At 60.2% G+C, this 69,747-nt stretch overlaps 1 pseudogene; it reads right to left on the reverse strand.

Annotated features, from left to right (window-relative positions):
- Positions 1-18,082: 18,082 nt before the first annotated feature.
- Positions 18,083-56,990, reverse strand: LOC129071987 (uncharacterized; annotated as a pseudogene).
- Between the last annotated feature and the right edge of the window lie 12,757 nt (positions 56,991-69,747).

Consider the following 69,747-nt stretch of genomic DNA (forward strand, 5'->3'; position numbering starts at 1 on the left):
AGGGACAAGGACACTTTCGAGGACCCGGCTGCCCCTTCTCCCTCCCCAGGAAGGCCCTTCCCTGGGCCAGGACCCCACCCTCACCCTGGGGGGACTGGTGAAGCGGGGGAGAGGACCCACGGTGACCCCAGACCTCAGCACTCTGGTCTGGGCAGCGCTTCTCAAAGCACCCAGGGTGTGGGACCATTTTTTCTAATCTCCAATCCATGGTGAATTTTTATTTTTATAAATGACAGTAAGAATGAATTCCTGAAAATAAAATTTTAAAAAAACATAAAATAAGCTCCCATTTTTGTAGTACTGAATTCCACAGACGTTTCAGAGTTATAAAAAGAGAAGGATTGCTGTAAAAAGTGTCTCAATGCGCCGTCTCCCCGCCCGTCCCTCTGTTGCCCCGGGGCAGCACCGGCGTCGGCCCTGGCACAGCGAAGCGCGTGGGTGCGCGGGGCTGGCTGCCCAGCTCCACCGCGCCGGGGGCCTGCCCTCTGCCACCCTCCTGAGCCTCTGAGGTCTCATCTGCAAAATGGGCGACTGCCTTCTTTTAAGGACGGCAAGGGTAGCAGTGACGTGCCTGAAAGGTGATCAGTAAGTGCTGTCAGGGCCTAACCCTTCCCTCGCCACGTCTGTTAGCTTCCTCCTGCTGCTGCGATAAATCACCGCAATTCGTGGCTCAACACTGACAGATTCTCCTGTGGTTCTCAGGGTCCAAAGTCGGTGGCAGGGGGGCCTCATCGGGCTCAGCTCAAGGCATCGACAGGGCTGAGTCTTTGCCCGAGCGTCTTTGCCTGCGTCCCTTCGCTTGCGGCCCCGTCCTCCCGCCTCAGGGCCGGCAGAGTGGCATCGGCTCCTGGACTCGGGCTCTTTCGCCTCCCGCTGCCGCCTGAAAGGACCTCGGCGATGCCAGCAGATCACCCTGAGAGTTTAGGATTTTCCCCAATTGTAAGGTCAGCTGATTAGCCAATTTAACTTCACCAGCAGCCTTAATTCCACCTTGTCAGGTATATAGCATATTCAGGTTCATGATGAACATACTCGAATTCCTGGGGATTGGACTATGGGCATGTTCGGGGCGGGGGGCTCATTGCTCCGCTCACCGCACGGTCCACTGTCACTCGTCCAGCAGATGCTCCCTGCGCGCTGGCCCGGGGCCAGGTGCGGGGTGGACCGAGCAGCAGAGCCGGGCGGGGCGCCGGGCGGGCCCTGCACACGTGGAGTCCGCGCCTCAGCGAAGACTGGCAGTTTTACACAGATCATTCGTATGGACTCAAGAAAGGATGTACATGACAAGTGCGTTTGCTGGGAGTCCCGGTGCCAACAGAGAGAGAACGTCATCAACATGTATCTAAACCTACCACTCGGGGTGCATGTGTCAACAGTTTAATGGCGAGTATTTTAACAGCTGCTAGAAACCACCTGAATCAGGAAAACCTGGGAGGCTTATTGAAACCACCAGAATCTCAGAGTATGGGGCCAAGGCATCGTGCCTGAGCACACAGTAGGCGTCTCATAAGCACCAGCTGATGACTTGTTTATAAGCTATAACCCACCGAAGGTTCTGCTTTTCCAGGGAAACGACAGTCAAGGATCTATGTTTACTTTGCAAGAGCCTTTCCGGGGACGGGTTCTGCCGGAGAGCGGCTCCTTCTGAAGTTGGGCCCAAGCGCTCGGACTCATCGTAAGGATCTAAAATGCCGAGAGCGCTGACGTCGGAAGCCGCGGTGCCAAGTGCCCAGACGGGGTTCCGGAGCTGAATCATCCAGCGCCCACCTGGCAGAGGGCGGGCACCGCTGCTGGCGGGAGGGAGCCGAGACGGCCCCTGGTCCCAGGTGGCCCTGCCGCTGCTGGGCTGTCGCCGGCACTGGCCTGGGAAGCTGTGCTGGTGCAAAGGAATCCAGTGGGTGGTGCCCGCGTCTGGCGAACGTGAGGGAGATGTCAGCTGGGAGGGTGACGGCGGTGGCTGGCTGCTGGTAGGCTCCCCGGTCTGAAAAAAGACCAGAGAAGCTGAGGGCGACTGAGTGGTGATTCATTAAAGCTGAGAGTGAGTGCTGGCGGGGCCGTCCTTGGGGGCCCTGCGAGGCAGCAGCTCCCGGCCGGGGGGCTGCGATAGTCACGCCCGCGAGCCCGCCGCGGTGGCTGGTCTCCAGGGGAGGTTCGGTGAGCTGTGCCGCGGGCAGGGCGCTGGGGGCGACGGCCTTGGACACGTGACAGAGGGACCTCTGGGTGGATTCCGCCCCCCATACCGACCCCTAGATGACTCTTAACTCTCTGAGCCCACCAAAGTGGCCGCGCTCCTCCCCGCTAAGGGGTACCAGGCCTGCCTTACTCAAGAAGGCGCAAAGGTCTGCCCCCACAGACAGCACACCACCTGTACCCTAGGACCCGCCCGCCCTCGGCCTGGTCACGGGGTCAGCAAACGGGGTCAAGTCATCACGTGACCGGGCTTCGCAGCGGTGCCGGTGCGTCCACCCCCGCGGGCCCTCTTCCTGGGCCTTAAATCCACCTCCCAGCACACGGGGCGGCCTCGGCCGGTCTCCTCCACGCAGCGGGCCAGTCTCCTTCGCTGCCCTCCCAGGCCGCCCTATTGTCGGGCTCAAACCATCCCCTGAGGCTTCTCCAGGGTCCTGAGCTCCGGAACCGGTAAGTTCTCCCTCGTGCGCCTCTCTGTTCGCCCCGGCCAAGGCGCAGCCTCCCCATCTCCGATTAGTCCGCCAGTCTGTGCACCTTGCCGAGCCCGGACAGACCCCGGCAGAGGACAGTGAGCAACGCAAAGTCCCCTGAGCAGCAGCCTCGGTCGCAGCTGCCGGGACGGCGAGGGCACGTTAGTGTCGCCCTGTGCTGGTGGCTCAGGGTCACGCACTCTGTCGCAGTCCATTAGGAAGGAGACCTCGATGCTTCACATTCATTGGGAACGTGCGTGGTACGTGTTCATCGTCTATGCGAACTTTCCCGTGATTCTGAAGATGTAGCCTGACATCCCACACGACCGCACGTGGGTCACTCTATTGATGGCACCACGCCAACGAGCCGAGGCGAGCACAAAGTGGCTCGTCCGTCGGAGGCCCTGGCGGGACGCGGGACACGTGAGCTCTGGGGACCGAGATAATCCCTTTGCAGAGTCTAGGGAGTGCCGTGTCTGTAGCGTGAGGCAAGATGAACACACTTCCCAAAATGAAGCACAATCGGTGGCTTCCTGCTCCCCCACGACCTGACTGGACTCTTCCGAACCCAGAGGCAGGTTGTTCCTGGGAGAACTGCTCCACCTGGTCCTGCTGGTAACAGCAGAGGCTGCCAGCCCTGAGCAGGGTCCAGAGTGGTGAGGGGCTCTGGGGCAGGCCCAGGGCGCAGTGTCTGGACCACACGCTCCCGCCCACGGGGTCAGGGAGCCGAGGGGGGTGCCGCAGCGGGGTGGCCCGCAGGTAGGAGGGCGGAACACAGGCGAGCTGTGCAGTAGGAGCCCAGACCCCACGCCATCCGTCCCCCCCCCAGCATCTGTCCTTCAGCTCACGCCTTTATGACCAGCTCTCAGCAGAAGGAGGAGGCTGAGCCCGGCCCACAGCGGGTTGGCCGGTCAGCCCGCGTGAACGTGGGGCTCACTGAGGAGGAGCCCCCGCCGCATGCCGTGCGCCGCATGGAGCCTCCGGATGAGCCAGCTGCCTGCAACCTTGACTTGACTGCAGGGAGACCCACGTGGTGCTCTTTGACCTACAGGACTCCAAGGGAATAAACATGTGTTGTTTTAAGCAACTGAGTGCAAATTTGTTAGGGCAGCCGTGGCAGATGAATACATGAGTTTGTCTTGCTGAGCTGGTTTTACGGAGCCCGTGACCGGGGTCATCAGTCAGCTGTCACTTTGGGTCTCCTTCCATTCAGTTGGATTCCATCTCGTCCACTAAGCATTCACGCAGGTTCCCTCGGAGCCCCATAAGGCAGGATCCGGCCCCTGCTCTGAAGCAGCTGGCGGCTGGGTGGGCAAGCTCAGCACCCAGCTGAGGGAAGCAGCGCACCGCCTGCCGCTGTGGACGCGATGGTGGGCAGAGGAAAGGGCATGGGAGGGAGGGAGGGAGGGAGGAAGGAGGCAGGAGGGAAAAGGAAGCAGATATGATGATAAGACATAGAAGGGAAAAAAGGCACCTTTAAGCGAATGTTTAATGCTGTTGAGATAATAGAGACCACAAAGGCTGCCTCTCAAAGGGTTCTCACTGAAGATCATCCACCCCCTTAAAAACCTTGCCAAATGTGGTCCAAACATACGATGGAGTATTATTCAGCCCTCAAAAAGAAGGCCGCTGTGCCAGGCTCTAACACGGGTACTGCAGGTGGAATGAGCAGTCACCAACGGGCAAACACAGTGTGCGTCCACTGCCACGAGGCCCCCCGGGCGGTCAGGTTCAGAGACAGAAGGTGGCCGGTGGTTTCCAGGGCCCCGGGGAGGGGACGGGCGGTTAGTGTTCAGTGGGGACACTTTCAGCTGGGAAGAGGGACAGGTCCTAGAGATGGATGGAGGGTGAGGACGGCCGCACTGCCGCGTGATGTTGGGAGTCAATGCCGCTGAGCCGCACACGCACCACGGCCCCCCCTTCCCATCGCAGCCCCCACCCTGAAGCTCGTCTCCGGTGGCCGTCACGGGAATTCACAGCAGAATAAACTTTTTTTTCGGCGAGAAAGCATATTTTCGATCCTGCTAAATTTATCGTTTCCCCTCCTCCTGTGTCTTGAACTTTCAGAATGGGTCTGCAGAAATTTTTATCCGAAGTCTATGAAGAGAGTTACACACACGGTAAAGTTTGAGAATATACTTTGGTTGATTCTCTGTCTTTTATTTTTTTGAAGAGCAAAACTAAAAAAAAAAAAAACCACACACAAAAAAACAAAAAACCAACATTCTTTGGGAACTTCCAGAGAGCCCACTTTCTTTCGTTCATGAGGAACGAAGTTTTGGTCTGTGGTTACGCAGCCTCACGGCGACCTGCGCAGAGCGGAGCAGGTGGCGGGAAAGCATGCAGGTGGGCCGTCATGGCAGTGGCACCCCCCAACCCCCATGTGTGGTCTCATCTTAGAGACACCCCAGGACCCCTTTGTTAAACCATGTGTCAAGCCCAGCCTCCCAGTTACGTGCTGAAACTCAGCTCATACCTGAATCTTCACTGGTAACGCTTCTGAAATTTTACTTGCAAGCCTCGCTGAGCCGAGCATCGTTGCCTGAACAATAGATCTGAGGAAACAGACCTGTGTTACTTGGACAAGCCCCAACTTCCCAAGATGTAGCAAATGGGACTAAGAGGAAAATCAGGGAATTTTCCACTCACTGTTGAAAATAAAGACTGGCTTCTACTGTTTTTATAGATATGTGTGTGTCTGTATATATAATGTTTAATATGTAATAAGTAATAAAATATATCTTATAATCTCACATCTTCTCTTACATTCATGGGAAGTTAACCTAGGATGGTTGTAGGTTGTGGCATCCATCCATCTGGTCTACCTCATAGCCTTTCACATCTCTCTTCTTTGGTAACATTTGCTCCCCTGCTCACAATGCTCCATTGGTTGGGCAGCAGAGACTGGCCCGATGGACAATTATTTATTGTATCTACTGCTGTACAACAAATTACTCAAGACTTTGTGACTCCACACGGAAGTTGTTTCCCGTCATCGCTCCCGGGTGCTGTGAGTCAGGAATGTGGGCAAGACAGTGAGATAGCTGTGTCTGTGGCCTCAGCTGGAAGGCCGAAGGCTGGGGACTGAAGCCACGCGCAGGCTCGTGCCCTGGCACCTGCTCCCTGTGCTGGCTGTCAGCTCCCCATGGCCTGGGCTTCCTCCCAGCACGCAGGCAAGGTCTGAAGCTGAGCGTCCCAAGAGGGCGCGTGAACACCAGGCCTGGACGGTTGCCTTCTGAGGCCGAGTCTCGAGTCGCCTCTCATCACTATTGGGGCGCTCTGTTGGTGGGAGCCATCATGGTCTCCAACCAGATTCAAGGGGCAGGAGCACAGGGCCACCATGTCGCTTGGTGGGAGGCGGTCAGCCACACTGTGAGAAGAACATGTAGAATGGAACGAACATCTTGGTTTGGCCATCCACACACCGATGAAAATGCCTGCCGTGGCTGGGCGTGTGGGCCACGCAGAGCCCACCGAATAGCTCCCTTGGGGTGACGGACAGGCCCGAGGGGAGTCTCAGAGCTGAAGGGTACACGTCGGGGGCTGCAGAAGGCAACTTTCCGCCCACGTGGAACTAGGCGAACTGCAGAACTCAGGCCACGTAGAAGGAAGGCAGCAAGAAAACAATCATGGAAAGAGTTCCGAAGTGTCGCCACCCTTCCTCCAGGATCTAGCCTCTAGGGACTAGTACACAGCAGGCGGTCACTTGTATGAACGGGAGGAGTAGATGGAAGTCTTGACCATCAGAACCTACTCAAGGTGTCTGCTCCCCCTAAAAATGGGAGCTCAAAATATGGGGCTATCTACCCGTGTTCCTTCCCAGGGCTCGCTGTCCACACACACCCCTGGTCCAGGCCAGGCTCCTGGTACCCGCCTCGGACCGGAGGCGGGACTTGCGGGTCTCTCCCATCCCTGCGCTAGAGCACCGCTCATTCTGTGCTCCGACCCCGCTGCGGGCCAGGGTCGGTCTCTGAGAAACAGCAGCCCTGCCCGGGTGCCTGCCGCTGAGGCACTTATTCCTGTGTACTTGGACCCTCCCCAGCTTTACGTCCTCCGGTCTTCTCAGTGGGTGGGCTCCGCACCTTCTGCTGCAGATTTTCAAATTCAAATAAATTGTTTTCTAGGGATTTTAGAGGTGGTTTTGATGCACATCTCAGCTGAGAAAACCACCGCCCCTCAAACTCCACAAACGCTGAGCCCCCGTAGCGTCCCTTCCTGCTGAAGGAGAACGGCTGGGCTGGCAGCGTGGCAACACGATTTCCAGAAAGCTGCGTGGGTGACTCCATTACACACCCAAGAATCGGTGGGACTCCTTGGGCTTGGAAGTCACCCTAGAAGCGCCCAGAGATGGAGCCAGAGCCTCAGCCGTCTGTGTGTCACCCCACAGCTGGGGACCAGGAGCCATCACAAGACCTGGGGCGAATCTGGTTAACTTTCTCCCCGGCCCCCTGCCAGGCCCAGGGCCGGGTTTAGAGCAAAGCCCCCTCCCAGCCTCCACTGGGCGCGACCGAAGCCTGAGGCAGGAGCGTGTCAGCCGCTCAGCTCCCCCGCAGGAGGCCCTGGCAGCTGGGCACCTGTGGCTAGCTCGGCGCTGCCCTGCCAGAGGCGGGTGCTCACGGCAGCTCTGGAAGCTTCCATCTCGGCGGAGGCTTTGGTTTAATTTCACTTGACTGAACAGGGGCCAAGCGGCAACCAGGCAGGTTTTTATTTCCCTGTGGACGTGGCGATGGGGCGGCGGGCGAGCGCAGTCCAGCAAGGACGGCTCGTCAGTGGCACGGGGGTCTGCTGTGTGCTCGCGGCTCCATCTGGGCGGGATGGACAGGCCGCTCCCGCCAGCCCAGTCTCTCACTTCTGAGGCAGGAGAAACCACCGACTCTGGGGGAGCTGAACAGACTTTGTGGTGGCTGGAGTTTTGGCACAAAACTTGTATTTCCATCTCTTCCTGCTCTGAGCTCATCTAGAAGGTTTCTCTTTCTTAACTAGGAATGCATTTTCGATGTGCAAAATCTGCTTACCACATTCTCTTGGGTTTTTTCTTCCAACCAATTCTGAAAACCTACTTTGTTCCAATTGTGCCAACTCCCAAGCCGTCCAGTGTCTAGTCTCCCCCGAATGCATCTCTTAGGAAGCAACGATTATTGGTCCCAAATCATGGTCTTTCCGGTGGAGGTTTCCACGCCGAGTAGATCGTGAGGCCACGGGGCAGCGCGGCGCTGGCTTGCCCATCGGAACCAATGTTCGCTCAAGTCAACTCTTACCATTTTTAATGTGCTCTGGTTTGTCTCTTAGCACTGGTGACTGTTCAAATACCGAGTTAAAAATGTTGAAAAGGGGGATGTAGAAACAAAGTTGTTAAGGTAAAGAAATGAGACACCAAGAAAGACCAAAAAAAGATAAAGAAGATAGAATAGGGCCCTTTCCACAACAGGAAGAATAATACAGAGAGATCTTTCAGAATGTGACCAGGAGGGAAGAAAGTACCGAACTTGTGGAAGCCAGGACAGGACAGAGGGGGGGTAAGTGTCTCCGATCAACGGATGTGGAGAAGGTACACTGTCTCTGAACTGTTAAAAGTAAAGGAGTAAAACTGGTTTATGTAGTTTTTTAAAATGTCTAAGTGAGTTCAGGCAAATCAGCTGGTATAGAGACATAGATGGACGGTCTCAGAGAGGTGGTTTGCCACTAGAATCGATACAAGGAAAACTACATGGGAAGACAGACTGACTCAACTCTTACCATCTCATTCACAAGGAAAACTTTTTTTAACGCTGTGATAGTCTCCGCGGAGAGAGAAAAAGAGGTGGGACTGAATGCCAGCTTCAGTTAAAGGACACGGCCCTCTTCCCTCGCCCTGGAATGCCCATCCCGCACACACACGAGCACACACACAAGGAAGAAAGGCTCCCGACGTTTCTGAAGGACGATCCAGCTACAAGTGTTGACCTAATATTTCTAATTCTAGCAATTTATCCTAAGGAAATGAGGGGGCGGGTGTGCCAAGACACACTGTGCAAGGCGTGTCCTGTGGTCGTAATAAGACATGACCAGGAGTAACCCAATGGCCGTCGGTGCGGAATTCGGTAAGTCAGGCATGGCCCGTCCACAGGCTGGAACACTCTGTACATTTTTTAAAAGATGAGGTAGGTCCTATTGACACAGAAAAATGTCCCAATGCCTTAAAATGAACTAAAAATGAAAGGTACAGAGCAATGTGTAGTAGGGTCCCATTATGTTTTAAAAGTATGTGGATGTATGTAAGCATTAAAATATGGAACAATGCACGTCAAGCTCTTCATTTCTCTGTTAGATTTAGGGTTAGAAAATGACTTTCTGTTGTATTGCTTTCATTTTTAGGAGTAAAACATGTTAGGTTTTTTTAAAAAGAGAAATGTCAGGAGAATAACAGACTAGTGTGGCCCCCTCTCGTTGATTCTCGAGGCAAAGAACCGGTCTTGGGCCGGGCCTGCTGACTGGGCATCTGCCGCGGCCCACGGAGGCTGCTCTTGCACTCCTGCGCGTGGGAGAGGCTGGCCGGCTGGGGGCCCTCACTGACCACAGAGTCACCGGGAGACACCCCGCCCTCCGAAGACTCCGCATGCAGGCCGACTGCTAACCTTGGCCTTGAGCACTCAGCCTGGCCGAAAGGCGCATGGGGGAGGGCCGCAGCCGGCCCGGGGCCTGCCGGCATGGGGGGCTGAGCGGCTGGACATCTCCCGAGAGCCTTCGTGCCCTGAGACGCCGGCGCTAAGAGGAGAACAGCGCAGGCCCCCAGCCGTGGGCGTGCCGGGCTCAGAGGCAGCACGTGGGACATCCATGGGGCCAGCTGGCCAGGAGTCAACGTTGAACCCACATTCAATCTGAGTTCCCAGAGCCACAGGCACCCAATGGTGACCACAAACCCTCAGAGGGCACGCCCTGCCTTCCTCTTGCTTATCTCGGGGTCCTGTTTGGAGTCACAGCTGCGCCCAGCGGGGAGCAGGGGTGTGAGTTCTCCATGTGGAGCCAGGTCTGGAGAGGCCCGCCGCATGCGGGGGCATCAAGCGGGGTTCGGAGCAGAGGCTTTGCAGGGTAGCAGCCTTGGCGGCTTCCCACGGGAGACCCTCGGGCACCGGCGAGAGGGTGCCGCTGGGCCCAGGCTGCAAAGCCAACGCGGCCACAAGCCATCGCTGCGTGGACACAGGCCGCAGAGGAAGAACACGCCAGAGTGTCCAGGCTCTGCCTGCCCCGTGCCCACGCACGCCGCACCGCCCGGACACGCGTGCCTCTCTCGGGCCCTGCCTCTGAGCCCGCAAGTGAGTGCCCGAGGGGCGGGTGTCCCCTTTCTGGTGACTTCTCCCAGCGGGGGATGCCTGCGGCAAGCCTTGCTCACAGTGCCCCGTTCTGCCCGCCAGCCCCAGGTAGAAGCCCGGGACGTGCGGTGTGCACGCAGGCGCCTCAGCTCCGAGTCCCAGTCCCGCGGGGGCTTCAGAGAGCCGTACGTATTTCTTCTCACATGAAGGGCTGGGAGGCCTCCCTCCGACTGGTAGCTCCGCCGTGTGTCCTCTAAGAACCTGGCCTCTAAGTTCTCCTCGGCAGGACCCGCAAAGGAAGCCGCTCGCTGGCCAGGAAGAGTCGCGGGCTCCCCTGGGACTCACCGTCCAGGACCAGACGTCACACGGTTCCAGCCGAGAGGGCAGAGGAAGCTGGCAAGGGTCAGAGGAGCGCGTGGAATAGTCACCCTGCTCTGCCGTCCGCGGCACACTCGTCAAATCGCAAACGCCCTGACCTTTCAGGCGGCCCGAGCAGAGGACCCTGTGTGGGGTCGCGGCCAGGGTCCCAGAGCCGTTCCAGCGGTGAAACCCTCTGCCCCTCTCCCCGCCCACCGGTGTCCTCTCTCAGATGTGGAAGGGGAAGTGGGTTTGCGTGGTCCCCGGTGTTCTTTTTAGGTCAAAAATACACAGCTCTGTGAGGAAGCTTGTGAGAGCAGCGTGTGGAGAACATGTGGCTTCTCCCCCGCAGGGTCCACGCCTGGAACGGCCTCAGGCAGGGGGCAGGGCGAGCTCCTTCCCTGTCCCAGTGCCTGCCCAGGGGGCCACCCAGAGGGCCACCAGCTCCTGGGAGCCAGGCCTTCACCAAACTCGTGCCTTAGACGCTCATCGAAAAGCCTCGGCCGACCTCAACTCTGCTAAGTAAAGCCAGCAACAGATGTCGACTCTCAGGGCTAAAACCTGTGTCCCGGGAACCGCCTGATCTCTGGTCCGCCCACCGTCCACCTGCCCCCTCAGGGAACACACCCAGAGCAGCTGCGATGGGCAAGGCGCTGCATTTTCGGACAGAATTCCGAATTTGACCCCCAAGGCTTTCCTGGTTTCTCTCTGGAAGGAGCAGAGACAATGGCTGCGAGCAGGGCTGTGGAGCCACGTGGCCCAAGTTTGCAGCCACGGGAGCGCCGTGGAGGCCTGGGAGCCCACAGGCCAGCTCTGAGCTAGGGCTGGGGGCGGGGGCTTCACCAGCGCATGCCCCGGGGTCAGCTGCCCCGGGAGGAGGGGGACAAGCAGGACCAGGCAGGGGTGGGCGGCGGCGTGCAGAGCCGTCTCAGCGAAGGCCCGAGTCAACCCCCCGGGGGCTGACGCTGCCACAAACCTTCCGAATTGCCCCGAGAGGGAAGAAGGGGCTGAGCCTTTGGTCCCTGGGTCTGTCTGTCTGCCTGCCACCGGAGGTGGGCTGCTCGGGGCGCAGTGCCTGGGCATGGCCAAGTGGCTCTCGTCAGCCAGGCCATTCCCTGAGGCGGCTGACGGGCCACCTGCAGCCACACTCACAGCAGCTGGAGGTGTGAGCCCTTCGTCCCCGGAGGGGGACCGAGCAGCGTCCCTGTTTGCACTTAACGGGATACGTGAGCTTGAACAAGTCGCTCGGCCTCCCCGTCTAAGCCTTTACAAACGGGCAGCCTGAGGCACGACAGCGGTGCCGGCTCCGTGGAGCGTGCGGCTTGGATGAGCCGCGCGTGTCGGCCGCGGACTGGGCGCGTGCGGCGCGCCTGGCCCTGCTCCGCACGCTCCTTACTGGGCGCCTCTCGTAGGCGCCGCAGGACAGGGCTGCGTGCGTGTCTGGATTCGCTGGGACCGTGGAGCCTGGGGGGAAGGTGCCCCCTCAGGGACGTCCCCACGACCCCGCCTGTTGTCGATGCCTCCGCAGGGGCCCGGGCCCCAAGCCACAGGGCTCAGCCTGCAGGTTCACACGTGCACCGATGTTCCCACGGAGGACCGCTCTGGGAAGACCTGGCCGTCCCTTTCCCCAAAACCTCCTTCCTAATGCTCCGCGATGAGGTCAGCTCTGGCCTCTGCAATGCGATGGGGCCCGTGGTTCCTCCCTCTCTCATAAGGAAGGCAAACGCCTTTGTCCTCTGGACCCAGAACCCCGTTCTCCGCGCTTTTCCAGGCACCAGCCGGACGTGCAGCAGCTCTCTGGGTTGCGCCGGGTGCGGGCCGCACCTTCCCTGCCGCTCTGTGCACCCCTCCCACCTCCTCTCTCAGCCCCGGGTGGCAACGCCTGCCCTGCCCCAAGTCGGTCCATAGCCCTGAAAGGACTCGGGTTCCGGTCCCGCCCTGGACTAGCCCGGCTCCGAGACAATGAAGTCACTGTGAAGTCACCCAGCTTTTCGGGTCCGCAACCTATTCCGCCATCAGGGAAGGTCAGCTGGAAACTTATTCTACATGGAAACCTCAACTTATTTTCCTTCCTTCTCACCAATAAGCCTTGCCTTTCCCCTGCCCTGACGCACCCGCTCTGCTCCCCGCCCTCCTGCAAACCGCCCCGGCCCTCCCCGGGTCGGCTGCCACGGCTGCTCCTCACACGGGCCAGGAGAGGGAACAGTTGTTTTCCATTACATTCGTTCCAAAGCACAGCACACAGCTCGGAGAGCGGCTTCCCCGCTTGCAGTCAGCCGTGGAACGGCCTCCCGGGCAGGACCCGCTTTCCAGGGAGGAGGCAAACCTCGCTCGGGTGCGACGTGAGGCCCCCCCTGCCGCCCACACTCGCGGTGACCGGGAGCCTTCCTGCGCCCCTGAGGGGAGCTGAGCAAGCCGTCCATCCAGAAGCACATCCAGGAGGCGCCCGGGCCCCCACAGGGGACGTGCCCACCGCCAGCGCCGGGGGCGACCCCGAGAAATGCAGGGGCAGCGGCCCAGGCCCTTGTCGACTGCAGAGCACGTGCAACGCGTGCCAGACCACGCGGCTCCTTCCCCTGTGACGTGGAAGGAGCCCAGAGCGGCCGCCCGGAGCGAGGCCAGGGCCGGGGACACAGCGCAGGGCTGCGGGCCTTCCCGTGTGTCGCCAGGTCCACCTCCTGCCCTCTCCGCCCACCGCCATCCGCCCGGAGGCTGCTGTCCGCGGGCTGAGTCCATGGCCGCCCGGCCTCCGGCTTGCCGTCGGGTCTGGGCCGTGGCAGCCGCTGGCAGGTCAGAGGGCAGGAGGCTGGGAGGGAGGGTTTGCCGCCCCGGCCCCTCCCCCACTCTCGGGGCTTGGCTGCCTGGTCTGCTGAAGGCCTCAGCCGAACAGCCACGCCCTCCGCGGCAGGACCGCGCCTTCCTCTCAGCCACGGGCGCCACGGTGGCTCCCGCGGAGGCAAGCCCTGGGAGTCAAAGAGAAAAAGCCGTTCCTGTCTTTCCTGAACCCGTCCCATGCCTCCCGGGGACCCCGTTTGGGTGTGCCCGCAGGGACCCTGAAGGAGGAGCCGTCAGATTCATCTTTGGGGTGTGTTGAGGGGGAGGGGCTCTGAATGTCCCAGGGCCCTCGGCACGGGCTGTGGAGGACAATGACGCCTGGGAACAGTGGCTTCATTCTTCAACCTGAAGCCTGAGGCCGGGAGAACTGGACCATTCACCTGGTCTCCCTCCCTTAACCCACAGGCTGAACGGGGCCTCCGCAGCCACTGGGCGGGGGGGCCGGGGCGGCCGAGAGGGCGACGTGACTCTCCACCAACGCTGCAGCCACCACGTTTTGACCTCCCTAACGAGGTTACAGGCACAAGTGCAGAATAGCGGGGAAGGGGGGTGGCCTCTAAGGAACCCTGCGTGCGGAGCGAAGAGCCTGCGCCGCAGACTTGGAAGTGCACGCGACGCCGATGGGACTTTCGTGGTGGCATATGTACCAGGAGAAGCCCCGGAAAGTGCAGGAGGGCGCGTGGCCCGCCAGCCCGCCGCACGCCCTCGTTTTAGGATCGACGCCTTCTTAGAGCCCGCCAGGGAGGTGGCGCAGGGATCGCACGCTTTCCCGCGTCCTTCCCGCCCAGCGTGGGCCACAGCCAATGCGGTTCGCACAGACAGCTGTCCGGGGCGTCCGCCTACCGTCCAGGTTAAGAAAGCGACTTTTTCTCTCCCAAGAGTTTGAGCCAGGGACCCCCCCGACCGTAGGCAGCTGACGTGGGGTCCTGGAGCCGCAGCCCCACGGCCTGGGGACCAGAGAGGGGCTCAGGCCCCCGGAGGCTCCGCTCAGTTGACGCCACGCGGAGAGCAGGCTGCGGGCCTTGCCGGGGCGCGGGAGGCCAGCCCGGGGCAGAGAGCAGGCCCCGCCACGCTGCCCGTCCGGCCACTGGGTTTTAAGAGACTTCGCTGCAGTTTTATCAACAAATGTGCTTCCCGTGCGCTGGATTGAGAGTTGAGTAAATAAATAAATTTTTATCAGGCCCACAGAGGGGCCTGACCCTGCTTCTCATCACGCGTGGGCTGGGCTTTGCAGCCGACTTCTAACAGGCAGAGCGGGGGAGGGGAAGCGAAGGACAGCGGCTCTGCACCGGGCGCCTGGCAGGCACTGCTTTCCCCCAGGCGACGAGGGTGACGTCACCCGTCACGTGGGTGGCATGTCCCTGACGCTGACCCCTTGGCGAGAAGAGGTGCTTCACCCCATCGCACTCTCCCCAAAATCCACAATCCTAGTCGAGTAATGAGAGAAACGTCAGGCAAGTTCAACTTGGGGACATCCTACAGCCCGACAGTTCTCTTAGAAAACCAGGAACCGTCACAGATGAGAGGAGATATGACAACCAACGGACAGCGGTGTCCTGAGTCAGGTCCTGGGGGAGGAAGGGGCAGCCGGGGAAACGTGGGTGAAATCGGGATGGAGCGTGTCGTTCCGGTAAGAGAGCCGCGCGACGGTGGTTTCCTACCTTTGCCAGGAGATGCCGGCGCGAGCGGAGGCAGGTGAGGCCGCGCCAGGACCCCCTGTGCTGTCCCTGCACCTGTTGGTGGCCCTGAAACGATGCATTTCAGGAAAAGGAAGGGACAGCTGAAGAGCTGAGACAGCTCTGCGTGCGGGAGAAACCATTCCAGGCTGACTTTCACTTCCCAAAACGTCCATTTGCAGCACTAAACAGGGCTTTGCCAACGCCGCATAGTCCTCGTTTTGTTGGCGCCAGCGCCCGTCGGGAGGCGGTGTTTCCTTGTCATCGAACCCACCTGCAAGGCAGCGGCCTGCCCCAGCGCCTCCGGGGGCAGCCTTCCCAAGCCCTGCGCTCGGTAGCGGTGAATCGGAGCCTGGGCCCCGCGCCGGCGCCCCCTGCTCCAGCAGCGCCCGCGAGTGACCGGAGCGAGCGTTGTAAGGCGCTGGCATTGGTCTCATCCCAGCTTTACGGGTCAGGGGCCGCAGCATGGACGGGAACACAGGAGAGGCACCGGACTCTCATGCGCGGCCAGGCTGGCCGTCCCAGCTCCCGAGATCTTATGGCTGAAGCAAGAAAGAGGCCAACAGGTCACAGAGCCAGGACGTCCGGCTTTTCCATGGAGACTGGCATTCCGCTTGCCCAGTGGAAGGGGAGCAAGGCCCACGCACTTGATGCAGGGGCCCCCGGCCTCCTCCCTGTGCGCTGCTCCGGCACCCGCCGCCCAGCCAGCTGCGGGGACCAGGCCCCAGAATGAGTCCGAGTCACCGAGCGGTCAAGCCAGCCTTGGCTTGCGGCGCCCCTTCCTGCTCCTTCCGAGGGGGTCGAGTGCAGAAACCCTTGAAAGGGGCTCCATATGGCCCCGGAAGCCAGCTGTGCAGGGCAGTCCCCCTCAGAAGGAGCGGTTTCCTTCCACGGCGCCGTCCATGGCACCCGATCCGAGGCTCTAAGCCCGGGCGGTCGTCTCTCGGCCGGCGCGTGCTGTGCCTCCACTCCTTCTGCAGATGGGACGCCTGCTTCCATAAGGAGCAGTTCGGAGTGGGCTGGGAGAGACAGGCAGAGCAGAGGGGCTGGGGAGGGGGCTGGGGAGGCGGGGGCGGGGGCTTTTCCATATGGAACTCATCAGAGGCTCAGACTTTCGGGGACACTTTGACCTCATCTTTACCTCTGTGAATGTCCTGCCTCGTTTTTCCCCCTCCTGATGTGTTCCACCTGGTACTACAAGGCAAAAACCTTTTCCTTAGACAAGGAATGTGAAGGAATGAGTCTGCCCTAGAGTCTGGCTTGGTTTTTAATACATCCTCTTTTAAAAGTGCTCTTGTTTAGCTGTAACCAATCAAAGTCCAACGCACTATGGAGTTTCCACTCCTGCGCCCGCCTGTGGAGCGCAGCCTCTGCCTGCCCTGGGCAAGGGGCTTACCAGGCCTTCAGCGGGCCGACGGGCGGGCGGGCCGGCTCGTCCCTGGGGCCTCAGCCAGGGCCCCCCACCCCGGCCCTCCCGGCAACCTGGGCCAGGTCTGTCTTCTCTGCGTCCTGGACGCTGCTGGGTATCGGGCACCGCCCGCGGCCTGTACTCACTAGGCACCTACAGTGCCAGTTGTGAAAACCAACTGTCTCCAGGCATTGCGACATGTCCCCTACACGGAGACGCCTCCACCCCCAACAGCGGCTGCCGGCCTTAGGAAAACTATTGAAATAAGAAACATAGATACTAAAGTAGACACCAGTTTGAAAGATCAAAATCTTTATTTCCCAGGTACACCACACTGAGGAGTATTTTCAGAGATCCTATTGGTGGCCGAATTGCCACCCCCATCCTCCCGGATGAGCTGGGGCCGATCCAGTGGTGTCTGACATGGCAGAACCCTCTCTCAGCCCCAGGAGAGGTGTCAGTCATGAGAACCCCTTTGCCTTTGCCGGTGGCTGGGCCCAGGGTGGGCAGCATGTTCCCCGGGTCCAGACAGGGAGGCTCGGGGGGAAACGTCTGGGGAGAGGCTCCCCTTCTGGGAGTAACAGTAAGAGTATTAGTAATAGTAATAATAATAACAGTAATGAAACCCTCGCTAAGAATAAGTCTTTGGCCACTTCCCTTCCCCCCACCAGAACCCTACCTTGGAGCGTGACTGTGCTGTTGGAGCTTCGGCGGCCCTCTTCCAATCACGGGGACCCGAGGGGGTGAAAGGCCAACAGGCGCAAGCAAAAGAGCCTCAGTCTCTGGGGACACCTTTGAACTCTTGCCCCAGCCTTGGGCTTTCTCCCTCGGGCTGCTTGTTAGTTGAAATAATTCAGCACTTTTTTTAGCTTAGCTGAACGAACAGTTGACAGACTATGGTCTGTGGGTCCAATCCAGGACCTAAGAATTGTTTCTACATTTCTAACAGGCTGTTAAAAAATAAAACAAACAGCCGTATATGGCCCACAAAGCCCCAAAAGGTTACCCTGTAGCCCTGCCCAGAGAAAGGTTGCCCGTCCCCAGCCTGAGCCACGCACACTGATGGCCCGCGAGGGGCGACCCCACGCGCTCCTAACACGGGAGGCGCTGACCCCTTCACGCCACAGTCCCGGAGCCAGCGCTCGGGCCGGCCCACGGCGGCCTCGGGCAGACGCGGCCAACGCCGGCTGCCGCTACTTCCATTTGTCAGCACGTTAACCCAAACGGAGGCATTGCCAAAGCATTAGCAAACCTCTCTGTCCTTCAGGGCTTCAAATACTAGTCCCGACCGAACACATCGGGGAGGCGACGCCTGCTGGCGGGACATAACCGGCGCGCGAGCGCCTCCCAAGGGGCCCACCGGTCCTACCCTCCCGGGCGCCGGGGCGTGGCCTGCGTGCAAGGGTCAGAGCTAGAGACTCCACAGAGGAAAAGATGTTGCAGGAACACTCTAGAGCAAACTCACTGACTTGATAAATAACCTCTCCGACGGGCTGCCACAGTTGCTGGCTCACTGAGGGCAAGAGAGGGTGCGAGTCCTCAGGGAAAAACCGACTGCGCCGTCCCCCGCGCGCCCCAGCTCCCGACGCGCCCCGCTGCGGCGCGCGGGCCAGCACGTGCGTAGCACCTCGGAAACGGGTTACACGTCGGCCGCTCTGCGGCCCGCTCAGAGTCAGGGCCCGCGGACGCCCAGCGCTCGGGGTGGAGAGCACGCGTGCGACGAGGGTGGTGGCGAAGTTACAGCAAACACGTCGACGCCAGCTGGGCGGCCCCAGCGGAGCGCGGAGGCCTGGCAGGCCCGGGCCCTCCTTGGCCTTTGCGTCCCGGCGTCCGTCCCGGTCTGGGGCACGCAGTGGGTGGTCAATAGGGAGGAACTCTCAGCCACACGCCACGCTGGCCGCGCTTCAGGCTTGGGCTGGCCTGTCGGCAGAGCTGGACGGCGGCAGGGTCCAGGGTCCGCCGTGTCTCCCAAGGACCCCCGTCCCCCAGGCTCTGTGCCAACAAAGGCCAACTGCCCACAGGGTGGGGCCCCGGAAACGCTGGCGGGGGCCCTGCAGAGGGGCGCCCCTGTGGCAGTGGACGCAGGCAGGCTCCCTCCTGGCCTAGGGCTCGGCCTCACGGCTTCCGGGTTGGTCTGGGGCTTGGTGAGAGGTGTTGCCTTTTCTACCTTCTGGCCCAGCAGCCAGACACACGGGCCACCGGAGTCCCTCTCAGCAGGAAAGCCCGTGGCAGCCGGGGGTGCGATGGCCGTCAGGGGCAACGGCTCTCCGCGGGCTGGCTGGGCGCCCCAGGCCGGGCGGTGGTGGCAGCTGGTGGCCACAGGACCCTGGTGGGAGAGGCCTTTGCCCCGGGGGCGTCCCCAGGGACCCGCGTCCCGCCGTCAGGGCTGGGTCGGCATCCCCAGGGTCTCCGTCTGTGCGGTGGGTCCCCAGGGAAGCACAGGCTTTTCCTGAGAGAGCGGAGGTCCCCAGGTCACCTGCAGTGGCCAGCAGAGAGACCTCGGGGGAAGGGCTTGCAGGAGTGGGGCATCGGGTGGCGCTGCAGTAGAGAGGAGATGGCCCCACGCCGGCTGCGCGGGGTCCGCCCGAGCAAAAACGTGACGGAGTCGCCGAGTATACCCGTGCCCGTTAGCTCGGCGTGTGGAGGCAGCAGCCCCAGCCTGGGCCAGCGTCCCTCCGCGTGGGCAGGGTGGCCTCTTCGTCACGGCACCAGGGCCCGGCCTGCGTCCGAGTCTCCCACAGACGGGAGGCTCTGTCGCTCCGAATCCGGGCTCGCTGTTCGTCCTATTAGCAGGCTCGGTCTCACGGCGGCCCTGTCCTCTCAGCTGATGAGCCGCTGTGTTGGCAGCAGTCAGGCTGGACTGAGTCCGCAGGGGAGGCCGCGCTCGGATGCCCGGTGTCCGCCCCCTCCGGTTGGCGTCTCACGGGGACAGTGAGAATGCAGCTGGTGCCTGGAGGCAGAGACGCTGGTCCTTTAGCAGCAGAGTCTTCCTGACCCCAGAGCCTCGCGTCCGGAGCTGAAGACCGGCTGGTTGTGCACGAGCAGACGCCCCTGCTGGCGAGGCCGCGTTACCCTGGAGGCGACGTGGGGGCGCCTCCCGTTGGCCATCGCTGACAGGTGCATGCTGGCGGCGGGGACGGTTGCCTGGCCTCGTGGGAGCAGTAGGTCCGTGGGTTCACGAGCGGTCCTCCTCCACATGTCCTCATCAGGAAGCCAGGCACTCCCGAGAGGCTGGGTCCCCCAAAGACAGGAACTTCTGGGACTAACTAGCAACTTCGTTCCCCAGAAGTTCCTGGGGTAAAGTCGGTTTTATTTAGCAAGTCTGCCACTTCTGTTCCCCGGTTAAGATTTATGAGTCACAGATGTCTTCCTCCCCCGGCAACAGGGGGCGAGCCACAGATTTTGGACGGGCGGGCGGTGCTTTACAGCCCCCACTCTTCCGGAGGGAGGCATAGGCTGGAAGGCAAAACAGGTCCTGTGTCTCCACGTTACCCGTCACAGCCTACGAACCAGGAGAGACGTTTTCCTGGAAGCCGGACAAGCTGTCGATCCCTCTCTGGGGAAAAATGGAAGTCAGCTTGCCTGGAAAACGTGTAACCAGTTATTCAAATAATCCAAGGGCCGCTGAGACCTGGAGGGGCTGGAGGGCGGAGGCGGGGAGTGATTTTTTCCCAGGGAAAGAACGGTTCTCACGGTGGGAGAGCCCATGTGAAGGCCGGTGACTGAGGAAGGGCCCCGCCCGCCCGTGGCTTCGCCCTTCAGGAGGCCAGCAGACTCTGCAGCAGAGCCTGCTTCCCAAAGGCACTACAGGACGGAGAAACGGGAGTCACCAGCCACCTCGTCTGACACTGGAGGGTGCAAGAGCGCGTTTGAGGCGACTCCTCGCGAGCTGCTGAGCTTGAAGACTAGGGAGCAGGGCCTGGCAGTGCCACGGGCCCCTTGCCGGTCAGGCCCTGAGAGCGGTGGGGGCTGAGCAGCCTGCGAAGCTGAAAAGACTCCTTCCGCCTCATCAGCTTCAAGCGTCAGCTCTAAGGGGCGCGGGGGCGGGGGGCAGAGGGCGTGGTGGGGGTGGGGAGGCTGAGACCAAGGCGTTTGAGAAAAGGTCCGTGGTACACTCGAGGAGGGGAGGGGCTCAGAACGGATCAGAAACTGTCACCGCAGACGGCAACCAGCCGAGGAACGCTTCCAGCCGCGCTGCTTCCCCCGCCGCATGAGCTGCGGGCGCACCAGCCGCGCGGCCGCGCTGCGGGCCGGGGACAAGGAGAGGGCGGGAGGCCCCTGCCGCCTCTGGGCTTAGGTCAGCCCAGAGCGGTTCTTTTTCACAGATGGGATGCTTCTGGAATGTCGTTAGAATTCCAACTAATAAATGTAGAAGGAAAACCAGGATGAAAAAAATCCCCATTTGGCAACCCCCGCAGTCATAAATGTTTCAAGCAAGAATCTGGAAATGGCTGCTAAAACGAGGGAGGAAGGCAAAGCGTGATGAGATACAGAACACTTGCAGGGTTCCCAAGTGTCTTCTCACAGGACGCGCTGGGCACAAAGAGGTAAACAGAACGTCCACAGTCCAGGGCAGCGCCCGACAAGAGGCGGAGGAAACATCCACCGCGACAGAGCGACCTCAGCACCTCCCGGCCTGACGCTCCCGTGGCGCCCGTGCCCCTGACCCTGGGGAACCCTCACAGAAAGCCACACGGGGGGCCAGTCCACAGGCAGCTGGCCCGGCCTCTCAGGAATGTCCAGGTCACAAAGTCACCACGACCACGGGTGGGTCTGGGGAAAAGAAAACTAAAGACACCTTCGGGCTGAATGCTGGCTTGTGTCCTGGGCCTTTTGTCTTTCACTGCCAAGGATATTGCGGACACAACAGCTTTGCGTCCATGTTAATTCATGGTTTTAACAATTACACTGTGGTTACAAAAGAGATGTTCCTTGTTTGGAAGACACACCGAGTGAAGTTTTTAGAGATAAGGGGGCGTCATCTCTGCCGCTGGCTCTCAAACTTGCAGACATGGGTGTGTGAGTGTGCGTATGTGTGTGAGTGCATGTGTGTATGTGTGTATGTGTGTGAGTGTGTGTGTGAGTGTGGTGTGTGTGAAGGAAAGGTAGTTCAATGCTAACATTGGGGAATATGGGTAATCAGTATATGGGAATTTTTGTACTGTTTAACAATTTTTCTGTAAGTCTGAAATTATTTTACAATCAAAAGTTAAATGTAATAATTAAAAAACATAACTCCATGGTGTTTTACTACATCAGCTTCAAGAAAGGACCAATAGTTCCTTTTCTCTGACGCAGCAGCAACAGGGAAGGAACCCACACATGCCTTGGGCACTTGGAAATCAAGGAGCAGCCGTTTCCTACCCCAACACGGCCCCCCCGCTCCCGCTTCCAGCCCATTTCTCGGCGGTGCTCGCGAGGCTCGGCTCCCCCCTCGTCTGAGCGGGTGGACGTGGTTTCGAATCCTACTCCTCAGGGCAGAGCTTTTCCTTGGCTCTCTGAGAACTGCGCCTTCCAGATCTCATACCCTCCGTTGCTACGGAACCTCCCGGAAGAACATTGATTGGTCAGAGGCAAAGGAGACAGATCTGACTCTGAGAAGCCACGGGGTCCTGCTGTATTCTCTGTGACAGGTAGGCGTTTAGACCTGAGAGGCCGCTGAGACGCTCGAGGGGTTGGGGAGGCAGGGACCCTCCCCCCCCCCCCGCCCGGTCCTGGGGCTCCGTGGAAGCAGAGCTGGACCGGAAGCCAGGCCTCAGGCCTGCACGCGAAGCTCCTCCTCTCGTGCGCTCCACGGGGCCTCCGTGGCTGCCCCGCCTGAATTGCCGCCCTTCCTCCTCCGAGGACTGAAGGGACACGCCTCCAGATGAGGCTGGGAGCCGAGCGTGGAGCAGAATCGGAGCCTGGAACCGAGGGGCCTAAATGCAAACAAGCTCTTGGCCTTGCGGCCTCTCGGCGGGCCCTGCCGTCTCTCTGAGCCTCCTCCTCCCGTTGCAGTGCAGGCGAGCATCTCAGCTGTGGACGCGCGTCTGACCGGCCCGGCCTGCTGTCCTGTCGGTGTGCAAAGCCGCGGCCCTGAGAACCGCTCAGTCTTTCAGGCAAGCGCCGCCGTCCACGCCGACCAGCGCCCTGCGGGTCCCTCCGGGTGACCTGCTTAAGACGCCAGGCTAGGCACACTTTTGATAGCGAATCATGGCATGAGGATATTAGGCGATCAGGAAGTTCTAAAACATGCCTAATAAAATAGGCATTTCCCATAAAAACAAAGGAGTTTGTAGGCTGGCATCTTGGCACATATTCTCGGAACTTCCTTCTAGTTGCTTCGTAAATAAATAGGAGTTTACCACTCTGTATCTGGCATGTCAATAAATACTTGTTTAATGAACAAGTAAGCTACTTTAAAAGCATAGGTTCGTCTCATGAAGCAGTAGAAACAAGGCATCCATGACATTTCTTCCCATTTATTTAACAAAAACACATGGGCAGCACCTGATTGTATTGAGCCCGAAGCATGTGCCTGGCACTCTGCCAGGGACCCTGGGGAACTCTATTTAACGGTTTGGGGGGCTTGTTACGCCCATCCAACAGGTTTAAACAACAGAGGCTCAGAACATTTCAATAACCCGCCAATGACCAACACGTGGGAGAGCCCCGTTTTCGGTCTCGCCCCACTGACTCCGCTATACGCGCTTCTCCCCCAGCCCCGCAGTGCGGGACGGTGAAGGAGACCCCGGCCGGCCACGGAACTCACGCGGCGTGCTGTCCGCCCCTGGGCAGGGGGTGGGGGGGCCGGCGGCACAGAGAGGAGGACGGGGGTGTGGCTGGGGCAGACAGACGCCATCCTGGGGCCTGGGCTGGCGAGGACACGGTCGCTCCGTCTGCTGCGTTTACTGCGGTCGGTGAGTTGGAGAAAGGCTGTTTCCGGGGCCTCTGCCGGCCGCCGCTGGGGGTCGGGTGGAGACTTTGTCATAAGGCACCCGGGGAAAGAGGGCAGGACTGAGGGCACGGGGTGTCTACCCAGCTCTAAGAGGAGGGACGTTCCTTCCTGAGCCCACAGGTGACTAGCAGGGAACTTCCATTCTGAAGACCCAGCAGGGAGCTGGGGAGGTGGCCGTGCCCTGGATGAACCCGGGGCCAAGTGGCCACTTGGACACGCCGTGCTTGCTGGGCCTACCACGCCATGGAGCCCGAGGACTTTTCTCCTAAGATCACGTGGACATTCCGTAGCCCACGTGGACAGGACTGAGGGTTATGAGAATAAAACTGTCACCCTTGGCCGAAGGGCAGAGCCAGAATGCTCTGGAGTGTCTTCACGCGGAGGGCCCTTCCAAACATAGCCGCTGTGACCCTGACGAGGAGCCCGGAGCGTGAGTCCTTCGCGCAGACCTTTCCCACGGTGGGGCCTTGCAGTCGGTCACAGCGTTTAACTCCCAGCAGAAAAGGGACCCCACGTGATGGGCGGTGGCGCTGGGAGCAGGGGAGGGGAGCGGGGGACACGGAGCCCGGAGGCCTCGCTCTCCACAACGCACCGGCCCTGCGGACGCGCCAAGTCCCCGGACGGCGCGATGGCCGGCCCAGAGGGGCCAGGGGAGCAGACCTGGCCGGGAAGCTCTGTCTTAGGCAGGTATGCACGGGGAAAGGAGAGTCCAGAAAGCCAAGCAACTCAAAAGGTAGAGTGTCCGAGGTCCCATGTGCTGCCCCTAGAAGCCCTGGAAGCTAAGTCTCAGGAGACAACAGGCTCCTGTGCTCCCGAGGGAGGAGCTCCGACTGGAGACCCCGCTCTCTGTGCCCCTCCTCGTCTCTACCCCGACTGGCGCCCTGGCATGGGCAGAGGGCAGCCGGGCACAGAGCGTCGGAGGTCCCCTGAGGAGGCAGGGAGTCCGGGGCCACAGCTTTGAGGTGGCGGGTATCAGACTGCATGGAGTGGGGCTGGGTTATGCCCCAGGCGTGACGTCCCTCAGTGGGAAGGGATGGGGGAGGTGTTTTAGGAGACCCAGGTTCCTGCGTGCTAAGATCCCCCGCTAGAAATGAGCAACTGAAAACCAGGTCCAAATATCATCCAAGAGGTTGTGACTCACACCCTTGTACCGCTGGGCCAGATTCGGCATAAAAACGCACCAAAACACCACGACAAAATGCCTCTCCAGCGGCGTGTTCGTCGGCAGCCCTCCCGAGCAGAGACGCCAAGCCCTCGCCCTCCCAGAGGAAATCGTAGATTCTCACGGGCCTCAGCCATCACAGGCTTGTGAACTGCAGGGGGGTCCAACCTTTGGTGTCTCTGGGCCACACGGAAAGGACAAGAGCTGTCTTGGGCCACACAGTAAATACACTGTGGCACATGATCACAGAAACACTCAACGTTGTACGTACAGTTAGGGTTTGGTGTTGGGCCGCATTCACAGCCATCCTGGGCCGCAGGCTGGACCCCCCGATAGAGTGTGGACTTTTGATACCGCCACCGAATGAGAGCACCGAGAAGGCTCTCACTGGGACGCAGCAGAGGTGGGCTGGGACGAATCACTTCGGCGCTCTCTGAGCGTAGGAAGCTGGCAGTGCCCCCAAAGCGATCAGGTCTTAACCCTTGAACCTGTGAATGTTACCTTTAGGGCACGGTTTTACATATGTGATTCCAGTGAGGATCCTGATGTGGGAACGCCCTGGATTATCCGGTGGACCCTGGTTGTCATCACCTGCATCCCTACAAAAGCAGGGCAGAGGGGTCTTGCCACAGGAGAGAAGAAGGCGATGTGGCCATGGAGTCAGAGAGGGGAGGGATGCGGCCACAAGCCAAGGGCTGCTGGCAGCCGCCGGCAATGGGCTAAGGCGAGGTGGGGATGCTCCCCAGACCCTCGGGAGCGGCCAGGGCCCTGCGGACGCCTTGGTGTCGGCCCCGTGAAATGCAGCTCCGATTTCTGTTCTCCAGGGCGGCGAGCATTGCATTGCTTTTGTTTTAAGTCACCAAATTTGTCACAATTTGTTTCAGCATCCGTAGGACATATTTGCAAGGAGAGGCGATAAACCACTCTCACTGAAAAGGGGAATTGCTTTTCAAAGAAAGAGCCAATGGTTCCGAGGAAAACAAACATTTTCGGTAATTCCAAGCCCTGTTCACATCATCAAATGGCTTCGGATGCCTTTTGGCTTCCCAGACCAGGTTCACTAATTTCAGGATCAGTTCCAGCCGATAACCTGCTGAGTGTCCCCCCGGGAGGACCCACGGCTGGTTGCTAGTTTGAGCAATGAAGGATGACCACGTGACAACACGAAACGATCATTTCTGTGCATGGAACAACATGCTTGCACGTAATTCAGTGACCTATAACGGCAAAACCAAAATTGCCAAAACAGAAACCTGGCAGAAAATGACCAAAATGACCGCTGAGTCTACGTGCCTTCGAACTGGCTACTGAGGAGACCCCGTGAATGCAGGGGCGGCGGCAGGGCCGGGGCGGTCACTGACCCCAACATGCTCAACCTTCCCTGCTCAGAAAATTAAAGGGACAAAATTTAATGATCCTGGTGAACTCTCCATTAAGTTGTAATAAATTCATTTCTATCCTATGGGAAACGTTCTCACCATTTCTTAAAATGTGTTATCCTACGCAATAAACCGAGAACCCGGGGGAAGAGGTCATTAGACACAGGGCGTAACCCAGAGTCAGTGGCCGTGCTCGCTAAGCGTGGCGGGGGGCCTGGGTCTGTCCAGCGGCAGCCGCAGGCAGGCAGGCAGGGGGCGCTCCTCCCGCCCACAGAGCAGGGGCTGAGGCGCAGTGCCTGGCTTCACGGAGAGGAAAAAGGCGCCCCAAACCTCAAAGCCAGAGCACCGCGCCCTTCAATCCTCCTGAACGACCCAAACGGCGCTGGAATGGGAATCAGTTAGCCTTGTGCCCCACTTGGAAGAGGTGAGTGCTGGAGAGGGGGAGTTCTTAATTGTGCAGACGCCCTCTGAAGTAAACAACCGTTTCTCTCAATTTGTAAGAGGCTTTCGTCTCATTGTGCACTGTGATGACTCACCTCTTCTGTGTGTTCCCACGTTGGACTCTTCAGGATGCTGGGTTTTCGGCACAAGCCTTTGCGGTTTTGCTTTCCCCTGCAGGCAGCTATAATGCTAGGGTGAGAAACGAGAATGGCCCTCGTTGATCTCGGTGGGCTGACGTGGTATGGCTTAAAAAGTGGTAGATTTCTTCTGGGAGAAGAAAATATTTTGAGCTTTAACAGATGTTGTCCCCACAATTATTTTGTCAAAGGATGATATTAGGCGTAATAACTGGTGTCTAGATTTCCTTCACAAGCTACTTCCGTACAGAGCTGCTGACTGAAATGGCCGTCTTTCTTTATCCTTCAAACGCAAGAAAGAGTGTGGGGTTTGTGGGCAAAAAACAGTGGTTTTTCCTCCCCCAGTCAAGGTGGTCCTGTGCTAGGAACAATTTTGCCCTTTAACATCAAGGTTGAGAGAGGACTCAACCCCTAGCCCTCTGAAAATCACTCCCAGTTGGACACTAAACAGCTTCTTGGCTGGAACTAACTCTTGAAATTTGCAAACCTGGCCTAGGAAGCCAAAAAGCATCCAAAGCCATTTGATTATGTGGACGTGGCTGGATAGTTCTGACTCCTTTTACAATTGAATGGTTTCCTGAGTAGTGTCTCTTTTCACCTACCAGACTGAAGAGAACAAAGCAAAGCACATACCACGTGCTCAATAAAATGTCTTCGCTAAGTAATTTCAGAGAAGAGGCTTTGATCGGCTTCACCACCTCCCACACCTGCCCCGCCATCTCTCTTCTCGAATGTTCCAACACCGGGAGCTGCTGGGAAGGAAACCAAGCCGTCACGAGACGGCCGTGAGTTGACCAGGTCGTCTCTGACAGAGGCCGGAGAACCACGCATTGCAGGAAAAGAGTCCTAGTCCATTTGCCTGCAGAACGGGAAACAGGCTGGGGACGGGGGGGCGGGGCAGGGCGGGAAGACGGATAGTAACTTTCTCTCCCTTTCCAGGTCACAGACAGAGAGAAACGAGCAGTTTGGGACACGGCAGCCACTCCCCGCTGTCAGGCCCTCAGGTCAACATCACTTGCACTGAATCTGTTGAGAACACCCCCCTCCTCCCCCTCACCCCGCTTTCTCAATGCCAATTCAATGCTTTTGAGTTTTCTAATCTTACTTTATAATAATCGTGTTATTTCCACACTCAGAAAAGCCCGCCCCCTGGAAAGAGCGAGCCGCCGCCGGCAGCCTGGTTTACGTCCTCGCCAGCCTCTCTCCGCACGCTCCCCTCTCTGCCCGCGTCCCGCGGTTCCTTACGACTGCTGACGTGGAAGGGACTTCCAGGAAAGTTACTCACGGGAATGTAGAGATCGAGCCAAACGTGTCCTGTAAAACACCTCCGCTTGGCTGCAGCGGCTCTCAGCGCCCATCCCTCCTGGCCCGGACACCAGCCCCCCGGCCCCCAAGCCTGAGGGCGCCCTCCGCCTGTGCCCCGGCAGGAGGGGCCCCGACGTCTCCTCGGCACCCCTCCCATCCTCACCGGGGAGGTGCGGTCCAAAACACGGGGGTTCCCCCCACGGGGAAACAGCAAGCCGGTCCCAGGGGAAGCAAATGTCCTTCTCCTCCAGCGACCCCATTCCCAGGCGCTCGGTCACAGTGGCACCCGGTGGGGAGCAGGGCAGCCAGGGCCAGGGCCCCAGAAAATGCCTGCCCCGTGAAGCTGGTCTCCTGGGGACTCAGTGAGGGAAGGGACCAATCACATTTCCAGAAACCAAAAGGTCACAGCAGCCTCGGCCACCGTGCACTGAAGAGCCTGCCCCCAGGCGGCGAGGATTCCAGTGTCCAGTCTGTGCGAACCCGTGACAAACTCCAAGAGGAAAGGCCGACCTGGAGGGACGGGAGCGAGGGACCCAGTGTCGACGCCCCGGGTCCAACTCCTGGCCGCGCTTCCCCTGAGCTGTGGGGAGGCCTGCCCCCCAAGACAGTGAGTCACGCAGAAGAACCCCGAAGGCGGTGCCCGGGGCGTCTCAAGGATCGTTAGGAAATCTGTTCCGTTTCACAGATGAGGAAAACTGAGGTTTCAAAGACACGCGCTCTCTGCCCTCACCCGCAGACCTAAGCCAGGTCTGTTGACTTCAGAAGCCAGGAGCTGTCCTCCCGCACGCGCAGCCAGCCGGAAGAAGAAGCAGAAACAGGGCACCTGACTCCTGAATCAGATGCTCCCTCCACACCCTCACCAGAGACGCAGAGGCCGCGAGCCGAGTCCCTGCCGTCCTGAACACACACCTCGGTGCTGTTTTACAGAGACAGGGCTGCCACGTGCCCGAGGGGACGCGCAGAACAGGCCTGCCCCGCGGCTGGTCTGCCGCCCGCGAGCCACAGAAGGCGCTCTCCTTGGTCCTCCGGCCGGGCAGGCGGGCGCGCCCCTCGGAGGGCAAAGCACTGGTACGGGGACAAGAGCCACCCAGCTCACCCCTTCCAGACGGAGAACGAAACTCCTGCCGCGTCCCTGCAACTGGCCAGGGGCCTCGGTCCCAGGCGGCCCTGTGCAGGCCACTTACGTCCCCAGGCGCCCGAAGACCCCATTGCTGAACCCAGGTAATACCTGCCACCGTCAATATGTGTCTTTTGATACTTGCTTCTTGGTTCTTGAAGTACAAGGGAGAATGAGAGGAAAAATAAAACCAGAAAAGAATTGGATTTTAATCAATCAAGAGTTTGCCTTTCCCTGGGGCTCTGGAACTAACTAGCTTAGAATTTTAATTCCTATTTACAAATAGTGTTCTATTCTGAAGGGGCTTTGTTTTTTTACAGGAAAATGCACTCTGAATGTGCAGGGGTGGACAGAAGTAGATTTACAGTTCTGAGTACATGAAACAGGGTTTATACTTGTAGCGCTATCTGTTGATTATTGTGTTTTTTTCCCATTTGAACAACCGTGAACTGCGTTTGCCCCGCCCTGTACCGTGAACGGCGTCGACGACCAGGCCAGCCCGCTGTGGCAGTGACCCCAAGGAGCACACGTGGGTTTCCACACCGCGGGGAAGGGGTGGTCAAGCTCGTGGAGGTTAAGCGGCCGGCCCAAGGGTCAAGCACACCTGGCTGACCCCGCGGTGTTTCTGAGGTTGACGCCATGTGGCCTGCGCCAAACCACGGGGTGCGCCGTGCTACCCAGAATTTGAGTCAGGAAATGATGCAGTGACGTCCACCGCCGCCTCCCTGGCCTTCGCTCCCCAGGCCACGCTGTCCCCTCCGGTGTGCCCACCCGCTGCCTGGCCACCGGCGAGGGGCACGCACTCGGCAGGGGCAGCCCACGGCCTGTGTGGCCAGCAGGGTCTCCCTGACCACAGCCGTCTACAGCAGGTTTCTGTCCCCTGAACGCTTGGGGCCCACGTACCCGATCGGGGCCAACTCCAGACACGTGGCCGGAGGCGTTTTGCGGGACTCCTGCGCCCCCGAGCGCGTGCCGCTCGTCTTCCCGAAGAGCCGGCCTGTCGTGCTTTCCCTGAGCACCGAAGATCTTTTCCTCGTATTTCTTGGTTCTCTCCCGCCCAGTGTTTCAAGGCCAGCTGACCAAAAAGGTTTCACAAACCTCTGCCCCGAACCCGTCCACAGCAGCCTGCGATTTCCTCCTGAGTCCTTCGCCCTGCTCCCTCCTGGGAGGACAGACAAGATGCCCCCTGGTGATGCGTGGCTCCCTCCCCGTTGTAACCGACCGCCCAGGGTACCCCTGTCGCACGTGCCTCCGAGTGCCCTTCACCGATGGGCCCCTCAGCGCTGGGCCTGACCCCGCTCCCCAGGTCAGCCCCTCCTTCGCCCTCTTTGTAAAAGAGCCAAGTGCCGTTTGGACACACGGAGAAACTAGGCCCTGAGGCTACAGCAGGTTCCAAGCGCCACCGCCAAAGATAAACAAGCAAACACGTTCAATGGTAGCATTCAAGGTGAAAAACTGCTTACAAAACTCCTTTCTGTGGAATGTATCTTAGGGAAAGAAACAGACCTGCCTGTTTGCGTTTATATTTATACAAAATAACAAAATGAAAATATACACTGAGTAGATTTTTTTTTTTCTTAGTCCACCCATGAAAATGTTCCTTTAGAACTGCAGTCCTTCCTACTCTAAAATAACGGAGTTATAAAGAGCGACTTTCAAATTCAGGAGGCACGGAAGCTCGGGTTAGCCTTAGAACACCCACCCGCGAAGCGTTCTTGTAATTACCTTGGCTCACCCTGCAAATGCTGCCCAGTCTCCAGCCTGGGCCCTCGCTGAGACTGAGCACGCGAAGGAGGCAAACCAGCAAGGCCAAGGTCGGCCGGGCCGGCCCAGGGAGTCCTTCTGGTATGAGATGCACGCGAATAAAAATACGACGTTGGCTCCTGCTGGGTTGCAGTACTTCTCTAGGCCAAGAGGGTAACGCACAAGAAATTTCTCCATAACCACTGCTGTTTGTTAGGTTGCTATGCATGCTTTCCTGGTCGTTGTAGGGACCCCTCAGTGACGTCGAGAAGGCAGCCCAATAAGCCGCCCCCGACACCCCGTTCCCGTCAGGCACTGGCGTTTGAAATGGAGACAGCCCAGCGCAGGCGCCTGGGACCCGAAGAGGGAGCTGAGAACTGTGCGCGGGGTGGGGGGGTCGGAGTTCATTCTCTCTGGCCCGTGGGGCCCTTGGCTCCTGGTAGTTACCTGACTCTGAGCCTTCCCAAGCCCGAGTGCTTGCTACTTGCCCCACAGGTGTGACAAAAACTTGCCCTTACAGACCCTCGCTTGTTGAGGTCCTGAGAGCAGCCCGGCGAGGTGGACGCGAGGCCAGCACACTACAAAGACATGGGTAGCAACAGCTCCTGGCTCTCCGCTCTGTCGCTGGAAGGTGTCCCTGATGCTTCAGCGTGCGGAGGTCACCTCAAGTCGACTGGAGCAGCAGTAGCTGACAGCGACGCCCCACGTGGACACCGCGCCTACCTTCCACAGCCTCCAGGTGGCTGCTGCCGGGGCACGAGGTCTCTCAGGGCCTGCCCCCCGCAGACCTGACACCTCGGGGGAGGTCCAGAGGGGACAGCATGTGTGCCAGGCCTCCCCCCGTGGGGGGGCCGGGGGTGTGGTCAACGGAACCACACCCGCACCGGGGATGCTGACTGGGACAGCCTGGGCCGGGGCTGCGTGGGGACATCAGGGCAGGAAAGACACCAGAACACTGTGCCGGGTGACACACAAGGTCCGTCCCGACTCTGAAATCCGTGCCTGCACGGGACTCACTTCCACGCCCACCGAGCGGAGAGCCGGCCCTTCCGAGGGGCCAGGAGCTGGAGCCGAAGCCAGTCACGGTCTGGGGGCAGCGGGCAGCACAGGGAGCACAAACGACAGAGTTGGTGAGCGGGGCCGCCCGCTCGGAGGCTGGCGAGCGACCGGCTCCCGGACACAGGCGGGCCGGGCGGGCCAGGGCGGGGCGCCTTGGAAGGGGAAGGCGGTGGCCACGTGGGGCTGCGTGCAAACATTGAACCAGGGGCTGTGAAAACGGCACGCGTTGAGCAGTTCCACCGCAGGGACCGGGGAGTGGGGGCCCCTTGAATAGACGTTTCTTGCTAGAGGAACGTCCGGTAAAGCAGGCGCATCCGGCTGCTCCCGTGCGCCCCGCCCAGCCGCCTTCCGTGGCCAGGCCGGAGGTCGGCCAGGGCGCGTGGACGGTGCGTGACCTTCCGCAGCCTGATTTCCTGACTCCCTGATTTCAGAACGCTCTTCTAACGGAGCCCCACCATTTCCAAATCCCTAGGGTGCCATCGTTTGTTCACTTATATTTTAAAACCGTCAGTGGGATCCCAGGTGCCTTGAGAAACCAAGAGAAGCACCACCCTTATTCTCGGAGGAAAAGCAGGCACATCCAGAGGGTTTAGAATAAGAGTCCACATTCATAGATCTGTAATGGATTTTGGTAAGGTTTTTGGGTTTTTTTATTTTATTTTTTTTCCCCATGAGCTCAAATGCTTAAGGCAACATTTTAAAGTTTCTCCTAAAAATCTGTTGTCATCATTTTTGTTCTTGAGAGTGCGCTGTGGACGTAGGGGAGCCGTACCCAGCAGGGGCGAGAACGCGCGCAGCCGACCTCACGCCTGCCCGCTCCTCAGAGCACCCCAGCGACGGCCAGGCCCCATCCCAGAAGCCCCCGCCCCGCGGGGGCAAGCGGAGGCTCGGCCCGGGCATGTTTAAAAGCTTCCCAGTGCTTGAAGGCGACCGGCAGGAGTCCCCCTAATTCATAAAGCAGTGCGTGTCTTTCTCTGTCCGTAAGGTCCTGGTAATGCCTGTCAGGCCCACGAGTCACAGCGCATAGGGCTTTTTTTTTTTTTAAACTGCAATCTCAATTGCATTGTTTCCTGTGCCGTCTTCCTCCAGGCAAGCGCAAGTTTCATTCCCCTCCTCTTTCATTACATATCTGGCACTGGGTAAACCTTTCCCTATCCCTGCGGTGGGGGTCCTGAGCCTGAGGTGTTCGCCTAGGTCTCTCCTCCTCGGCCAGGCTGAGGGGCTTGGCAAACAGCAGCCCGGAGGCCGGGGGCCCCAAAGCAGGCACGCAGCGAACCCCTGCAGTCCCTGGATGCAAGGGGCTCTATGCTGGAAGGAAGGGAGGGAGGAAGAAGGGAGGGAGGGAGGGAGGGAGGAAGAAAAACCCCAAGACACAGGGGCTCCCTTGCTTCAAGGACCCTAAGGAGAGAGGAGGAAAAATTGCACGTGGACCCTAAAGATGGCGGCTTTGACACGGACCAACCTGCCCGCTTCTGCGGAACAGGGGGGAGGGGACAAGGAGGGGACAGAAAGACCCAGCCTTGCTTTTACTAAATTCCTGCGGAAAGAGAGTTCTTTCCGGGACCGTGTCACCGACCTGGGTGTCACTCTGCGGTCCGAGAGGGCACGCTGTGCCCTGGAGGTGGTGCTTCGAACGAAGTGCATTGGAAGCCCCTTCAGCCCAAACCCCCAAGCTGAAATCTTACCCGGGAGGTTGCTCCGTCCTCGGTTTACCTCTGCGCTGAGGATGGGAGGTCGAGCTGCGATGCTGAAAATGTGTCGAGGGCAAAGTGGCAACCGTCAGCGACCTGGAAACCAAGGCCCCTGACGCCGCTCGTCCAGAAGAAGAACCTGCACTCCAGGCAGTTTGCTTGTCCTGCGAGGCCCCCACGGCCACCCGCCTGCCCGCCCGGGGCCCCCACCCCGCAGCCTGTCGCGGGGGGAGCGGGCAGATGCCGACCCCGAGCCCTCCGCGGCCCACACCGCCACGGCGCCGGTGCGGGACAGCGGCAAAGGCCTAAATGCCATCCCTGTCGCTTCCTCCTCCCAACATGAGGAAAGCGAGCAAAGGTGTTGCCTCCAAATGTTTTTACAAAACTTAATGACTATTACCTGCATTGTATTATTTGGAATCAATTCCTACCAGTACAAGTAATGCATGCAACACACACACAAGTTACGAAATCTTGGTAATACTTGATCACACTGAAAATCAAAACTAGGGGCAAGTAAGTAGCGCTTCGCCTCCCTCCCCCAAATATTGTCTGATGAGTCGTTCATCTCGGGCAACCAGCTGTTTGGTGCTAAGAGGGGAAGATCCAGGTCCGAGGTGGTTAAATCCCACACTTCGTGGAGGGATTAGTGGTCTCAGTAAAGCTATAAATGAGCTTACATGCGAAACAGACCCCAAGACAGCCCCTACGATCCAGCCCCCAGGGTCCGACTTACCAACCCGACTCCCCAAGCCCCGGGCTGACCGCCGAGGAGATGGCCTGCTGGTCACAGGCCTGTCCTCCTTCGAGAGTGGTCATCCAGCAGTACACCTGGGGGACACAGGTCTCTGCCTCATGTCATGGGTGGAAAGGGTTGCCCCCAGGGACCTGTGGCCAGGAAGAAAGGAGGCACGGCCGGACTCCCGTAATAGCACAGCTCGGCAAAGGGCTGGCTGACGGCCTCCCAGTCCCTGGCGGCCCTGAGCGCTCTGACGCCTCTCCGAAAGGAGACGGGCTTTTAAAACTGTCCCCACCCACCCGAGAGTCGTCGTTAAAAAAGAGACTTTGGCATCCGCCTGACTTAGAACAGGGGTCCACAGCCTTGTGTGTCGGTTTGTTCGCTGGTTTTTACTGGGAACAGCGCCGGGGGTGTATCTAGTTGGCCACAAAAGGAGGGGGACCCGCCTTATGCCACGAGGCACACTGAGCAGCCCGTGAGTCCGGAAACATGAGGGAATTGTGTCAGAACCCAGCCCGAGCAGGACACCGGGAGGCCTTGCCACCTCGACCGTGAGCAGAGAGAGGAGGCCGGGGGGCGGGGAGGACCTGGGGGTCTGCGCCGCAGGCCTCAGATGTCCAGCTGTGCTTTCGGGAGGGTGACCGTCACTCACTCGGCCTCTCCTGTCTGGGCTTCGTCCCGACTCAGATTGTCGCATGGAAGATAATCGGATGACCGCGAGCCCTTGGCAGATATAAAATGCCAAGGGAGGCTGATGGAGCCCCAGCCTCTGTTGGGGCCACCGAGGGGCAGGCGCGTCGGGAGAAGCAGCGAGTCTGCCCCGCCCGCCTGCAGCCAGCTCCCGCCGCTCCGAGCCGGGGGCTGCCTCCGTCCACCGCGAAGCGGGCAGATCGGCCCTCCCAGAGCCTGCCTTTTCCTCTCCTTCCTGCTTGTTTAGGAGACATTATTTTTTCCACTCACCAAGAGCCAATAATGGCTTGATAGTCGCCAGAGAGAGCAATGCAGGGACCTCCTTTTCATAGGGATCCTTCGCTCCACCTAGTGACCTCAGTCCTTCAAGCTACTGGGCCCTCAGCGGGTGGCAGCCAGCAGGGGGAGCTCCGCTGCCTGGGCCCTTAATTTCTCCATCGGCGCAAGGGGGTCTCAGCTCCCAGGGGTCCGAGGACTCCTGCAGGAGAAAGGAAGTGGAGCATGTGCGCCCTGTGGAGCCCAGCGTGGCCCGAGAGGCCACTGCCCCTGGCCACTGCTAACCGCACATTTTAGAAAGGCCGCTTCCCTGGGGCCGGCCTCCGGGGCAGTTCTATCTGAAAACAGGACAGTCTCTTCATGAAAATGAAACATTTTGCCGGCCCTCGCCTAGCCCCGCCGGGCGTTTCGATGTCCACGCATCCAAACCACACAGAACCGGCGGAAGCCTCCCGTTCGCGGGGCGCTTCCTTAAGTGGATCGCGTTCTATGAGTCAGCACAGGGCACGCATTTAAGAAACAGACGCACACACGGGTGGGGAAGGTCACTCGGTCCAGCAGCCATGCCTCGGCTCCTTTGTGGGCGGATTCAGGCCGTTGCTGAAACAACACCAACCCACAGGCCTCGGGCTCCCCCTGTCCCCCGCCGCCCCGCGACGGTTTGGAACCAGCAGAGGAGAGCGCTCACGCAGTAAACTATCGCCAGCTCATCTGCGGGGCCTTTGCGTCCGCTGCAGAGATAACCAGGAAATTGCCGATACTGCTTTGGGATTTGGGAGATGTATCATCTTTCTTTACGACATTTTCAAAGAAGACACTCGAGGACGTCTGAGCGGACAGGACTCCGGCTCTCCCCGCCCTCTCCCCGGCTCACGCCCCCGTCCGCCTTCTCCCGCCGGCAGGGTGGGGGGCTGGTCCCCGCCCAGGCTCGAGGGCCGCCGGGAAGCCAAGCTGGGCTGGCCACCCCTGCTGCCGACCCACCGTGGCTGTTTGGATTATTGACTTATTGGCAAACAGAAGGAGGAAGAGCAGCGTTTTAATACCAGGGTCTCCTAGACTGACAATTAGAGTTATTCAGTCAGTCATCCATGTATTCATCCATGTAAATGGTCCTTCATTAAACACTCATGTTTGCTTTGTTCACGCAGGTATCCTTCGCATTTGGAACATTAACTACCACATAACGGGTCTTCGGTATCACTTTGGCCTTTCAACAAATTTTTATTCAGCGCCTCCTATGATCCAGTGGCTGTTCTAGGCTCCAGGGGTACAGGGGGAACCAAGCACGATCCTGCTCTTGAAGCCCTTAAGCTCTCGTGGGGGAGACAGACAGCAAACAAACCAGCAGTCAGCCCACACTACGAGGTCAGGACCAGGACAGAGCGGGGCGGGGCCGCGGAGAGGGGCGGGGCCGCGGAGAGGAGGCGGGGCCTGCCCAAGGCCAGGGAGGCGGGGCCCAGGCCTGCACGGCAGCAGGGGAAGCCACCTGCGCTGCACACTAGGGGTGCCACCCTCAGCCTCACGAAAAGGTGTGACTTTTTTAAAAAACTAGAGTTCGAAAGGTTGTTAGGTGGCTGGTGGTTTCCAGCCAGCAACTGTTAGTTTCATTATCACGTTAACCGCTGCCCAACACCCACTTTACTTTGGCAGTTGCCTTTCTCGGTGACACCCCAGGGCGCCGACGCCCGCCGGCCTGCTCTCCCGGTGACTCAGCAGCACGCGCAGACACTGGCCGGCCGCGGTGGGTCTGAGCCGCGGTGAAGATGTGGACGCTTCGACCAGGAGGGGACTTGAGGGCCGCAGGTCTGCTGCTGGGAGGGGTGACCCCGGGGACCAGGCCCTGCGGAGACGGGTCCCCGCCTTCCAGTCAGAAGTCGGCGCTGGCTGCCTCTGTGACAGGGCCCGCCCAGACCTTACGAAGGAGAGGAGCGCAGGCCTGGCCCGGACCAGGCCCAGGCTCAGCGCACCAGGGAACTGGGCAGCGACCGCGCCGAGCCTCCAAACTAGAGCAGCGCGCCCGAGGGTTCGAAGCACGCGGCTTCTTAATTCAAAACAGACGTAGAATTAAACGCCGAATGAAACGCAGGGCATGTGGTGGCATTTAACTTACGAGGTTTCCATAAAAAGAGGAGGCAGAATCATTCGTTCAAAACAGACCGCTTAAAGAGCGAGTGGATGAACGCAACCCCGACGGCAGCGGAAGCCGAGGGCTGGCCCGCACCCGCTGCATGGCCGGCTCGCCCCACGCTCCCCCTGCAGGCCCAGGGCATCAGAGCGCCTGCCTCCGAGGGTCACGGTGAGGGCTTCTACCCATGGCCTTAGGAAGCACAGGATTTCATCGGCGTTTCAATGCGTGAGGGAAGCACGCACGCCGCTCATTTCCCCTCTCCCTTACCCCGCCTGTCTTGCAGGAAAACACGCACCTGGCCCCCTGGCCTTGCCCCGTTGGCTGCGTGGAGAGCTCACCTACGCTGGTTCCTGAGCAATAGGCTGTTTTCCAAGGACATTTAAAATCTAATTACGTTGCCTGAATGGTTTATTCAACCCTGCACCATTGACCGAGCAGGTACGATGTTCCAGGTGATGTTCTGGGTGCGTGCCACGCCTCCGTGAGCCGAACTGAGCCCTGCCGGCCCGGCGAACGCACCATAGTGGGCGAGGACGCAGGGCCTCGGCGAGCAGGCAGCGGGCATGCGATGGAAACGAGCTGTAGAGTCTGTTAGAAGGTCGCAGGCGCTAGGCGAACGTCTAAGAGGAGCCAAGGGAGGGGCTGCAAGTGGAGATGGGGGGGCATTCCATGGGAGGCTCTTTTGAGGGAAACTGGGAGGCGGCGACGGGAACCACACGGGCGTCTGGAGGAAGAGCATTGGGCAGAGGGAATGGCTTACGGGGGGCGGGGGCGGCAGGACAAGCAAGACAACGAGTAAAAGGGGGAGTTAACACACAACTGGGGGCAAACCCTGCGGGGGGCTTCCCGCGGGCACTGTGGGACTTGGGTGAGGACTCAGCAGTCTGACTCGGGTCATGGCTGAATCTGGTGGCTTCTGCGTCAGGAACAGATGGAGGAGGGTGGGGGTGGAAGCGGGGAGACCGGAGGAGGCGACCGCTGTCATCCCAGAGAGAGATGAGAAGACAGCGGCCGGAATCGCAGCGGTGGCCGGAATCGCAGAGGCAGGCGGGAGCGGCCGGTTCTGGGTGTGCGTTGAAGGGAAAGCCAACAGCGCATCGGAAGAGCGCGACGTAGGGGTGGGGCGGGAGGAGGGGAGGTGGCGACGATGACTCCGTGCTTCAGGCTCAGTGGCTGGAAAGGCGGAGTCACCAGCAACGGAAACGCAGGGTGCAGGGGTGGGCTTGAGGGGGCCATGACATCAGTTTTGAGCGCGTCGACTTTGCCTATTGAGACGTCAAGTCCCATCGGAGGGAGCCAGGCTGTTGTTTCTGTAATTCTGCGTCACCTGATATTCCCCAGACCTTGAAACAGGCAGCCTTGTCACTAACCAAATGTTGGCGTGTCTCTCTGTGTGTATAAAGGTCTTCCCCGCGGCACGCCGCGCACGGTCCCCAGCCCCTGGGCCCTTCTTCGCCCTCTGATGAGAACCTTCTCGTCCTCTACATCTATTACCAGCTCATGTAAAAATTCAGTCCTAAGTAATTTAATAGATGGTCTCTGTGGTCTAGGAGGCTGTTTTCCTCAGCAGAACAGGCAGTTTATGAAATAACTTAATTCGTGCCCATTCCTCTGCTAATAACTTTAAACAGAATTTGGGAAGGGAGAGCAGAAAGTATATAGAGTTTGACATTTTCCTACCAGGCATGACATGAAACTTGAACTATGCAACCTTGGGCCCATTTCTTAATTTTTCTGTGCCTTAATGTCCTCATCAGTAAACTAGGCGTGAGAGAAACATTATGTATAATGAGCGATTTAAGATGTCTAAAGTACTTAACACAGGTTTTACCTGGCACATAGCAAGCTTTCAAGAAATAGTAGCCTTATGTAATCCACCTTCATTAGATGTGGCTCTGAAGATGGGTGTGATTGCTTCTAACATTACTTAAAAGTCATCTGGAGAGCCCTGGCCAGACAGCTCAGTTGGTTAGGACACCGTCCTGATGCGCCAAGGTTGTGGGTTCGATTCCCAGTCAGGGCACACACAAGAATCAACCAATGAATGCATCAATAAATGGAACAACAAATTAATGTTTCTCTCTCTCTCTCAAATCAATTAATTTTTTTAAAAAGTCATTTGGGGTGTGATGCTGACCACTTTGGGGGCTGTTCTACAGGGTGTACAGCACATTGTGTTTAATCCCACGGCGCCCCTTCCTAATTTGGGGTGAGCATTTTATCTGTCTAATGGTTGGGATGCCCCGTAACGTGGCATCTGGGATATGCCCACTGAGGAGTTTTTCAGCTTTGAACACTAAGGGCATCGATATTTTAATAGCCATCAGAAGTGCTACTCAGTCTAACGTTGGAACACAAAGGTTTGGGAAAGGCAACGGTTCTATAAAGCACACGAGGTGGGCTGCCAAAACTCCAGGCCCCGCGCACTCTAGTCTTCCCCTTCTATACTCTTCAGTCCACCGGGTGCCTTGCGCCCATTTCGGGAGGATCTCACGCCGACCAGGGGCGGGGCCGTCCTGCCGCGCCCCTGCCGGCTGCTGCCTCCAGCCGGGCGTCGGACCGCTGGGCGCCGCTCGGTGCTCCTGCCGCGTTGCTCTTCTGGTCGCCCTGCTCCTGCCCCTCCTGCCTCTGGAGCCCACGGTCTTCCTGCCGCTCAGAACAAGAGCCGGCAACCTCCTCGGGTCTCCGTGCCACGCGAGCCCAGGGGGGCCGGGCGACCAGCCCCCGGGCGCCGGGTAAGACCTGCTCCCGCGCCCCAGGCCCCCGCCACGCCCGGGGGCCAGGCCCTCTCGAGTGATGACTAGCACGTATCAGAAACAAGCAAATGGTTCTATTTTCAGTCAAAAAAAAAAAAAAAAAAAAAAGTACAGTGTTATGGAAAAATGAAAGCTGAAAACTAGGAAAACGAAGCCCCCTGGTGGTTGCACAGGCATCGGTTGCACAAAAGCCGCCGCCCCGCCGCGCAGAGGCTCTCGGAGGGCAGGGGCGGGGGGGGGGGGGGGGGGGGGACGGGGGGGGTGTACCCCCGAGGAAAGCGCGGAGGCCTGCCTGCAGTAGTTGCACTCCGAGTCCTAACTCTCGTCTGGCAGGACACAAGTGATGATGTTTGAAGGAGGAAGAAAGGTATCTGAAGCGCGCGGTTGGAGTTCTGGGGGCCCGACTCCGGCCTTTGCGCTCCCGCCGGAGCCTGCGGCGCCATCTGCACCGCGCCCCCGACACCGCCCTGCCCTCCGCCCCAGGGGCTGCGGGAACCCTTCCTGCCGCCGCCCCCTCCCGCTCTGGGGACAAGGAAGGGGCACGGGTGGTCGGGGTGGGGGGGTCTGCTTCCCCAGTTGCCGATTTAACTGACATAGAAAAACTTGGGGGCACAGTTTTCCAGGGCCTGAGCTTTTCGCAAACACGGTGAAATCGTGGAGAAGCTCCACTATCCTCATGTGCATAGCAAATCCATTCATTTCCCACCTGCTGCCAACAACAGAAACGGCACCAACGTCCTAAAACGTGATTTAAAAACTGGAACCGCTGGCTATCAAAGAAAACCTAATTTTTTTTTTTTTTATTTCTCTGAAGTAGAAAAGCCTACGCTCACCCCCCGAACATTGATTCTGGCGACCCGGAGCCAACTCGAACAGAAGGCCCAGTTTTGGTGACACGACGCTGCATTCTAGAAAGAGGCTCCGGGCGGAACCGGGCGCTTGGGCAACACAGGGAAGGGAGGACCGTGCTGGATCCGAAGGCCTGACCGAAGGCCTGACCGAAGGCTGTTTCTGACGGTGCAACGGCTGCAGGCAGGGGGTCTAATCCAGCCTGCCTTCCCGTGGGAGAACGGCCACGGCAGCCCCACGTTCCTTGTGCGTTCGGACTGACGTCTGAGGCTGTGGGTTGCCCGGTTGAACGGTTCCGAACGTTGGATTTGGGCTCTGAGGCCTCTGACCCCTGACGGGGCCTCTTCCCCTTCGGAGGCACACGGGCCACGGCAACTCTTCACTGCCCCGCTTCCCGAGCTCAGCACAGCATGCAGTCTTCCCTCCGGGGTCCTTGGTGTGGGAGGTGACAGCGGCCGCCCCCGGCCCCGCCCCTCCTTCTGCAGAAGACACTTGAGTTTTGGTGCATCTCTCAGCAGATGCCACCCAGCGCTGGCTACCGCGCGTCTCCTGTGGGCAGAATACAATGAAATGAATCGGAGCCAAGGTATTCGATCAGGACAGATTTCCGCCGCTGTAATAAACCAAACCCAAGCGTTTACTTTTAGCCCTGGTAGAGTCCACCTTTCCAGCTTCCACTCTGAGATGGGCGTCCGGTGAATTCGTTATTCCTCCCGGTGTGCGCTGGCCACGAAGGGGAGCCGAAGGCCTTCCGCGTCTGCGGGGCCGGACGGAGCACTGAGCCGCACGGGCGCGGGGCCAGAGCCCGGGGGGCTGCCAGGCGAGGCGGGAACTTGGCTCCCACGAGTCTGTGACCCCAAAACACAGCAGCAGAGAACTTCCAAAGCCCAACAGGAGTGGCCAAACTTGTGAAAAAACTCTCTGGCATTGTTTGTTTTGATAAAACACAGCCAAAAATTTTAATAGTTTAACTGCGCCCATTCTCCTGGCGCACTTCCTCTGAGCAGAGATTTTTGATCTCTCAGAAGCGTTTCTGATGAGAGTTGGAAGGTTCGGGGAGGCTCTCCAGGGAGGGGTGCAGCCCCCTGTGCTCAGGGGCTGTGCCAGGGCCTGGGGGGACCGCAGGCTGAGGAGTCCCTGGAGAGGGGCTGGCCGCAGGTGCCACGGTGCACTCTGCGAAGCTGCTGGAAACCAAGCGCAGCGGATGGCCGTGAGCGGAGGAGCGGGGGGCTCCAACGTAGCATTCTCTAGGGACATGGCGTCTCCCCAGAAGCCAGCCCCCCAGCACTTCCCTGGAGGGAGACATCGTCTCCTCAGTGGAGCGGCTCTCCCTGAATTGCAGGGCATGTGGCAGGCACGCAGCCCAAGGGTCCCGTGGGGACTGACTGACTCCTGACTTCACACCCTGGAAGAACATGGGCTGACCGGAAGCTAAAGGCTAGAACAAACTTGGAGGAAATCTTAAAAGACGGCAGAGCATCCGGTCCCCTGTCACCCATGCTTTCGGGGCGCCCTGTGCCTCTCCTCGGCCCACCCCTCCCCCATTGCTCCCATCTCACTCAGAGTCCAAAGGGACGTCGAGGGCCCCCGCCCCCCTGTGGGCCCCCCGGCCCCACCTGCGGTCTGACCCGAGGGCAGCTGCGGCCACACGGACCTCGGCGCCTGTCCCCACAGGGCCGTTCCCTCCTTCTCCGCGCCGCCCGCAGGCTGTCCCCGCACCCACCCCGTGCACCCCAGAGCTCATGGACAGAAGAGGGGCACCTGCCAGCTGCCGCCCGATCGTTACAACAAAAGCAACGGCAATCATTCTCTCATTCCCGATGAGAACGCAAAACCTCCCAGGAATACCCTTCTAGCCCTGAGCGAAGAAGCCTGCGCGCAGCCCAGACCTGACCAGTCATCCTGAGCTGAGGGGGCACCGGGCAGGGGATGGGCAGGCGCGTCCTGTGCTGACCGACAGTGTTACGTGGCGCACAGGACGTGGTGCCCACGTGCACTCTGTCGGCATCTGGTCGTTAGACGGGCAGCGAACGCAGGAGAACGTCCCCCGCGGCGAGAGCAGGCCCGTGGCGACCCCACGGTGCCACACGTGGAGAGAGCCCGCGACGGTGGGCTGTTGCTCTAGAGCCGGGCCACCAGGGCGGGGCGGGCCTGGAAGCCCAGGGCTCGTACGCGAAGGCTGGAGGAAGGCGAGAGACGTGTGGCCTCAAGAAGGGAAAAATCCAAGAGCATTGGTAGCTTTTACTTTCAAATGTTTTAAAAGCTTTCCTGAAAAGAGGTCCGATGTCATGAAAAGAGGTTCTGGGGGCCCCCAGAGACAGGACCGGGGAGCAGGGCCCAAGCGGCAGGTTTCGGCTCAGCACGAAGACCTTTCCAGCCACGGGAGCCCTTTTCAGCTGGAACAGCCTGGCTCAGGACGCAGTGAGTCCTCCGTCGCTGACGAGGTTTCCGCAGCGGCTCCCAGCCCCCCACGGGGCTTCTGGTGGGACCGGACCCCCTCTCACACCTCGTTCCCCTCCCGAGCCTGAGAGTCTCACGATGAGTCGCTGGTTTCCCTCTCTCACCCCAGATGCCCGAACACATCAACTGAGAGTTCTCACCTGTTTCCCGGTACACGGCATGAGCTTTCCTCTTGGAAAATGAGAATCTTCAATAGCGCCGTGCTTTGGTGGTTCGCGTAGACCAACTTCACAGTCGAACCCCTCAGAACATTTGCGAGGGGTCTTAGGTGTCTTCCAGAGGTGCCAGGGAGCCACTGTCTGGGACCGCAAAATTGGTGCCCCCAAGGAATCCTCTTCGGGGCGGCATCCGTCCAGCTCTCGGCTCCGCTCGCAGCACCGCCCCCGGGGCAAAGCGGCCCGTCGCCGTTGGGAGCCTTCTTCCGCGCAGCGGGCCTCTCCGCCCTTGGCACCCTGCTGGGCGAAAAGCAAAGGCGACATTTCAGGGCGCCCAAGCCGCTCTCCTCTGGCAAAGATTTTCGAGGCGGCCGTGCGCAGGCGGGTTGCGACAATGCACGCGGCCTCGGGAGGCGCACGCGCTTTGTGCACAGCCTCGAGCTCACTCACAGACGCAGCACACAGACTCAGAGACAAAGACACACTCGGACGTGTAAGCGTCCAGACCCTTCGACCCAATTTCTTCCCACTAGTGCCCCCAAATGGCTAAGTGACCAGCAGGTTTGACACGCAGCCCAAGCCTGGTCTGTTCTGGTGACGATGCCGATGTTTTGAATCTCAGCCCCAGCGGAAAAGGAAAGGAATGGCCAACGCCAGTCCAACAGCTGCTGAATAGTCACAAGGCACCGTTCACAGCGGCAGTGAACTCGGGACCTAGACAGAGGGAGGAAGAAACGAAACGGCCCGAAGAGAAAGAACAAACAACATGGGGCAGGGCCGCGGCCAAGCCACTAAAACTGTAAGACTGTGGAGGTTAGTTTATTTTTCTTCCCCATCCCAACTAGCTCAGCGTTTTCAATACAGTTAATGCACTGACTCAGCACAACCCGTCCCCAAACTATCACTGTGACTGACTTACAGCCACCTAACCACACAGGCGCTCTTGTGGGGGAACAATCATAACTCTCCTACTTCTCCTGAAAAAGAGGCTCCCTTCGTCCAAATGCGCTCGTTAGTGAACCGCGTCTGAGCTGAGTTCCTTTCTAGGGGACGTTTTTGGCTGTGTTCACAAACAAGTTAACTTGTCTGAAGTCCTGGGGCGGAGGGCGGGTTCAGAGCCGCCTGCCTTTGTGGCCAGTCGTTAAAACGCGCCGTTCACCCAGGCCGTGCAGGATGACCCTGAGGAGAGGACCTTCCTCCCCAGCGCGGACCAGCAGGGCCGGGCCTGCCGCAAGTTTCCTGGCAGGAGCCCCAGGAAGCCAGGGGGCTTCGGCGCGCGGCCTCCCTCCTGGCACCGCACTGGCCTGGGCCAGCCTCGCCCTCCGGCTCGGGAACCTAGCCAGCCCACCTCCCCAGCCAGGCTGCGTCTTCGCGCATCCTCCGCTCCCTCAGGAACCCTTTATCTCTAAGGTGCGCGACGTTCCTGCCCCCCGCTTCCTCCCGTTGCAGAGCAACTCAGAGCAACAGGAAGACTGGCAGTGTGGCTATGAAAGTTTAAAAGGTAAAGGTGTCTTAATTTGCTGTAGGAGATGCGTGCCCTGAAGCACTCCCAGTTCATCCTACGTGAACCAGGCGCACACCCTTGTGTGTGTGTGTGTGTGTGTGTGAGCAGCAGCTTTAACAGGAGGCTCAGTGTCACCTCTAGTCCATGCCCGGCCGCAGGAAGATCAGCAGCGTCAAAATCGTGGACACTCCTCTTCCAACGATGTCTACATCTTTTTTTAATGCCATTCAACCGCCAGAAGAGAAACCAACACAAGTGTGGTTTTCAGAAGCAAACATCTCGGTCATTTGCCCTGAGGCTCTGGGAGGGCCTGCTGGGCGCCTGGACGCGCCCAGAGCCTTGTCCCCCTCAGTGCTACCCATGCCCCCTCCCCCGACACAGGTCCGGCTGTGCCAGACCTGGGGCCGTGCCTGGTGGCTCTCTGCGGTCACCCACACACAGACGCTCACTTCTAAAGGCCAGTCTTTAACCCTCACTGTCTAGGCTGCCGCCGCCGTCACACCTGCCGGCACCCATCCCGCCCTCAGGTCCTGCTGGGTGAGCAAACAGGCTGCGGAGCGGCTGGCCAGCAGGGGAATCGGACCTCGCGGGCCGGCCGAATGTCTGGGTGCGCGGTGACGCTGCGGCTGGCCGGTGTGAGGACACCAGCAGCCCCATGTGTTGGCTCTCTGTCCGCAGCGGTCCGCCGCCCTGACCTGCAGCGCAGACGATGCGCAGTGGACGCCGTCTGTCACAAACAGCACGGAGCAGCCCGAGCCCGCGCCCCGTGCCGGGAGAGCACGCGGTACCCCCGCGGTGCCCTCGCCGGAGCTGGTAGGGCGTCCGAGTGGGGCCGCCAGCTGGCACCGGGTCCCTAGTTGGGACGCCCGCCACGTGCTCAGCAACCGCCCGTCGTCAAAATCAGTGTCGGGTGGTGGTGACAGAGACCCGCCCGGGTCCATAAGCACTGGCCACCCCGCACGACGTGGAAGGCCTTGTCCAGCACGCCCGCTCGTCCCATCATTCTTCAACCCGACGGGAATGGCGACTTGGTTCCTGTGGCCAAAGGCTCCGGGCCGAGCGCCCTGCCCACCCCGCTGGCCTGGTCGGGCGGCGGAGGCTGCCAGGAGGACCCCATCCCCCGGCCTCAGAGTCGCCGTGGGCGTAGGCAGCCGCCCGCCGGCTGTGTCTCCGCCCGCGTACCCGCTGTTGTGGCCCTGACTCCCCGGGACCCTGAGGCGTCCATCAGGGTCAGGGGCCTGCGGTGAGGGCTCTCAGGGTTTGTGCTGGAAGGCCTGACCGTCCCGGGCGTGAGCGCACCCTTCCGATTTCGTAACTCATTTCCCTTCTCCTTTTACAAATAATCCTTTGCTAATTATACTTAAAATACCACATATCTTACCTGCTTTACAGTGTACTGTGAACGTGTAATCTTTGGATTCTATGTGTTTCGCTACAATCAAGAGCCTAAAAGTGTCTTGTGCGTCTTCCCCAGGCTTCTCCTGTGGTCCCTGACTCACCTTGGGCTCTGCAACTGTTTCACTGGCTGGAGGCTGAGTTTTCTTTCAGAACTTTGTTGCCAAGTAGCGATGTTCCTTTCTTGCGGGGAATCAGTGACTTAAAATGCAGCCCCTCAGCGCCTTCTCCACCCTCAGCCACCACCTGGAAGTGGTCAAGACTCAGCATCGTCTGTTTATTGCATCGATCTCAAGAGGAACGGCTCTCAGAAGGGCCGACTCGTGCCACTGCACGGTCACGGGAAACATCAGCTCTTCGCGGACTCTTCCTTCGACGAGGCCTTTAAATTTAAAGTGATCCGTAACATTTTCTAGCCGCAGTTCTTTGCAGGGACTACAGCACCGAACCCGGCCCCCATCTACGGAGCACAGGTACTCACGCCTGCCACGCGCCACCGGACCCCAGCCGCTGATCTGGCCAAACTCAGGCAGACAGGGGATAACATCGCGGGTCCTCACGCCACGGCGTTCGCCTTCGACCTCGCTGACAAGTTACTCGGTGTGATCGGAGCCGCGCCGCCCCGCCAAACCGCCACACCGGTGCCACGGGCCACCTGCAAGTCCCAAGGGACAGCCATGGCCCTTAACCCCACCATGTTGCTCACCAGCCCCCATCACTTGCCCGGAGAAGGACCGGGTGGTCCGATGGCCCCTGTGCACTTAGAAATTGTTGCCATCGCCTACATCCGCACGGGCAGCACCGGCAATGCCCCTCCCAGGGCCGCTGGTGTTTTCAAACACCCACCAGCCGGGCTGAGGTGCCAAGAACTGAACCCAAGACTCAAGGAATCTCTCAGGGTCTGACACGTGCATGCCATTTGGAGTCGGTCGTTCGTTCCTTAGCGTTCTCTCAGGAGGAGCACGTCTCCTTCGGAGCCCTAGGAATGGGGGACCATTTACCGGGAGCATTTACAGGGATGTGCCCGTGCGGGCAGAGCAGCATGTCCTGCCCGCTGCTGGAAGAGACTGAAACTGTGAAATAACCTCCAGGTGCTTCTGAAGCGTCGCGGACACACCAAACTGTTCTCTGCCCCCCCCCCCCCCCAACGCAGGAAGAGCCGTCCCTGCTTGTTGCCCACGGGGGACACCCCATCGAAGGAACCCACGAGCAGGTGTTTCCTTCCTTTGAAATAGCGTTTGAGCGCGAGGCGTAGCCGCGTCCTTAACTCCACACGCACCCTCACGTGCCATTGCTCCCGGAAGGCGGCCACCTTCGGGCCCCCCGGTCCCTGAGACCCCGCTGGGCCCTCCCGCGTCCTGCCGGGAAGCTGGCCGACCTCAGGGACGGGGCGGAAAGGGGGCGTCGGCTGCAGCAGGTTGCCTGTCGCTGTCCCGGGAGGAGTCCCCGCATCGCTGGGCTTCACTTGCCGCCCCGCGGACGCCCCTTTGGACACAATGCCGTCCTTTGATGCTCTCCCTTCCGGGTGGGCAGCCAGAACTTCCAAGCGCCCTCTGGAAGCGCTCCCCCAAGGAGCCGCCCTAGACGCAGAGGCCGGTCTGTCCTCCTAACTCCTTCTCTCCTGCGATGGGTCCCCAAGACCGCCCACGCGAGGGGCCCTCGGGTACTAACCGTTCCCTTTGCAGAGGCGGCATCGTCCTCACCCCCTGCTCGCCCACGGCCAGGTCCCGATGCCACCGGTGACGCTGAGAGGAGCAGCGGGCCCCGGTCGCCACTCACTGAGCTAAGGGAAGAGAGCCGATGTCACTGGCCCTCCTTCCGACTCAAGCCCTCAGAGGGCTCCCACAACCGCCGAGGCCACAAAACCTCCTTCGCCGTGGACGGAAGCCACCGCGCCGCTGCTGAGCTCCAGCCCACAAAGCCGGGCCCCGCAGCCCCTCCCCGGCACCCTCCGCGGCGGCGGGAAGGCGACGGGGGATCTGGAGCTAAAGGAGCCGATGGATTCACCTTCCCCCACAAAATACTCATCACTGTGTCCCGGGGACGCCACGTGCACCGTCTGAAAGCCCGGGTAAGGTCTAAGGGGTGGGAGGATCAGCACCGCCTCAGTACCACCTCCCCCGCTCATCCACGGAAACTGGGGCGTCCCCGTGGGGGCGGGGGCACCACGCCCGCTGTGGATTCCACGTTGGAAGTGCGGATTGTGCACCCCCTAGTGATCCAACCGGTCGCCCCATGGCGTCGTCCATAACCAGAGAGACGCCGCCCGTGTGACACGGGACAGTCCCCTGAGTGCCAAGTCAGGTCGTCCACACGGAGCCTTTGCTCCGATCGGCGGGCTTGTTCACCTGCACCCGGCTCCCCTCGCCCGAAGCAGGAAGAATCGTAATTAACCAATCTCGCTCGTCTCCTGCTTTATTTAAAAAAAAAAAAAAAAAAAAGAGGGGGCCATTCACAAAGGAGGAGAGGGCGAGAGGCTTGGGCATGAGAACTCTTCCCACATTTACGGACTACACGCCGCGATTAAAAACTTCCCGGGTCGCGCTGTTTAAGAGGCGCCCGTAGAATCCGGGAAGACCCCGCCCTTAGAGGTGGCCGGTGATTTCCGCGCCGGGAAATAACGCGAACCGCGGGGAGAGCGGTCTCGTTCTCTTTCCCTCTCGCCGTATTTCCCTCCAGGGACTGGATGCCTACACGCGCGTCTTTAAGCATTTTTAAAATCTTCCTCGTAAGTTTCCCGAGAGGAGTTCTAGTTAGTATACAGGAGCCATTTCTACCAGCTGCAAGAAAAACCAGTCCCTGCCATTGGCTGGTTTGAAACTGTAATCGAAGAGAGAAGTCCAAGGAAACCTCTACGACGCTGGCTCCACCGCGCTTTCACCATAATAAGGTGCAAGGGAGACATTTGAAAAAGAAGGGGAGTCGGTGACTTTATTGCGCAACGAGCATTCCACGTGGCATCGGCATCGTCCTTCAGGGACTGGCCCTGCTGAGGAAGCTGCCCACCCACAGCCGGCCCTGCCTCCTGCGGGCGCCCGCGGGCCTGGGGCGGGCGCAGAAAGCTCCGTGTCCTCTCGCTCCAACTCAGGACAGCTCTGCGGGTCAGTCCCTCCTCCGCGCTCTCGGGGGAGGGGCGGGGGTGGCTGCGGCTTCCACGAAAACCGAATGGCAACTCAACTTTTCTCCCTACCCACTGCTGCTTCCCTCCTCCCGCAGGTCACTGGTGGTGACCCGGGGTCACAGGAGGGAAGGGACGTGTGAGCTGGCTCTGAACATCGCGCTGTGAAAGCATTGGACCAGCAGTAAAGATGAGGACCAGGGAATCGGGTGTCCGCGGCTGCGCGTGAATGCAGCCGTGAGAAACGGTGAGGAAAAGCTGCGGGAGCCGAGGTGACAGCAAGCGTCCTCCGGGGCTGAGAGAGCCGGAGGGCATCCCTGGGGGCGCAGGACGTCCCCCTCCTCTCCCGCAGCAGGAGGGTGGGGCCTGGGGCCCCCAGCAGGAACTGCCCGCAGGAATGAGAGCGCCCCAAAAGGCCAAGGTGTGGCTGGGAAGGCAGGGAGCCCCGAGGTGCAGAAGGGGACGTTGGGATTGTGTGTTCAGATCTCTTGGGTCCCAGGCCCCCTCTGAACCGCCTTCGCCCCTGCGCAGGGTGGCACCCCCACCCCAAAGAGGAGGCAGAGGCCTCTCCCCACCAGCAGCACAGGACCCCTGAAGACACGTCCCCTCTCTCCTCCCGGCCAACAGGCCAAACACAGAGGTTAAGCCACAACGCAACCTGGGTGGGGACGCACAGGGTTCGAGGGGGGAAGAAAGGGATGATTAGACCGTAGAGGAGCTGCGGGGCCTGCCCAGAATGCACTGCCGGCGGCCGGGGGCACGTGGGACCGAGGGCCTCTGGCCACGGGGCAGAAACACCAGGTGGAAGCGGGGAGACTGCAGGTTGGACAGCGCGCTCCGGGGACACCGGCTGGAGCCGGCTGTGCCGGAAGCGGGGTGAGCGCACCACTAAGGTGGCTTTCGGGGCGCAGAACAGGCAAAACGAACGCCTCCCCTCATCTCACACTCCTGGCGGCATGGGGCCCCACCCGAGACGGCAGTCTGGGGGGCAGGGGGAGAGGCCGGGGCTAGGACCCCGCTGATCCGCTTCACCCTGGGGGCGCGGGCTGCGCTGTAGCTCCCCCCAGGAGCGGGGCGGCCCGGAAAACACTCGTGAGGGGAGCCCTGCCGGCGGGGGAACCTGGGGCGGTTCACCGCCACCCCCCTTCGCGAGAGAGAAGGGCCTGAGGTGAGAATATACACGGCCTGCTGGCACCGTCGGCAGCTGCCGGGAGGCTCGGGAGCCAGGAAGGGGACGCTGAAGCACGGGCCGCAGGCCGGGGGGGTGCAGGGGTGCCCGCCCGAGGTGCGCAGGTCTCTGTGCCGCGCGTCCACACCCCAGAGCGGCACCGCACAACCGGGCCGGCGACGTGACAGCCAGCCTCAGTCGCCTGCCCCCCACGGGCACCGTCGGTACAGCGTGAAGGACATGCTGTCTTCCTAGGGCCCGTGTATCCCTCCGTGTCCTGCACTAGTCCATCAGTTCCCCGGATCAGGGGCCGTGGCGTCCGGAGCCTTCTCTCCCACGCCTCGCCCAGTGCCTGGCTCTCGGGTGGCATCATGGGTTCTGTGCTGGATCCGTTCAGATTCCTTTGAACAGGCTGGTGCAGACATCCGCCAGCTGACTGAATTTGCTGTCCAGACACTTCAGTGACGTTACGCCCCCCTGTGCTGGAGGGCAACCTATACCCAACGACTGATTGAAAGGGACCTGTACAATCGGCAGAACCGTGTGGTCGCCCGGGCTGCGGTGAGATGCCCTGGAGCCGCCACTTTGCCTGGCTTCGTCTCGGGCCCTCCTCACTGGACGCGCCCCCTCGCTGACCTGCCTGCACCAGAGGCCCTGCCCGGCCCGTCTCTCGGGAACCGCCCCCCGAAGAGGCGAGCAAGCACTTACTGAATCAACCGGAACTGCCCAGGAGACCCTCACTTTGTATTTGAGTAAATTCAGGCCCAGAGAAGCGGGCGGAGGAGGGGGCGGGGGAGGATGTAAAGTCAACAGTTAGCGAGAAGCCGCGCTGAGACAGAGCCCGGCCTCGCCCTCGCGCCCGCGGTCCGGCGCGCGGGTAGCTGACGCAGAGGTGCGGGCGGGCTCTGCGGACGCCCCCCAGATGCGCGCGGGCGCCCTCCTCCAGCCACAGCAGCCGTCGGCGGCCGAACGCGACGGCCGAACGCGACGGCCCGCGCGCGCGCTCACACACCCGCCGGCTCTCCTGCCTCGGCCTCCCGGTCTTTCCATGACTGAGTCCCCGAGACTCAGACTCAGAGGCTGCATTGTTCAGTTTTCAAAACCAGGAAATGTTTTCTAAACTGTAAAATCGACCGCTGAGAATGACTCAGTCACGTTAATAAACAACACCCCTGTGTTTTCCCACGGTCACCTCTCTGGCACTAAATCAATTCCTGTCCCAGCTGGTGGCTAGAAATTTCCATTGCCCCAGGGGACAAACAAGGAAGCAGGTTCAGAACCCGGTTGTAAAATGGGCTCACAGACCCCCCAAGCGACCCCCAGCGTGGGCGGGGGGCGGGGGGGGGCCCAGTCAACGCCTCGAGATGACAATAAAACACAAATAGGGCACAAGGGAAGCTGCCCCTGGAAAACAGAGGTGTCTGCCTGCGGCGGAGGAAGGGGTGTGGTTCCCTCAGCTCTGCGGGCGGCAAGTCAGGCTGAACCAGAAGCAGAGTCGCGGCCCGAGTCGCGGGTATGGTCGCGGGCGTGACCGGAGCCGCTGGGGCGGAGGGCAGCGTTCGGTGGCGAGGGGTCAGGCTGTCCGCGGACAGGGACTGATTCTGCTCCCCTCCAGTTTCTCCCGGGCTGGTGGCCCCTGATTTTCTCTGGTTCACATTCCTTTTCCAAACGGCATCTTTCTGCTCGTTTGTTTGTTTGCGTCCCCCGCGCCCCGGTTTACTGTTTATTGAGCACCTGCTGTGTGCCACGCGCTATCAGGAGTCCGGGCAGGAGGTAATGAGTTGGAGGAGAAAGCTGCCCAGGAGGAGGGGCGGCCGCGGGAGACGGCTGGCACCGCAGAGGCGCGCGGGGGCCCCGCCGGGGTCTGAGCGAAGGACAGTCTGACCACAGAGCGGACTTCAGCGCCCCGTCCTACGTACGTTTATTCTGTCCACAAACACACCAAGTGCCTGTCTGCTGCGAGGACCCAGCAGCGAATGGACAGGCCGCTAGCACAGCGGTCGCAGTCGCTCGATTGGTCACGGGGCCTTGCAGGCCCAAAGAGAGGCACGCAGCCAGTCAGGGGTGCTCAGCGCTGCCAGGCAAGGCTCAGCTTCTCGGGAGAGCTGGGGAGGGTGGGGGAGGGGAGGGGAGCGGGAGGGGTGGGGGGGGTTGGGCAGGGATGACCTCGGGGAGCTGGAGCTGGAGGAGCCGGCTGAGCGCAGTGGGAGGAGGCTCGGCCGGGGTAGAAGGTGCAGAGGTAGGAGGGGTCGGCCAAAAGCGACTGCGCCCACCTGGAGGGCCCTCCCAAGGCCGAGTACACACCCGTGCTTGCAGACACACACGCCCGTGGCTGGCTACGCCTTCAAGGCCCCTGTCGGGATCTCCGGGTACCTTCTTTGTTTGTTTTCTTAGTTATTATCCATCCCGATAGCACACCACCATAAACAGACTGAAGTTTCGAGGTCAAGAGCCTTCATTGGCTTTGACGGCTGCTGATTCTCAGCGCCCACGACAGAGCGCAGCACACGGCAGGCGCTCAGCGCGCGATGGCCGCGGAAGCCCAAGAGCTCGGACTGGATCCGAAGAGGGCCCTGAGGACACCCCACAGGGAAGCGGCACGATCCCACTGCGGTTTAGGCGTGAGCTTGGGCCAAAGCGCGGAGAGCAGGCTCCCGGGGATGGTGGTGCGGGGGCGGGGGGTGCGGACGGGGGGCAGTGGGCGGGCTCCCGAGAGGGTTAGAAAGTCAGGCCCTCTGGGGAGGGGAAGGGAGAGGACGGGGACAACCCCGATTAACCTCCAGCCTTCGGCCCGGGCACCCCCTGACCCAGGGCGGCGTCCCGGCAGGCAGCTTCGGCTTCGCTTTGCTTTGTCGGTGCACAGGTGACCAGAATTCTCAAGGAACGTTTTGGGGGCAAATGGCGGGCTGATCAGCTGGATGCCGGGGGGCGGGGCCCTCTCGTGGGGCCTTACAGGCCCCAGGAAGACGGCCGGGCCGGATTCTGCAGGCAGCAGGGCAGAGACACAGCCGCTCAGTGTCCTGGAAGGACAGGCCCGGCGACTGCGTAAGGGCAGTGGAAACCGGTGTGAAAAGCATTTCGGGAAAGATCTCAGAACCCTTCGCTCCCACTGACAGTCAGACCTGCTTTCCCATAACAGAGTGTTCTGGGCCGTTTTGTGTACTCCAAATATGCTCTACAGATGACATAGCAGAAGTGTAGATGCTCCTTTTTAAACTTAAAATAAGAAGCAGCAGAAACAAAACTTCTCTGCCAAAGGATCTGCATCCCACGCAGCTCTGAGAGGAGACCCACAGGGAGCTTTATGAGGTCACACGGCAGCTCCCGCTTGTTACACGGGGCAGAAACGCCACGTTTCGTCCCCCTTCCCCTGCCCCCCCCCCCTGCCAACGACAAATCTATTCTTAAGACTCTCTAGTACCTCTCTCTGGGATCGACACCGTTTGCTTCACCAAGCTGCAGCCGAACGCTTATGTGTGAGAACTGACTTTACCAAGCACTCTGAGAAAGAAGACGTAGGAGCAAGCAGCAGCTTCGCACGCACATCTAAGGCACCCTGGGAGGCCGCTCTTTGTCCACTGAGAGCAGCCTGAACAGGGGCAGTTCTAAAAGTCTATCGGACAAAACTCAGGTCCCTAGTATTTAAATTGGAACGCACTGAATGAGCGAAGAGCTATTTGCCCCCTGGCTGCGGGGCAGGCGAATGTGGGGCTGGGGACGGGAGGGAGGTGAGGGGGCTCTGGCACCACAGCTCCATGCTCAGCATGTGGCTGGCGCTGGGGGGAGGGTGGGGTGGCTCGGGTGTAACCCCGGGGCCACCGTGAGGACGAAGCTCGGGCTGTCTCAGTGGGAGGCCCTCAGCTGCACGCTGTTCCCAGACAGGGCCTGCCAGGCGCTGTCCATTCACGGCCGCACCTCAGCTCCCGGGTTGTGTGCGGGGGTTGCCAAGAGACCCGGCAGCAGCCCACCGCACGCGGCCAGGCCACACCGCAGACCGCAGACCTGCCCGCACAACCCCGGGGGCGCTGTGCGCGGGGACCCAGCGGGGAGCCGCACCGCTGCCTCGGATGAGCGGCGGGGCTGCCCTGGTCCCTGGCCAGCCTCGTCCAGCTGACAGACGACTCTGTCCCTGGTGTCCGACTCCGGATGCCCCCCGTGGGGTGCCTGTTTCCATGCCGGGTCCCCGCTGTCCGGGGGCTTCCCGGTCCCGGCCACAGGCTGCGGAGGAGGTGCTGGAGTCGGGCTCACGCCCCAGCGGGACAGGCCTTCCCCTCGCTCCCCCCGAGGCTGCGGGCTCTCTTCTGTCTGGCAGAGTCACAGAGCCACGTGGCCCAGTGTTAGCACCCTCACAGGGACCGAAACTCCCGCGTCAGTTTCCGATGGCTGCTGGGACAAATTGCCACCATTAGAATGGCTGACAATGACCCAGGTTTGTTGTCACCAAGTTCTAGAAGTCAGTAGTCCAAACGAGGTCTCACGGAGCTGAAGGGAAGGTGTGAGCAGGGCTGTGTGCCTTCAGGGGGGCTCCAGGGAGGACGGCCCTTCGCCCTTGAGAGGCTGCGCAGCTCGCCTGGCCCCGCCCAGCCGGCACTAAGCCGCGCCCCCCTTGCTCGGACTCCGACTCAAACTCCGGAGGGGTCATCCCGGCATCTTGAGGTCCTTAACATGACCACACCTGCCACGGCCCATTTGCCATGTGAAGCAACACGGTCCATGTCCTGGGAATTAGCATGCACGCTTCTCCGGGGGAAGCAGGCAGGCGATTCTGCCGGCCCAGTCCCCGGGGCTGCGGCCCCCCAGCCGCCCCGTCAATGAGCTCCCGGCACGTGCAGGGCCCCGGCTGCGTGCTGGGGTCAGCGCTGGCTAACACGCAGCCTCGGAAGGGCCCAGGAGCAGAGGGGCGAGTTACGCTTATGCTTCGGATAACCTGTTCAGCTACATGTCCGAATTAAATTTCAATGTGTTAAATAAAAGAGATCTTACATTTTAAACACCTGTGCTTTTTGGCCTCCCTGCATAAGCCAGCTGCATGGGCCACTCTGGGGCCGCTGACTGCCTCACCGCAGAGCCGTGAGCGGGGCGGGGCGCGCCCTGGCCCCTCCTGCTGCCGCTCCCCAAGACGCTGCTGGGCCTCCGGGACTCGCCGGCCACTGCAAGCCTTTGGGTTTGCCGCAGACAGAAGTGCCCGCCGGAGGGGCCGCCGTCCTCACTGCGGGGCCAGAAGAGAGTGGTAGGACTCCTGGGTTGTTTTCATCTAAATACAATAAAATAAGAACTGAGGCTTTATCCGACTCTGCTTTACGGAGCGGCTGGCACCCCGCCCCGGCCGGCAGCTGAGCCTCGCCCGCCCCGCACACAGGTCTCCCCAGAGAGGGCGCAGGCTCTGCAGGCAGCAGGGGCGGCGGGGGCCCTCGCTCTCTCTGCCCCCACGCAGTGTCACACCGCAGGCGGCTCTGCCAGGTTGACTGGGTTGGCAATTACGTTGCCTCACCATGGCTGACCGAAGCCCTCCGGCTGCCCGCCCGGGAGTCAGGGTCGGCACACCGCGGCCCGCGACCCCGCCCGGCTCGCCGCCCCTCCTGGCAGGCTGCCCGGGCCCAGGGAAGGACGGGGACGGGAAGGACGCCGCGGGCCTCCGAGCGCCCCGCGTGCGCTGCAGAGCCCCAGGCAGGCAGCTGGCAAGACGAGGCGCCGGGCCCCAAGCCTCCCCACCCCGCTGCAGGGGCCCCGCACCCGCGCTTGCTCCGGGTGCCACTGGCTACCTGCACGGCCCAGCCCCTCCGGACCCCGCCCTCAGCGGGACCCGCAGCCGGGCCAGGGGCGCAGGCCCTACCAGCGAGGGCCGGCCCGGAAGGAGGGCCTTCACCACCCGCAGCTGCTGCGCCCCATCCGCGCTCGGCTCCACTCCGGGACCCCTGGGCAGAGCGGGCCTGCGCCCCAGGACGACGGGGCAGCCCAGGTCCCGGGAAGGCGCCCAGGACCCTGAGCGCAGGGTCCCCACGCTCTGCCCCGCACCGTCTGCGATGCAGTTGAGTGTGCGAGCAGGAGGTGGTGACGAGGGGAGGGAGAAGGAATGCTGGAGGGGGCAGGACCCTAACGCTCGCCCTGGCCAGAGCAGGAACCAACAGAGAGGGGGCAGCGTGCTTCTCGCTGCATCCACAGCAGGGCCTGGGGCGTGGGCGCCGGCAAGCGGGCGATGGATGAACAGGTGAGAAGAGGGTGGTGGAGACAAACCGATCCTCCGAAAGGAGCCTTCAGGGCATCTGTTTTAAAGGGCGGTCCCTCAGCTGGTGTCGCTGACCTTTCGGAGCAACCAGGAGTCAGATGAATTAATCAGGGCCCAGGGTCCTGGGCAGGCCCGCTCCCGCCCGGTTTGGGCGCCTGCAAAGAGAGAGGAGGAGCCTCTGCAGGGGTCGGGGGTCAGAGACTTCTGCTAAGACTGGGTTTGCGCAGGGCCTGACCCGGCCGGGGGAGACCCGCAAGAGCCCGGGCCGTCCACGATCGGCTCCGCTGGGCCGCGTCCGTGCCTCCCCCAGCGTGTCCTCCGCCACGTCGCCATCGGACAAGATGCCAGTGCATTTCCTAAAAGGCAGGCAACGCTCGTTGTACTTTTTGTTCTTAATAAAACTAAAGATGGCTTCACGTGCCCTTCCTTTCCTTAGTTTAGTTCTGTAATAAAGTGCTGTATAAGCACCGAGTCCAATTCTGACCTTTTCTGCACCAGATGGTGTGGAATTTGTTTTACTCCTGGGCGACTGTCCCCGCTTCTCCCCGGAGCCTCGCCAGCCTCTGGGATCACGGGGTGCGGGGGACCGCTCCCTGCCCCCCTCCCACCTGTTGAGAGTGGGAGCTGGTCTGAGCTTTCCTGGCCTTTGCAGGCCCCTGCGATTGGCCGGAGGACGGGCACTTGGCGCCCAGCCAGGCCAGTCCGTTTCCATTTGAAACTTTCAGGGCAAGTTTCTAATTAAGAGGGTCTGCTCCCCTGGAGGGACGCGATGGGTAGCCAAGTCCCTGCTTGTTCCAAGAAGCTGGTGCACGGTAAGAAAAGGGCTCGCTGCCTGAGCCAGACGGCCGCGGCCGCGCGGGGCAGGAGTCCGCCCGGGGATCCCGCCGGCCACCCTCTCCGTTCTCTCCCCGGGGCCTCCTTCCCCCGTCTCCCCTCAGGCGCCTCTGGCCCACTCTGCCCCCGCCTGTGCCGGAGACCAGGGACTACAACTCCAGGAGAAGCGAAACTGCTGGCCTCTGAAATCTAGGGTATTCGTCAGCCTTCCAGTGTGGCAGATAGTGATCGTGTCGATGAAGTGAATTCACGCTGAAGGAAAGCTCCTTTTTTTCTGGGGACTACAAACAAACATGCCAAAACAGTGGTTTTGCATATAGATGGTCCCGATGATACGTCTCGGAGAAGTCTATGTGAAGAGGCTTTCCTAAAAATTAAAAGGCGTTGTTAACTTTACTTTTCAAATGGCTGTTCAAAGGTGGGTGGCGCGAATCCGTTCCAATTTGAGAGCAGAGGCTTTGGCATCAGCGAGAGCGTCAGCCAAGGTTATGAAGGCTCAGCAAGTTGTGAAAAGTGAAAGTGGAGAAGAGATGCTGGTCCCACCCCAGGACATGGCTGTGGAAGCGGAACAGAACGCAGAGCTGCCCGACTTCCTGCCTGAGGGTGGAGGCCCGCGGAGGAGCAGGACCAAGCCCGCCCCGGCCGGCTCCCACGGGGCAGCGGGGGGCGGAGGCAGGGCCGGCTGGCCAAGCGCAGCGGCAAGCTTTTACCCCCGGTCGTCTCACCGGTGACTTCACGTTGGGGAGCAGGGACCGTGAGTGAGCGAGGGGCCAGTGTGCCACTGTTGTGTGAACTCTGACGTGCACTTTGCAATGAGTTACTGTGGAAAGTTTTTAGGTTCCATGATTGCGTGCGCTGCATTTTACGTTCTATTGGACAGTCGGCCCCGCTGAGTGGTAAAAAGGACAGAGGCTACAGGTGGAGTTGCTTTGTGTATGCAGGTATTTTGGCTTTGTTTTCCTTTGTTTAACTGCCTCACTTTCTAAAAACATGGGTCCACAATTAAACCGAACATAGATGTGCAGCTTCACATTTTATTTCACATGAAGCACTTGATTAGGGAAACTCATTTTTTCCTGAAGCCTCAAGACCTGTCTGAAGAGACGGTTTTTGTTTTAGTTTTTGTTTTTTAGCTCGAGAGGTGTATGAATTACTGAACTTTTCTCTCTGCTTTTCTTCATGAAAGAACTTGCTTTGCTACTTTACTGAGAGTTGAAAATATTCCTAATTATCCCCCTTTTGTGCCTTTTTTTTATTTTGCCAACCCTGTACATGGAAAGGTCATTACTAATGACGTTTTGTGAATTAAAATACATTCATCTGGAAAAAAAAAAACAACAAGAAAAGGGAACAGACAGAAAGATTTTCAGGACGACGGGGGGCCAGTTCTACCCTTGTGTTCTCTGGGGTTTGGTTCCACGTGTCAGCGAGGTCCCCTTAAACGTAAGAGAACCCCGGTTGGGTTCCACGACCGACGAGCCGAAGAGCTTCGATCACCAGCGATCCCAGCATGCACCGCGTCCCGTCAGGGCCCCGTGCGCTCCGCAGGCCGCACATTTCCACGCCCCGACGTCAGGAGCAGGCGTCCGGCTGAGTGACGTGGGCTTGCGGCATGAGTGCGGTGAACCCCGTCTGTCCCCAGTTCCCGTGCCCGTGTCCCTCATGGTGGCCGCCATGCTGCGGGCTTTCCGCCGCAAGCCCCTGCAGCCTCCGCGTGGGGCTGGCCCTGGGCGCGGGAGCGTGCCTGGCCCGTGCACGGTGGCGCGTGCGTGCCCGCGCGAGGCCCGCATGAGCGCTCACAGCAGCTCTTCTCCACCAGGGAGGGAAGGAACCTGGTGGGAAAACGCCCGCGCTTCCTCGCCCCGGGGTGGGGACCGCTCCGCAGAGGGATCTGAACAGCCCCCTTCAGGGCCAAGTGCGTTTTTGTTCACGATAGTAACCTCGTTAACGAGAGTAGTTGGGGGACCCTCTTCCGCATCCTCAGATACTCACAAAACCGAAAATTGTCGGCGTTGGAAGGGGCTTCAGAGACCTCCTGACCTGGAAGCAGCCATGCCACAGTTAAAAACAGGGCCCCCGGCTCTGTACCCATCTTCCCTGAGTGCCCCAGGACAAGTCCCCGCCTGCCTGGGCCCAGCCCCTGCCTCCTGCAGCTGCCGTGAGGGCGAAGTAAGACCTTTTCAGGTCCTAGCAGGAAGCCAAGGGCCAAAGATGCAGAGCGACACGCCCCCCTCGCCGCCCCGAGGTCCGCGGGGGTCCTGGGCCGCGTTTCACACAAGCCTGTCCCCCTCTCTGGGCTCTCCAGCTTCAGGCGGAAGCAGGACAGCATTTCAGAGCAGCTTCCACCGTCCGTCTGGGGATCCCCAGGCGCCTCGCGAGAGCCTCGCGGCAGCCGGGCCTAGTGGGGTTCTACCCGCCCCGCTCACCTGTCTTACAGTTCCTTGCGTCCTTCCCCCCCAACTCCCCGCACAAAGTGCCGGGCCCTTTATCAGTGTTGCCTGACTGGCGAGCAAGCAGTGAGCCGTCCGCTGGGCTGGCAAGCAGCTGCAAAGGGAACCAGCCCACAAGGGGTCGATTTTCCATGCTGCGCGCTAACCTACCCCTCGCAGCGGCAGTGGCGTGCTCACCCGACAGCTCCTCGTGCCCTGAATGAAGAGTATTATGCAGCACAGCACCGGCCCTTGCGAGTCGCCTCGGCAGCCCCCGCCGCCCAGGGCAGTCTCACGGCCTCGCGGCTGAAGGGGCAGGAGCCTGCCTCTGGGTGCTGACCCGTCCCCTACCCTGGAGCAGCTTCAGGTCCCTCCCCTGTAGAGGGAAAAGGCTCATTGCCCTGGCCAGGCGCTCGGCGGGGTGAAGCGCCGTCCCGTACGCCAGAAGCCTGCACGTTCGATCTCTGGTCAGGACACACACTCAGGCTGCGGGTTCGATCCCCAGTCAGGGCACCTACGGGAGGCAACCAATTGATGTTTCTCTCTCATATCGATGTCCCTCTCTCTCTCAAATCAATAAATGTATCTTCGGGTGATGATTTAAAAAATAGGAAAATAAACAAAAAACAAATAAATAAAATGGTCCTGGGCCGCCTTTTACACCAGCCTGCGTGACATGCTCTGCGAACTCCCTCCTGGCTCAGGCTTCCGCGAGTCTGGTCTGTCACGGTCAGCTTCGGGCAGCTCTCGGGACAGAGTGCCTCCAGCCGCGCTCTGAGAAACTGGAGATGTTTGAACTTAACTCAGACCAAGGCGGTGATCGCCAATTAACATGGGGCTTTTTAGTCGGAAAAGTCCAAGTGTCCAGAAGGGACTAGGAGTTGGCTCCCTGCAGAGCACCCCGGTCCTCTTCTCTGAATGGGTGCTCATCTAGCACTTCAGCGCTTCGGACAGTAAATGGTCTCCAGCCAACTTCCACGGCCAATAAGACGGCTCTAAAATAATGAGAAATCGGGAGGCCTGGTTGCTAGGGAAGGCCGCCTGGCTGTAAATACAGTGACTGGAAGGATGTTTCTTTCTAGTGTCTGGTCAGAAAATTGCCCACATGAGGGTCACACGCAAACCCAGACAACCTGGCCGCCACTCACCGGCCATGAGCCAGCAAGAACCACTGTTCCGGTTTTAGCCTGAAGTCTGTTCACTCAGAAGTGAAGGAACAGAGAGCAGGGGGCGAATGCAGAGAAATGAAGGTAGGGGAACAGAGGGAGGTGCATTCATTCAACAGGTGTTTATGGAACTCCCTCCGATGCAAGAGGCACCCAGAGATGACGACAGGGCGCGTGCCAGGGGGATGGGCGTCCCGGCTGTCAAGGAAGTTACAGAAGCGGGCGGGGCCCGAGACGCGTGCGGCAGCGACTCTCGCAAAGGTCAGCCAGAAACGGCCGCGCCTCCTCTCCGGCACTGCCCAGCCCGCAGGCCCTGGAGGCCGCGGCCGGCCGGCGGGAGCCGCTGTGTCTGACTTGCACGGCCCGCACGCCTGACCCGGGGAACAAGGACGGCCACGCTGATTTCCCCTCCAGACTTTCGCCCGGGCGGCACTCGGCTGCGATGACACGGTGGCCGTGACGGGACAGCAGGCATGCGCGGGAGAGGACGCCGTCGGCCTCTGTCCTGTTTTCCGGAGGAGACGGGCGCCGCGGCCCAGACAGAAGCGGGTTGAAAGGAACAGTCGGAGCCACGGACCAGCGCTGCCCGTTGGCTTGCTCGCTCCCAGGGAGCCTGGACCGACTTCCTGATTTCTGTTTCCCGGGGACGCTTCTACGTTTCTTTCTTTTCTTTTTCTTTCTTTTTTTTTTTAATTTTTTGATAAATGCCTCACTTTATTAAAATCAGTGTATAATCCTGGCTTCACAAATTCAGGTGTGCATGAATGATAATTTTCTATATTTTTCCAAAACACGACTTGGTTGCTGGTTTGCTGCGGGTGCCGGACTGAATTTCAGTCCGCTGAGGTTTTCCCATCTGTGTCTGCCTCCCCAAGCCGTGGTCAAGTTCATGGGACCTGCGTAGTGCCACGACCCCAGGGGTGACCGGGAGAAGGGCTGCGGCCATCGCCTGCCCCTCGACACCCTGCGGAGGCACCCATGGGGACATTCCTCCCCCGACGTGGTCCTTGGATGTCGGCCCATGCGGGCCCCGTAGACCAGCCTCGCTCCCGCCCGAACGGCCCTGCCTGGCCAGCAACGCTCTCCGTTTCTCCCTTGCGCACAAGGCCGGGGCCGCCGGCACTCACCCCTCAGGCCTTTTCTCTCCTGGGGCCGCACCGCCTTCCGGGGGCCCGCACATCCAGAGGTGGGCACTGGGCAGCTTCCAGGGGACACTGCCCTTCTACAGGCTCCACCGGTGTCACTGTCCTGACCACCCCCCGCTCCCCCGGCTGTCCCGTCCCCTCCTCCTCGCAGCCCGCTGGGTGGGGAGGGGGGACACCGGATGGACCCAGGTAGAGCTTCAGCTCCTATGCAGCCCGGGACGTGCCCAGACTAGTTTTTGTTTTGTTTTGTTTTTTATCATTAACATCTTTTTTTTAAAGGTTTTATTTATTTATATTTGGAAGGAAGGGCGAAAGAGAGGGAGAGAAACATCTGTGTGCGGTTGCCTCTCGTACGCCCTCTACTGGGGACCTGGTCTGCAACCCAGGCCTGTGCCCTGACGGCGAATTGAACCAGCGACCCTCTGGTTCGCAGGCCGATGCTCAGCCCACGGAGCCGCCCCAGCCAGGGCTGCACCCAGACTGGTTTAAAGATGCTTGACGCTTAGCCAGTGTCTCTGAGGCAACAGCTCTGGCCTCAGTGGGAGTCAATGTGCAAAAACAAGGCGGACTCTCAGTGGTCACGGCCAGCGTCGGGAAGAGCCGTCTTTAGAAGAATATCTCAGGGGGTGGAAGGAAGGAAAGAAGGAAGGGAGGGCAATTAAAGCCCTGTTAGAGTCCGCCGCGGGGGTGAGGTGAGGTGTCCGCGCCCCAGGAAGCTGCCTAAGGACAGTCAGGGCCGCTCTGGGGCCTCGGTCAAGGACTCTGCCTTTCTCAGAGAACGGGACCTCCTCTGCGGGGAGCAGAGTGACTCCAGCCGAACTGGCTCCTCCAGCCCGCACGCGGCCCCGCGTCACCCTGTGAGGCCCCCAGCGTCAGCCCAGACCACCGCCCGGCCCGGGGCCCGCAGCCTGGAGCCCTGCGGCTGGGGGCGTCTCCAGAGGAGGCTCTGCCTCCCCAGAGGGGGTTGTTTCAAGGTCGCTGCTCCCAGGAGAAAGGGGGAACTGGTTTCCGGGTGGGGAAGTGCAAATGTGTTCTGCTTTCCCTCGACTAGTAAACACTTCACGGGAGACTCTCTTCAAAAAGAGAAGCCTCAGGCAGAAGCGAAAACGCTGTGGCTTCCTGGGCAGCAAGGAGCTTGGAAAGCAGGGGACCGAGTGGGGCCAGTCCGACCGCGGGACCTCTGCTCTTAGAGCCCCCTGGCCCCCGAGGTCCGAAAGCCCCCGGCCTCAGTTTAACCAGCGCCTGCAGAGACGAGAGGGGAGGGAGGCATGATGTGGCTGAAGAGCCGTCGGACTGGCAGCCTCGCCGTTCGGGGGGCAGCCCTTCACGCGGGCGCTAAAACCTCCAGCTGGGGGGGCAGTGAGGGGTTCAGATCCCAGCCCCGCCACTCAGCAAGGCCTCTGTGCCTCGGTTTCATCGCCTGGAGACAGGCGTGCTGTGGCGCCTGCCTCCAGGGGGATGTTTCACATGTGCGGGGCGCCTTTAAGCAACGCGAGGTGCCGCGTCCTTGAAGACCGCTGTTCAGACGCGCAAAGACCAAGGGAAGCGGGAACAGCTGGGTGTGGAGGGTCGCAGAGACCTATTTCACGTGAAAACATTTACTCTGCCACACTGCTGTGCTTGCAAAAGCCAGACCCCATTAAAAGGGCCTTCAGTCAAACAAAGGCCAAGTGCAGTGCGCTCTGGGAAGCAAAGTCTTCCTGGCGTTCAGGCTGGACTTTGGGTCGGTGGAGACGGGGAAGGAACCAGGAGGAGGGAGAACCGGGGCCTTGGGGACCGCGTCTGCAGAAGGACAGGACAGAGTCCGTGGTCAACGGGTTAATGAAGGCACGGGGCTGTCCTGGGAGCTGGCGGGACAGGGACTTCAGCCTCAGACACCTTCCTGTTTCACCCGCCCGGTTGTCACGCCTTGTTTGGCTGTCAGAGGGAGGGCTCAGCACTGAAGGAATGTAAACAGTTGCGGAGTCGCAGAGCTTGATGGAGTTATGGGGTCAAACTGCCATCTGCCTTCCGAAACCTGTTTAAAGGGACGAGAAGCCCGGGCTCGCTGGCCCCTGCCAGCTCCGCATTCCGTGATGCCCTGAACAAACGAGCTTTACAAAGGCGTTCCAGCCCCGCGGAGCACACAAAGGTGGCTCTGGTCTGCAGCCACAGTGGGAATTCTGGTCCCCACCCCCCACCCCGGCGCTGGGGGCCCCCATCTCTGACAGCCCGTCTCCTGCTTCACTTCACCCAGACGCGAGGCTCCCTCCAGCGCCGGGCTTCAGTGTGAAGCCACCCACCCAGTGACGAGGGGTCCACATGGCCAGCTGGGGGTGGTCCGCTGCTCCCACAGGCCCCCCCACAGGGTGCATGTGGAGTCAGGGCCCCGCGGAAGCCCCGCGCGAGTCCCCAACCTCCAGGGTGGTGGATGGCCGTTTGTTCGTCCTCAGGATGTAAGGCATTGCCACCGCCACCCACGGACCTGACCCTGGGGCTCAGACACAACACGGCCTGTCACCGGGCTTCGCGAGGGGACCACGCGCTTCTGCGGGACTGGCGCTCTGCTACCCTAGTTAGAGAAAGAGAAGAAGCCGCAGGGGACTATTTTCGGCTATGTTAGAGCTGAGAATTGATTTTAAATTGTGGAACTCTGCTTTCCAGAGAACCTTTTCCTGCTGCGTTTGGCCCCTCCTTCTGCAAGTTACGCATGGGACACAGCCCTGCCTTTGCCCCGGTAACTGGGTGAGACTTCCAAAAAAAATGTACCCCAAAGAGACCCCGCTGCCACGTGGCTTCTGCGGATCCAGGCGCTGGAGATTTTCAAGGCGGAAACGCAGAGCATCCCGGCCCCTCCCGTCCCCGGCCCTTGCCCGCCTGCCTGCCCGCGTCCTGTGTCTCTGGCGCCCCCTGCAGGATGGAGAAGCAGCCACGGGTTTGTGCCTTCGCAGGGTATTTGTTCAGGGAACGTACTGGTGGCAGCCAACAGGATCGCAGAGGAGAGGACAGACAGCATCCTGAGCGAGGCGCCAAGAGGACAAGGAGTCCCCTCTCCCGCAGCGGGAACGCTCGCCAAAGCAAAGGGCCTCATCTCAGACTGGGAGCCCCAGGCCTGGGGCTGACTCGGGCGGATGTCGGCAGAGCGTTTGTCCACCACCCCCCGGGCTAAACAAGCGTTTGGGGGTTGAGCCTGAGAACAACGGACTTGGCTGATGCCAAGACTGACACTCAACCCATAAAGATAGCCCGCAGAGGGTGACCTTGGCCCAGGGGACATTGGGCAATGTCTGGGGAGAGTTTGGCTGGGGGCAGGGGACAGAGCAGAGAGGCTGGAGGCCTGGTAAGCTCCAGCCGCCGCCGCGGCAGTGCCGAGCGCCAGGAGACCCGCCAGGCCCGCTGGCCGCACCTGGGGCGCTGCTCGTTGCGCGCGGGCGCCCTCCAGCGGCCGCGGGGAGCCGGGAGCCTAAATCCCGAGGATCGGGGGTCTCAATCCTTCTTCCCCTGCGCCAGCGCCCCGCTCCCTGGACTGATGTAAGTGAGAGCTTGTGGCGTGGGGCTTCCTCCTTCATGCCGAGCCCCTGCGTCCTCCAGTCTGTAAATTTTAAGGAAACAGCCTTGAGTGGCCAGAGCACACCGCCCCGAAGAGGGAGCATGAGAACCTGGGAACTCTCGTGTGTCCACCAAACGCCTGAAATGTGTGCATTCTCTCTCTCTCTCCCTCCCCATCCCATCCCCCCCACCCCCCCGCACCCCGTTTCTGATTCTCCCCATCAGTGTGGCGACCCGTGCTCCTGGCGTGAGCACGGCTCTCCTGGAAGTGCCCGGGGCTTGTGTCCACGACAAGGCCCTCTCCCAGCCTGCAGAACTGCCAGACCCCCTGCTTGTGCAGAGCCCCCTGACCCCCACGGAAACGGACCCTCCATCCTGCAAGCAACGTGGAGACATTTGTAAGGCTCTTCTTTCCCATCCCGGGAGTTTTAAGCTCTCAGGTGACCGCTTTGACCCGTATGTGGGGTCTGTACAAAATGCCATACTTACGGGGAGCGTGCAAGCCCCAGACTCCCTCTAGGCCTCCCCCCGACCGTCGTGGGAGGCCGTTTGCCTGCCCAGATGCACACCTTGTCCACGAGCACCAGGCCAGGCCTGCGCTGACTTCTGACCAGCACTCTCGGCCGTGAGAGAGGCAGGTGCAGGGGGTCCCGGCCTCGGGAGAGCCAATTCCGCAGGCCACACGAGGGCCAAGCAGCAGACTGTGATGTCCAGCCACGGCCCTGGGCCCCTACGACTCCAACCAGTCCCCTGGCTCCCGCTGCTCTGGGCACGTGAGGAGGTAAGGAAGGGTTTGACCCTCGTGGGAAGCTCCTGCTGCATCCGCTGGGAATGCTGCAAAGATTTTATGTTCAAAATGAGCCTGAAGAATAATGACCAAAGTGGGCCATCCATCCCACCAGAAACGCGACCACTGACATTTCAGAGGAAACGAGAGGACTGAGCCTGTCTGCTGCCTTGGGAGGTGTAGACCATCGCCCTCTGGAAGCTGCGTGCGTAAGAGGGAGAAGGGTACGCAAGGCTTAGAGTCAACGCCGCGACCTGTTTTTCCAAGCCGCCTCCCTTGCTCAAACATCCGCCGGGCGGGAATCCCGGGTTCTAAAGGCCAGGCCTCCTTCCCGTGGGAATGTTCTGAGGACCGTCAGCCACGCTCCGCAGCATCGGGGCAGCTAAGCCTTGCTCTCCTGGGGGCCGGCAGCAAAGAAACGTCTCCGGGCCCCGGGGGGCAGAGGGGACGGAGGGAGAGCTTGGGTCATCATCTTAAAAGGTAATAATGCCAACAGATAGGTTTGACGGTTGAAAAAGGAGTCCCCCCATTTTAAAGAAACAGGTTCTGAACAGGATGCTCTTAGGAGTCTGAGACGGAACATGCCACTGGGGGGCGCCCGTGGGTTTTCAGAAAAGCCCCGTCGGCCACCTTCTGGGCTGGGAGTCCCAGTTCTGTGAAGTAGGAATGAATTTAGGTCTCACTTCTAGGAAGCGGAAGGCAAACCATCATCTAGCCTCTCTAAACTCAAGTGAGATGAACCAAGATTCCGGCCACCAGTCCTAAATTCCCTTTTACACAGCTGCCCGGCCAAATGCAATAAAAAGGGATATTGTGTTAAAAGATGCCCTGTGTATTTTTGTAGAAGAGACAGTTGCTTAAGATCAGCATTCCAGCGCAAAGTGAGAAAATGAGTGGGAACAAATTGCGTAATAGGAACCATCTGAGTTCAGGCTGGAACCCGAAGCTGCTTGGGCTCTGCGGGGAAAACCTCGCTTCGCTTGGGTGTTTGAAAGGCCCCAGAGGAAAGAAAAGCCAGTATGTGACCCCAGCTTCCTCCTCAGGCGTTGTTTGCCTCACGCAGGTCCTACTCTGTGCAGGGACCCTCGTTAGTGACAGGGAGGGCTGAAGCCCTCCAGCCCGGGGACGCAGAGGCTCCGCGGGAGGGGCGCAGGGAGGCCTGAGGTGAATGGGCTTTCCGTAGAGGACCTCGGTGTCCCCAGAGCTCCCAGAGTGAGAGAGACAACAGGAGAATGGGCTGGGACAGAGCTGAAGGTGACCGAGCGGCGCAGGGCCGCGGAGGTGGGCGCTCCCTGCCCGCCTTCGGGGGGGCTGCTCGCCCGGGCCCGCGGCTCCGCGCACTTCTCCCCCCAGCCTTTCCCTCGCGGCCCTGCTGCTCCCGCTGCTTCCGTGAGAGGGCGGGCTTCGCCGCCGGGACACCGCAGCCCCTCGGACGCGGGAGACAGCTGGTCCGCCTTCCTAACACCATTGCCCAGCCAAGGGGCATTTCGGGCGCACGGTGAACACTTTCAAATTTCCTGCGTTCTCTAAAAAGAAACGAGAAGAGGAAAAAAACCTTCCTTCCCTTCTTTAAAGGAAGAGAAGGCGATTTCTAGTGGTGAAAAGGCCGGAGGACGTCGAAGACGTAAAGAGAACTACATGTTAAAGATTAAAAGCACACATAAATCACACTCACAGCCCTGAGGATTTTTTTTTTTCCAGGTGAATTACCACAGTGTGTAGCCAATGCAATAATCCAAGAGCTGAGCTTTAGGAGAGCGAGAAGCGGGGAACATTCCAGGGCAAGCGGAATGGGGAAACTGAGGCAAGAATGTGAACCAGCCCAAACAGCTTGAGCAACTTAGAGCCAGGAGATGAATCCCAAGTCCTTGCCTCCCCTCACCAAGGACCCTGGGAGCCAAGGTGCACACCCCTACCCCGACCTGAGAGTGCTTAGCTTCGCGGCCACGAGCCACAGGTGTCGGGAAGAGAGGAAAGGTCATGCACAGAACAGGTGACGCCGAACAAAGGGAGCGAGCGAGCTGGGCAAGAGGCTGCCCCCTCCCCGGTCAGCCCCCCCGCCCTTACGCCCAAGAGAAACAGCTGGTCCGCGCTCCCCCTGGGAGCTTCCCCGCCCACATTCCCACGTCTCCCCTACAGCAACTTGCTTCTGAACGCTCCAGGGACGGTGGACCCGCCACCTGCGCAGATCGCTGGCCTCGGGTGGTAATGAAAGCGCAATTATGGTTCCATCCCTGTCTCTGCTTTTTGTCACCGCTGCACCGTGCAGTGACCTCTGACGTGGCCGCCACCAGCACGGTCATCAGCATCCACAGCAGCAGCGTGCAGGTTAAACTTCCGCCATCCGAGGGGCACTGTGCTGACCACGGGCCGCGGGGCCCAGCCGTTGGGTGCTCCCAAGCGACCTTCGGGCACCCCCGGAGGCGGGAGCTGCCCTTTCACGTGGCCGGCTTCCCCGGGCTCGTGCGTTCTGTTGCGGCCATTGTGTTCCACGCCGTGAGTCATGCTGTCAGACACGGGCTATGTCGGATTCCCTGAGCAGGAAGAGTAATAAGATCACTATTTGCATGGAACGTTCATGAGGGTGAATCCAGTCATTCCTTACAGTAATTTTTTTTTGGGGGGGGCAGATATATAAATGATAAAATGGAATCTCAGGCGAGGGAGGGGACTTACTGATTCGTGGTCGTGGATCAGTGGCAGAGCCCTTGTTTCATGGCTCAGGGGAAGCAAAGCCCAGAGAGCCGCCACACAGCCCGGTCTGAAAAGAAACGGAGCGTGAGCTCTCGACTCAAAAAAGTATTGTTGGCTCGCGTGTGTGTATGTGTGCGTGGCTGTGTGTGTGAAAGAGGACAGGAGAGACAGACGGACAGACAGAGGCAGACAGACAGAGAGAGGGAGTCCGTGTGTGCCCGTTCACAAAGGAGACTGAGCTCAGGGGAACGACCGAAGGAGAAGCTGACCCCAGGGTCGCTGGAAGCCGCGTCCTGGGACCCTAACTAAGTCGGCAAGTCCAGCGACCAGAGCCGCCGGGAGAGTCAGAGCAGAACCTATGTCAGGAAGGAAAAGGACGGGACCAGAGAGAAAGGAAGCGGCCGCCCCACCCCCCACTCCCGGGGGGGCCTCGGTTTGGGAAGGAAAGTGGCAAGAGAGGGTCTCGAAGGAGCTGCCCTGGGCCCGCCAACACCAGGCCCACGATCC

This window comes from Pteronotus mesoamericanus, unplaced genomic scaffold (assembly GCF_021234165.1).
Source record: "Pteronotus mesoamericanus isolate MK-2021 breed Mesoamerican mustached bat unplaced genomic scaffold, CSHL_Meso_final contig_29, whole genome shotgun sequence".
In the NCBI taxonomy this organism is placed as follows: Eukaryota; Metazoa; Chordata; class Mammalia; order Chiroptera; family Mormoopidae; genus Pteronotus; species Pteronotus mesoamericanus.